This window comes from Marmota flaviventris, unplaced genomic scaffold (assembly GCF_047511675.1).
Source record: "Marmota flaviventris isolate mMarFla1 unplaced genomic scaffold, mMarFla1.hap1 Scaffold_48, whole genome shotgun sequence".
NCBI classification, from domain to species: Eukaryota; Metazoa; Chordata; class Mammalia; order Rodentia; family Sciuridae; genus Marmota; species Marmota flaviventris.
Genome location: NW_027288296.1, coordinates 3,239,976 through 3,312,064, shown reverse-complemented (window position 1 = coordinate 3,312,064; position 72,089 = coordinate 3,239,976).

Genomic DNA, 72,089 nt, shown 5'->3' with positions numbered 1-72,089 from the left:
TAAGGCTGGTATTAGGACTAGGGTTAGTGTTATGGTAAGACTGAGATTTAGTGCTAGGGTTAGTGTTAGTGTTAGGGTTAGGTTTAGTGTAAGGGATGGGATTATAGCTACTTTTAGGAGTAGGGTGAGGATTAAGATTTACGGTTATTGTTGGGGATAGGTTTATAATTAAGCTGATGTTTATGGCTAGAATGTGGGCTAAGGTTTGTGTTAGGATTAGGACTAGGATTAGAGCTAGGGCTAATATCACGTCAAGGGTTACAGTTAAAGAGTGTTTTAGGGTCAGGTTTATAGCTAGGTCTATTGTAAGGGTCAGGTTTCTTGTTAGGGTCAGGTTTAGAGCTATGGGTATTATTAGGGTCAGGGTAAGGTTAGGATTTTTATTAAATTAAGGTTTAGGGTTAAGGCTTGAGTTATCATTATAGTTAGGGTAGGTTAATGATAGTTTTAGGTTTAGAGTACAGGTTAGGTGTAGGGTAATGGATAGGGTTAGGTTAAGGATAGGATTAGGGTTCAGCCTAGGGCTAGCAGAAGCGTTAGGGTTATCATTAGGGTAATGGATAGGGTTATATCTAGTGATAGGGCTAGTGTTATGCTTAGGATTAGGTCTAGGTTTAGGCCTACTTTAGGGTTAGTGCTAATGTTAGGGTTATGGTTAGCTTTAGGTTTAAAGCTAGGGTAGGTCTTGGGTAAGGGCTACGTTTTGCAATAGGTTAGGGCTATAGCAAATATAGGAACTTTGTAATGATTAGGGCTAGTTTTAGGGTTAATGTTAGAGCTAAGTATAGTTTTAGGGTTAGGTTTAGTGTTAGGGTGATGTTTACAGCTAGGGTTAGTGTTAGTGGCATGGTCAGTGTTCAGTTTAGGGATATGGTTAATGGGAAAGCCAGAATTAGGACTAGGATAAAGATAGGGAAAGGGTTAGTTTTGGCTTTAGGCTAAGGGTTATTATTAAGGCTAGGGCTAGGTTTTTCTTTAGGTCTGGGGCTAGAGTTATATATAGATTAGGATTAGGTTTAGATCTAGGGCTAGTGTTAGGGTTAGGTTTAGGTATAAGGTTACCAGTAGGGCTAGTGTTAGAGTTCTGTTTAGGGTTAGGTTCAGGCTTAGACCTATAATTAATGTTAGGGTCAAAATAAGGGTCAGGGTTAGGGTTTAGGTTTGGGTTATGATTAGACCTAGAATGAGGACTAGGGTTAGGACTACAAATAGAGTTAAAGTTCGGGTTAGGTTAAGGAATAGAATTAGGAATAACATGATTTTTACAGTTTGGCCTGGGGTAAGGGATAGGGTTACAGCTAGGGTTAGGGCTTGGGTTACGGTGTAACCTAGGTTTAGGGCTCAGATAAGGGCTAATTTTTTTGTTATGGTTATGGCTAGGGTTAGAGCAATGGCTGATGTAAGAACTATGTATATTAGGGTTAGTTTTAGGGTTATGGTTAGGGGTTACACCTCTAGTGTTAGGATTAGGTTTAAGGTTAGGTTGAAATTTAGAGCTAGTGTTAGTGTTAGGTTAATAGTCAGGGTCAGGTTTAGTTTTAGGGGTTAGGGATAGGACTCAAATTAAAACTAAGGTTACTGTTAGGGTTCTGTCTAAGGTTGGGGCGGTGTTTAGAGCTAGGCTGAGTGTTAGGATATGAGTCAGAGTTAGCGTTAGTATTAAGGTTAAGATTAAGACTCCAATTAGGGTTAGGGTGAGGTCTAGGTGTAGTGTAAAGGTTTGTTTTAAGTTAAGGTTTAGGTTTAGGGCTATTGCTTGGTTTTGCTTTATTTCAAGGGCAGTTTTATGATTAGCGTTAGGGCTAGGGCAAGTGTTAATGTTAGGCTTAGGCTTAGGGTTAGGGTTAGATTTAGAGATAGGGTTAGATTTGGGTTAGGACTAGGAATAGGTTTACGGCTACATGTAATGTAAGGGTTAGATTTAGGGTTAGGGTCAGGTTTAGAGCTAGGGTCAAGGTCTGGGTTAGAAGTTTGGGATACATTTAGGTTTAAAGTTAGGGCTCCAATGAGCATCATGGTTAGTGTAAGTGTAATGATGGGATGATGTTTAGAGTTTAGGTTTGGTTTAGAATAATACATAGGTTTAGGATTAGGGATAGGGTTAGATTTAGGCATTGAGTTATTGTTATGGCAATGGACAGGGTTAGAGATAGGGTTAGGGCTAGGGTTATGATTTTGATTAGGGCTAGATTTAGGATTAGGGTTAGGGTTAAAGCTCGGGTTAGGGGTTGGACTAGGGCTAGGTTTTGGGTTAAGTTAGTGCTAGGGTTAGGGAAAAGGCTTATTTAAGTACCAGGTTACAATTAGGGTTAAATTTAGGGTTAGGGTTAGTGGTAGCTCTAGTGTTAGGCTTAGGGTTAGGGTTAGGTTGATATTTAGACTAGGGTTAGTATTATGGTCAGAGTCAGGGTCAGTGTTAGTTCTAGTTTACAGCTTAAAACTAGAATTAGAGCTAAGGTTAGGTTTAGGATTAAGGGTTGGTTTAGGTTAAGGGTTAGGGTTAGGGCTATGGCTCGGTTTTGTTTTAGAGCTAGTGTTAAAGTTAGATTTAGAGTTAGGGTTAGTGTTTGGCTTTGGTTTAGAGTATGATTTAGATTTAAAATTAGATCTATGTTAGGGCTAGAATAAATGATAGGTCTAGGGTTAGGGCTGGGTTTAGGCCTAGGATTAGGGTTCAAGTAAGTGATAGGGTTAGAACTAGGGATGGGGCTAGGGTGAGAGTTAGAGTTAGTCATAGGGCTAGGGTTAGGGCTAGGGTTATGAATAGGACTAAATTAGTGCTAAGATTAGGGCTAGGGTTAGTTTTTGGGTTAGTCCTAATGTTAGGTTTAGGTTTAAGGCTAGGTTTAGGGCTAGGATAAGGGCTGGGGTTTGTGTTAGGTTTTGGGCTAGGATTAGGGCTACAGATAATGTCAGGTCAAAGCTTATGGTTGGGGAAAATTTAATGATTAATGTTATGGCTAGGTCTAGTGTAAGGGTTAGGTTTAGTGTAAAAGTCATCCGTAGAGTTAGGAGATTTATTAGAGTCAGGGTAAGTGTTAGAGTTTGTTTGAGGTTAGATTCTAGGGTTAGGGCTTTAATTAATACTAAGGTGTGTGTTAGGGTAATGATAGGGTTTTTTTTAGAGTTAACATTATGTTTAGTGTAATTGATAGGGTTAGGGTTAGCGATAGGGTTAAGGTTAAGCCTAGGGTTCTCATTAGGGTCAGGTTTATGGTTAGTATAATGGATAGGATTAGAGCTAAGTTTAAGGCTAGGTTTATGGTTAAGAATAGGTCTTGAATTATGGTTAGGTTTAGGGTTAGAACTAGGGATAGGGTTATGTTTATGTTTACCATAAATATTAGGTTTTTAGCTAGGGTTAGGGCTAGGATGAGGGTTAGGTTTAGGGTTACTTCTAGGGATAAGTTTATAGTACTCATAGGGTTAGGTTTAGGATTAGGGCTAGGGACATCATTAGGGATAGTGTTAGGGTTAGGGTAATGTATACAATTACATGTAGATTTAGGGCTATATTTAACATTAGATCGAGGTTTAGGCTTAGAGATAGGTCTATGATTATATTTATGTTTATAGTAAGGGTTACGGTTTGACCTTGGGTTAGGTCTATGGCAAGTGTGAGGTTTAAGGTTAGGTCTAGGCTTAGTTTTCCAGTTACATTTAGGTTTAGCATTAAGCCTAGGATTATCAACAAGTTTAGGTTTAGTTTTAGAGTAATGGGTAGGTTTAGAGCTAGGTTTAGGGCTAGGATTAAGTTTAGGATTAGAGCTAGGGTTAGGGTTAGATTGAGGGATATGTGTAAGTTTATGTTTAGAGTAATATTTAGGATTTGAGCTAGGATTAGGACTAAGGTGAGGGTTACTTTAGGGTTAGGGCTAGGGTAAGGGTTAGGGTTATGCTTAAGGCTTGATTTAGGCCAAGGATTAGCTCTATGTTTTTTGTTAGGTTTAGGCCTAGGGTTAGGGCTATGGGTAATGTAAGAGCTAGGGTTATGTTGGGGGCTAGCTGTAGGGTTAGGATTATGGCTAGGTCTAGTGTTAGGTTTAGATTTTTGGGTAGGGTCAGATTTAGAGATAGGTTTACTCTAAAGGCAGGGTCAGTGTTTGGGTTAGAGTTAGTGTTAGGGTTACAGCCATAATTCAGACTATGTTTATGTCTAGGGTTAGGGTTAGTGTTTGAGTTAGGTTAAAGATTATTGTTAGGGCTAGGACTAGGTTTGTGTTTAAGTCTAGGTCTAGAGTTAAGGCTAGATTTATGATTTGGTTTAGGTCTAGAGCTAGTGTTATGGTTTCGTCTAGGGTTAGATTCAGTTTTATTCCTATGATTAGTGTTAGGGTCAGAATAAGGGTAAGGGTTAGCGTTAGGGTTTGGGATAGGTTAGGGATGAGGGCTGGGGTTAGGACTATTAATAGGGATAGAGTTTTGCTTAGCCTAAGGATCAGAGATAGGTCTAGGTTTACCATTAGTGTTAGGGTTTTTCTTAGGTTAAGGGATAGCCTTACAGCTAGGGTTAATGCTAGAGTTAGGATTACTGGATAGGATTAAATATAAATTTAGATTTCGGATTAGGACTAGTTTTTCTGTTAGGGTTAGGGCTAGATATGGCATTGCCTATTGTAATAGCCAGGGTTACAATTAGGGTTAGATTTAGTGTTAGGGTAAGTGGTAGGTCTAGTGTTAGTTTTAGGTTTAAGTTTAGGGTAATATTTAGAGCTAGGTTTTTTTTTTTTTTTAGGATATGAGTCAGCATCCAGGTTAATTTTAGGGTTAGGTTTAGGACTCAAATAAGGGCTAAGGTAACTGTTAGTGTTTGGTTTGAGGTGAGGGGTGTTTAGAGCTAGGGTGACTGTTAGGATATCAGTCAGGTCAAGGTTAGTTTTAAGGATAGGGTTATGACTTGAATTAGACCTAGGGTTACTGTTAGGGTTTAGTTTAAGTTTAGGGTTGTCTTTAGAGCTAGGGTTAGTGTTAGGATATGATTCAGGGTCAGGGTCAGTTTTAAGGTTAGGTTTAGGACTTCAATTAGGGCTAGAGTTACTTCTTCGTGTAGTGTTAGGGTTTGAGTTAAGTTAAGGTTTAGGGTTAGGGCTGTTGCTCAGGTTTGTTTTAGCCCAAGGTTTAGTGTTTGAGCTAGTTATAAGATTAGCATTAGGGTTAGGGCTAGTGTTAGTGTTAGGCTTAGACTTAGGGTTAGGGTTAGTTTTGGATTTAGCATTAGATCTATGATTAGGGCTAGGTCTAACTATAGTGCAAGGTTTAGGTCTAGGGTTAAGGTTATGGCAACAGATAGAATTATAACTAGGTCTAGGGCTAGGGTGAAATTTAGATTTAGTCTTAGGCCTAGGGATTTGTTTAGTTTTAGGGATAGGGCTAAGTTAGGGCTAGGAGTAGAGCTAGGGTTCGTGTTCAGTATAGGCCTAGTGTTAGCGCTAGGGTTATAGTTAATTTTAGGGTAAGGTATGGTGTTATAGCTAGGTTTAGAGATAGGGTGAGGGTTAGAATTAGGGTTAGGGCTAGGGTTAGGGTTAGGGTTATGATTAACTGTAAGTTTAGGGCTAGGATGAGAACTAGGGTTTGTTGAAGGGTTACATGTATAATCAGGGCTAGAGCTAATGTCAGTTCTAGTGTTACAGTTTGGCGTAGATTTAGGGTTAGGTTTGTGTCTGTGTCTAGTGTAAGTTTTAGGCTTAGGGTAAGGGTCAGGTTTAGAACAAAGTGTATTTTTAGGGTCAGGATCAGTGTTAGGGTTTGTTTTAGTTTAAGGTTTAGGTATAGGGCTCAAATGAGCATTAGGGTTAGGGTTAGGGTAATTGGATTAGGTTTAGATTTCAGGGTAGGTTTAGGGCAATGGAGAGCTTTAGGTTTAGCAAAAGGATTAGGGTTATGCCTAGGGTTAGCATTAGGATTAGGTTTATCATAAGGATAAAATATAGTTTTAGAGCTATGGTTAGGGCTAGGGTTAGGTTAGGATTAGGGCTAGAGTTAGGTTAGGTTTTGGGTTAGGGCTATTAACCCTAGCTTAGGGGAGTGTTAGGGTTATATTTACTGTAAAATTTAGGTTTTGATCTAGGGTTATGTCTAGGACGAGGGTTATGTTTAGTGTTATGTTCAGAGTTAGGTTTAGGGTTAGGGCTAGGTTTTTCATTGGGTTTAGAATTAAGTTTCGTGTAATAGATTGGGTTAGATGTAAGGTTAGCTTTGTGGTTAAGGTTAGGTTTAGGTTTAAGTTATTTTTTCAGGACTAGGTTTACTGTTGGTTTTAGTGTAAGAGTTAGGGTTTGAGATAGTGTTAAGGCTATGGCAAGGTTTAGGTTTAGGGTTTGGTCTAGTGTTAGGTTTATGATTTGGGTTAGGGTTTCTTTTAGTGTTAGGGATAGGGTTATCATCAGTGTTAGGGTTAGAGTTAGGGTAATGGCTAGGGTTAGAGCTAGTGTTAGGTCTAGTGTTAAGGTTAGGATTAGGGCTACGGTTAGCGTTATGGTAAGGAATAATGCTAGGTTTATGTTTAGGCTAAGGGGTAGGCTTTGAGCTAGGGTCATGACTTAGTTGAAGGTTAGGGTTAGGTTTAAGACTAGGTTTAGGGTTTGGATGAGGTTTATGCTTAGGGTAGGTTTAGGCCTCAATTAGGGTTAGGGTTATTTAAGTTTTATGTTAGGTTTTGGCCTCAGGTTAGTTCTATGTTTAATGTAATATCTAGGGTACTGATTAGAGCTAGTTTAAAAATTTAGGGTGACGGCTAGGTCTAGTGTTAGCTTTAGCTTTTGGGTTAGGTTCAGGTTTAGAGCTAGGTTTAATGTTAATATCAGGGCCAGTGTTCAGGTTAAAGTTAGGGTTAGGGTGAAAGCCAGAATAGGACTAGGGTTAAGTCTAGTGGTAGGGTTGTTGTTTGGTTTAGGTTAAGGTTTATAATTAGGGCTAGCACTAAGTTTTTGTTTATGTCAAGGGCTAGAGTAATAGCTAGATTTAGGATTAGGTTTAGGTCTGGGGCTAGTGTTAGGTTTAGTTTTAGGTATAAGTTTACTGGTAGGGCTAGTTTTAGGTTTCGGTTTTGGTTTAGGGTCGGTTTAGACCTATAATTATTTTAGGGTTTTGTAGGGTGAGGTTTTGGGTTAGGGTCAGATCTAGAGTATAGTGTTAGGACTAGTAAAAGGGCTATGGTTTGGGTTTGGCTAAGGATTAGAATTAGGAATAGAGGGACCAGGTGGGGGAAGATGGTGGCGAAGGGAGAGCATTACCCCCGTGTACCACATCACTGTGCGGGAGAATGATGAGGTAGAATGGCTAAAAGCTATCTTGTTAGGAATTTCCAGCAAAATTGGGGTGCTCCAAAACCTAGAGGAAGGATTTCCATCGCATGAGGATCAGCTACAGGGGCTCAAACACGAGAGATTTGTCTGCACGGAGGGTCACGCTGCTTATTCAGCAAATTGTCCCGCGGCTAGAGTCTGCGGCACATGCTGGGAAACAAGAAGATAGCAACGCAAAATACAGCGCTGCAGTTTCTGTGGGCTTCTGCCAGCTGTGCAACCACCGTATTCAGTGCTGAATTCTGGGTTTGAGTCGGGGGAAGGAAGCAGTCCAATTCGGTTCTCCACACCAGTCAGACCACAGAGGAAGCCAGCGGCCACCATCTTGGAGAGCTGACGTCACCATCCCTGTTTTCGACTGATTGCAGCTCATTCAGCCATAGAACAGGTAATTTCAGGCTGCCATTCGCTTTCGGCTTGCAGACAAATTACTCAGGCTCAGTGCTAAATAACCTGCGGAAACTGCTTCTTGGAGCCTGCTCCTATCAGAACATACACCGAGCATGGAGAGGCCGAATTCCAGCTCCCGGAACTGCTCTTGCCCAGGGATAAAGAACCCATGGAAACTGCTTCTCGGTCTGGGTCCTGCTGAATACTGTGGAGGTAAATACCAACCGAGCCTTCATAGGCAGTGGCAACAGGACTGAGACAGGGCTTGTGAGGGCTGGTCAGGACTTACCCATTGCTTTGGTCACCCTGCAAGGGGAACGAAATGCTGCCATTCACATGGGATACCAACATGGCAGAGATCTGATGTCATCAGAAAGCAGCGGAGGAGAGAACTTCATCGATACCAGCGGTGACAGAAACAGTTGGTCTACTGGTAAAGAAAGTGAGTCACAAACACCTGAGTCTCTCTCACTTTGTCATCAAGCCAGAGGGGCAGAGCAGAGCCACTGCCCGTGCCCGGAACAGGCCCAGTGGCCCGCCGGTGTGGTAGTCACGTAACCCCAATTGGAGTAGGGGCAGAGCAGAGCCGCCACCTGTGCCCGCAAGGTAGGCAGACCTGCGACCGACCGGCAGCACAGGCACAGCGGACTGTGGGCGTGGTAGGAGGGGCAGGGCAGAGCCGCCGTCTATGCCTGCAAGGTACGCAGACCTGCTACAGACCGGCGGATCAGGCCTGGTGGCCTGCCGGTGTGGTACAGGGAGATAGAGGTTATATAAAACAAACAAACCGAAATCCTGGAAATGCAGGAAGCAATAAACCAAATTAAAAACTCAAATGAGGGTACAACCAGCAGAGTAGAACACTTAGAAGATAGAACATCAGACAATGAAGACAAAGTATTTAAACTTGAAAAGAACATAGACAGCTTAGTGAGACTGTTAAGAAACCATGAGCAGAACATCCAAGAAATATGGGATAACATAAAGAGAACAAACTTAAGAGTTATTGGGATACAGGAAGGTATAGAGGTTCAAACCAAAGGAATGAGCAATCTGTTCAACGAAATAATGTGAGAAAACTTCCCAGACTTGAAAAATGAGACAGAATCCCAAATCCTAGAAGCCTACAGGACACCGAATGTGCAAAATCATAAGAGATCCACACCTAGACACATTATAATGAAGATGCCCAACATACAGAATAAGGAGAGAATTTTAAAAGCTACAAGAGAAAGGAAGCATATTACATTTAGGGGTAAACCAATCAGGATAACAGCTGATCTTTCAACATAGACTCTGAAAGCTAGAAGATCCTGGAATAACATATTTCAAACACTGAAAGAAAATGGGTTCCAACCAAGAATGGTGTATCCAGCGAAATTAAGTTTCAGGATGGAAGATGAAATTAAAACCTTCCATGATAAACAAAAGTTAAAAGAATTTGCAGCTAGAAAACCATCTCTTCAAAACATCCTCGGCAAAACATTACAGGAAGAGGAAATGGAAAATAACAATGAAAACCAACAGTGGGAGGTAGGACAATAAAGGGGGGGGAATAATCAAAGAGGAAAACAAACCATGTATAGTAACAGAAATAAAAAAAATATGGCTGGAAGAACAACCCATATCTCAATAATAACCCTAAATGTTAATGGCTTAAACTCACCAATTAAGAGACACAGGCTAGTAGAATGGATCACAAAACAAAACCCAACAATATGCTGCCTACAGGAGACGCATTTGATAGGAAAAGACATACATAGGCTGAAGGTGAAAGGTTGGGAAAAATCATATCACTCATATGGACTTCAGAAACAAGCAGGAGTGTCCATACTCATATCAAATAAAATAGATTTCAAGCCAGAGTTAATCAAAAGGGATAAAGAGGGACACTACATACTGCTCAAGGGAACCATACACCAACAAGACATAACAATCATAAATATATATGCCCCAAACAATGGTGCAGCTATGTTCATCAAACAAACTCTTCTCAAGTTCAAGAGTCTAATAGACCACCATACAATAATCATGGGAGATTTCAACACACCTCTCTCACCACTGGACAGATCTTCCAAACAAAAGTTGAATAAGGAAACTATAGAACTCAATAAAACAATTAATAACCAAGACTTAATTGACATATATAGAATATACCACCCAACATCAAGCAGTTACACTTTTTTCTCAGCAGCACATGGATCCTTCTCAAAAATAGATCATATATTATGTCACAGGGCAACTCTTAGACAAAATAAAGGAGTAGAGATTATACCATGCATCTTATCTGATCATAATGGAATGAAACTGAAAATCAATGATAAAAGAAGGAAAAAAAAATAATGCATCACTTGGAGAATGAACAATAGGTTAATGAATGATCAATGGGTTATAGAAGACATCAAGGAGGAAATTAGAAAATTCTTAGAGATAAATGAAAACACAGACACAACATATCAGAATCTATGGGACACATTGAAAGCAGTTCTAAGAGGAAAATTCATTGCTTGGAGTTCATTCCTTAAAAAAGAAAAAAAAAAAAAAACAAATAAATGATCTCATACGTCATCTCAAAATCCTAGAAAAAGAAGAGCAAAACAACAGCAAAAGAAGTAGAAGGCAAGAAATAATTAAAATCAGAGCTGAAATTAATGAAATAGAAACAAAAGAAACAATTGAAAAAATTGAAAAAACTAAAAGTTGGTTCTTTGAAAAAATAAATAAAATCGACAGACCCTTAGCCGTGCTAATGAAGAGAAGAAGAGAGAGAACTCAAATTACTAGCGTAGGGATGAAAAAGGCAATATCACAACAGACACTTCAGAAATACAGAAGATAATCAGAAATTATTTTGAATCCTTATACTCCAATAAATTAGAAGATAGTGAAGGCATCGATAAATTTCTTAAGTCATATGATCTGCTCAGATTGAGTCAGGAGGATATAGAAAACCTAAACAGACCAATATCAATTGAGGAAATAGAAGAAACCATCAAAAGACTACCAACTAAGAAAAGCCCAGGACTGGATGGGTATACAGCAGAGTTTTACAAAACCTTTAAAGAGGAACTAATACCAATACTTTTCAAGCTACTTCAGGAAATAGAAAAAGAGGGAGAACTTCGAAATTCATTCTACGAGGCCAAAATCACCCTGATTCCTACACCAGACAAAGACACTTCAAAGAAAGAACACTACAGACCAATATCTCTAATGAACCTAGATGCAAAAATCCTCAATAAAATTCTGGCGAATCGGATACAAAAACATATCAAAAAAATTGTGCACCATGATCATGTAGGATTCATCCCTGGGATGCAAGGCTGGCTCAATACACGGAAATCAATAAATGTTATTAACCACATAAATAGACTTAAAAATAAGAACCATATGATCATCTCGATAGATGCGGAAAAGGCATTCGACAAAGTACAGCATCCCTTTATGTTCAAAACTATAGAAAAACTAGTGATAACAGGAAATACCTCAATATTGTAAAAGCAATCTATGCTAAGCCTCAGGCTAGCATCATTCTGAATGGAGAAAAACTGAAGGCATTCCCTCTAAAATCTGGAACAAGGCAGGGATGCCCTCTCTCATCACTTCTGTTCAACATAGTTCTCGAAACACTGGCCAGAGCAATTAGACAGATGAAAGAAATTAAAGGCATAAAAATAGGAAAAGAAGAACTTAAATTATCATTATTTGCAGGTGACATGATTCTATACCTAGAAGACCCAAAAGGGTCTACAAAGAAACTATTAGAGCTAATAAATGAATTCAGCAAAGTGGCAGGATATAAAATCAGCACGCATAAATCAAAGGCATTCCATATATCAGTGACAAATCCTCTGAAATGGAAATGAGGACAACCACTCCATTCACAATATCTTCAAAAAAATAAAATACTTGGGAATCAACCTAACAAAAGAGGTGAAAGACTTATACAATGAAAACTACAGAACCCTAAAGAGAGAAATAGAAGAAGATCTTAGAAGATGGAAAAATATACCCTGTTCATGGATAGGCAGAACTAACATCATCAAAATGGCGATATTACCAAAAGTTCTCTATAGGTTTAATGCAATGCCAATCAAAATCCCAACGGCATTTCTTGTAGAAATAGAGAAAGCAATCATGAAATTCATATGGAAAAATAAAAGTCCCAGAATAGCAAAAACAATGCTAAGCAGGAAGTGTGAATCAGGCGGTATAGCGATACCAGACTTCAAACTATACTACAAAGCAATAGTAACAAAAACAGCATGGTACTGATACCAAAACAGGCGAGTGGACCAATGGTACAGAATAGAGGACACAGAAACTAATCCACAAAACTACAACTATCTTATATTCAATAAAGGGGCTAAAAGCATGCAATGGAGGAAGGATAGCACCTTCAACAAATGGTGCTGGGAAAACTGGAAATCCATATGCAACAAAATGAAACTGAATCCCTTTCTCTCGCCATGCACAAAAGTTAATTCAAAATGGATCAAGGAGCTTGATATCAAATCAGAGATGCGCCATCTGATAGAAGAAAAAAGTTGGCTACGATCTACATACTGTGGGGTCGGGCTCCAAATTCCTCAATAGGACACCCATAGCACAAAAGTTAATAACTAGAATCAACAAATGGGACTTACTCAAACTAAAAAGTTTTTTCTCAGCAAAAGAAACAATAAGATAGGTAAATAGGGAGCCTACATCCTGGGAACAAATCTTTACTCCTCACACTTCAGATAGAGCCCTAATATCCAGAGTATACAAAGAACTCAAAAAATTAGACAATAAGATAACAAATAACCCAATCAACAAATGGTCTAAGGACCTGAACAGACATTTCTCAGAGGAGGACATACAATCAATCAACAAGTACCTGATAAAATGATCATCATCTCTAGCAGTCAGAGAAATGCAAATCAAAACCACCCTAAGATACCATCTCACTGCAGTAAGATTGGCAGCCTTTATGAAGTCAAACAACAACAAGTGCTGGTGAGGATGTGAGTATAAGGGTACACTTGTACATTGCTGGTGGGACTGCAAATTGGTGCAGCCAATTTGGAAAGCAGTATGGAGATTTCTTGGAAAGCTGGGAATGGAACCACCATTTGACCCAGCTATTCCCCTTCTCGGTCTATTCCCTAAAGACCTAAAAAGAGCATGCTACAGGGATACTGCTACATCGATGTTCATAGCAGCACAATTCACAATAGCAAGACTGTGGAACCAACCTAGATGCCCTTCAATAGACGAATGGATAAAAAAAACGTGGCATTTATACACAATGGAGTATTACTCTGCATTAAAAAATGACAAAATCATAGAGTTTGCAGGGAAATGGATGGCATTAGTGCAGATTATGGTAAGTGAAGCTAGCCAATCCCTAAAAAACAAATGCCAAATGTCTTCTTTGATATAAGGAGAGTAACTAAGAACAGAGTAGGGACGAAGAGCATGAGAAGAAGATTAACATTAAACTGGGATAAGAGGTGGGAGGGAAAGGGAGAGAGAAGGGAAATTGCATGAAAATGGAAGGAGACCCTCAGGGTTATACAAAAGAACATACAAGAGGAAATGAGGGGAAAGGGGAAAATAATACAAGGGGGAGAAATGAATGACAGTAGAGGGGGTAGAGAGAGAAGTGGGGAAGGGATGGGAGGGGAGGGGGTATAGTAGAGGATAGGAAAGGCAGCAGAATACAACAGACACTAGTATGGCAATATGTAAATCAATGGATGTGTAACTGATGTGATTCTGCAATTTGTATACGGGGTAAAAATTGGAGTTCATAACCCACTTGAATCAAAGTGTGAAATATGATATATCAAGAAATATGTAATGTTTTGAACAACCAAAAATAAAAAAAATTAAAACAAATAATTAGGAATAGAGTTAGCATTATGAATAGGTTTTAGTTTAGGGTAATGGATAGGATTAGAGCTAGGTTTAGGTCTAAGATTATGGTTAGGTTTAGGGGTAGTTTTATGGTTATGGTTATGGTTAAATCTAGTGTTAGGGCTTGGATTAGGGCTATTTTTGTGTTAGAGTTATGGATAGGGTTTGGCTAAGGCCAATGTAAGAATTAGGGTTATGATTAGGGTTAGGTTTCATCTAGGTCTAGTGTTAGCAATAGTTTTAGGTTTAGGGTGATATCTAGAGCTAGGGTTTGTGTTTGGATATGAGTCAGGCTGAGGGTTAGTTTTAGGCTCAGGACTCAAATTAGAGCTTGAGTTATGGCTAGTTATGGTTTAGGGTTTGGTTTAGAGCACTGGCTCGGTTTTGTTTTAGGGCTAGGGCTTGGATTAGGGCTAGTTTTAGGATTAGCAATTGTGTTAGAGCTAGTGGTAGAATGAGGTTTAGGCTTAAGATTAGGGTTAGATTTAGAGTTATGATTAGATCTAGGGTTAGGGCTATGGCTAGGGTTATGGCTCAGGTTAGGGCTATTGTGAGGGTCATGGTAATGGATAGGGTTATAAATAGATATAGGTCTAGGGTGTGAGCTAGAGTTAGTCTTAGGGCTAGGTTTAGGAGTAAGCTTAAGGTTAGGGTTAAAATAGGGCTAGGATTAGTGCTATGATTAATGTTAGGGTTAGGTCTATGGTTAGGACTATTGTTAGGGTTAGTTTGAGGAGAAGGGATGGGGTTATATAGCTAGGTTCACTGCTATGGTGAGGGTTATATTTATGGCTAGGGCTAGTGTGAGGGTTCAGATTAGGATTAAGTCTAGGTTTAGGGCTAGGATTAAGGCTAGGGTTTTTGTTAGGTTTAGGCCTAGGATTAGGGCTAGGGATAATGTCAGGTCTAGGTCTATGGTTAATGATAGTGTAAGGGATAATTTTATGGTTAGGTCTAGTGAAGGGTTAGGTTTAGTGTAGGGGTCAGGTATAGTGCTAGGTAATTATTAGGGTCAGAGTATGGGTTAGGGTTTGGTTTGGGTTAAGGTTTAAGCTTAGGTCTCAATATAGCATTAGGGTTAGGGTTAAAGTTAGGGTTAGGGTTAGAGTAAAGGATAGAGTTAGGTTTACAGTTAAGCTTAGTTTTAGAGTAATGTATAGGGTTAGTGCTAGGGATAGGGTTAGATTTAGGCTTAGGGTTATCATTTGGTTTAGGCTTATGTTTAGAGTAATGAATTGGTTTAGTGCTAGTGTTAGGGTTTAGGTTAAGTTTAGGATTAGGGCTAGGGTTTGTGTTACTCCTAGGGTTAGTGTTAGGGTTCGGTTTAGGGTGAGTGTTAGGGATTGAGCTAGGGTTAGGGCTAGGGTGAGGGTTAGGGTTAGTATCAGGGCTATGGTTAGTGTTACGTTTAGATTTGGGCTATGGTTAGAATTAGGGTTAGGGTTATGTTTAAGGTAATGTATAAAGTTAGAGCTAGGATTTGGGCTATGGTTACACTTTGGATTAGGGATAGTGTTAGGGTTAAGGTTAAAGCTAGGGTTATGTTTAGAGTAAGGGTTATAGTTTGAGCTAGGGTTAGGGCTAGTGCAATAATTAGGTTTAGGGTTTCTGCTATGATTAGGGTTAAGGTTATGCTTAGGTCTAGATTTAGGGCTTGTATTAGGCCTAGGTTTTATGTGAGGTTCATGGCTAGTGTTAGGGCTATGGGTAATGTAAAAGCTAGGGTTATGGTTATGGCTAGTTTTTTGTGTTAGGGTTATAGATATGTCTAGTATTAGGTTTATCTTTAGGGTTATGATAAGTTTTAGAGCTAGGGTTTGTGTTAGGGTAAGTGTCAGTGTTCTGGTTTTCATTGGGTTTATGGTTAGGGCCAGAATTAGAACTGTGCTAGAGTTAGCCTTTGCATTATGTTAATGGTTATTTTAGGGTTAGGGCTAGGTTTTTGTTTCGGACTAGTGCTATAGTTATGGCTATATATTAGGATTAAGTTTAGGTCTAGTGCTAGTGTAATGGTTAGTTTTAGGTATAGGTTTACTAGTAAGGTTAGGATTAGGGTTCAGTTTAGTGTTAAGTTCAGGCTTTGACCTAGGATTAGTGTTAGGGTCAGAATAAGGTTAATTTTTAGGCTTAGACTTCGGGTTAGGTTTAGAGATAGAATGAGGGCTAGGGTTAGGACTAGTAATAGAGTTAGGGTTTGGGGTAAGCTAAGGATTAGGGTTATAACTAGGGTAGCATTAGGGTAAGAGTTTGGCTTAGGGTAAGGAATAGGTTTAAAGCTATGTTTTTGATTAGTGTTAGGGTTAGGGTTAGTGTTAGGTTTAAAGCTAGGGTTGAAGCTCAGATTAGTGCTAGGTTTTCTGTTAGACTTAGGGCTGTGGCTAATGTAAGAACTAGCTTTACGGTTAGGGATAGTTTTAGGGTTAGGATTACGGCTAGATCTCTTGTTTGGGTTAGGTTTAGGGTTAGGGTGATGTTTAGAGGTAGGGTTAGTTTATGGTCAGAGCCAGGGTCAGTATTAGTTGCAGGGATAGGGTTAGGACTAGGTGTAGCATTAGGATTTGGTTTAAGTTAAGGGTTAGGATTAGGGCTAAAACTCAGTTTTGTTTGTGGGCTATGGCTAGGGATAGGGCTAGTTTTCAAATTAGAATTAGTATTAGGGCCAGTGTTAGGGTGAGGTTTAGGTTTAGATTTAGGATTAGATTTAGAGTTAGGGTTAGTTCTAGGTTTAGTACTATGGCTAGGGTTAGGACTAATGTTAGGGCTAGTGTTAGGGTTAGGCAATAGATAAGGTTGGTACTAGATAGAGGTCTAGGGCTAGAGTTAGGGTTAGTCTTAGGGCTAGGGTAAGAGTTAAGGTTACAGTTATCCATAAATTAGGGCTAGGGTTAGAGCTATTGTTAGTGTTAGGATTAGGCCTAGAATTAGTGCTAGGGTCTGTGTTAATGGTAACGTTAGGGTTAGGGTTAGGGGAAAGGATGTGGCTATACCTAGGTTCAGAACTAGGGAGAGGGTTGAAATTAGTGTTTGGGCTAGGATTCGGTTTTAGGTTAGGATTAAGTCTAGTTTTCTGGCTAGGATGTGGGCTCATGTTTGTGTTAGGTTTAAGGCAAGAATTAGGTAGAGTGCTAATGTCAGGTCTAGGGTAAAGTTTAGGGATTCTGTTAGGGTTGGTTTTATGGCTTGGTCTAGTTTAAGGGTTATGTTTAGGGTAAGGGTCAGGTTTAGAGTTAGGTGTGTTACTTTAGAGTCAGTGTCTTGCTCAGAGTTTGGGTTAGTTTTTGGTTTAGTTTTAGGGTACGAATTAGCATTAGGGTTAGGGTTAGAGTTAGAGTAATCAATAGTGTTAGGTTTAGTGTTCACGTTAGTTTTAGATAAGTATAAGGTTAGTGTTAGTGATAGGTTTAGGGTTAGGCCTAAATGGATAGGGTTAGATTTAGGTTTAGGACTAGTATTAGTGTTAAATTTAGCGTAACTGTTACAGTTTGAGCTAGGATTAGGACTATGGCAAGGGTTACATTTACGGTTAGGTCTAGAGTTAGGTTTACAGTTAGGCCTAGAGTAGGTTTGGGGTTAGGGCTAGTGTTATCATGAAGTTTATAGTTAGGGTTAAGGTAATGGGTGGGGTTAGACCTATGTTTAGAGCTATGTTTGGGTTATGCTTATGTTGAGAGTAATGGATAGGTTTAGGTCTAGGATTATGGTTAGGATTAGGGCTAGGGTTGGGGTTAGAGTTAAGCCTAGATTAAGTGTTAGGGTAAGGCTTAGGTTAAGTGTTAGGGTTTGTGCTATGGTTAGGGCTTGGGTGAAAGTTAGGATTAGTGTCATGTCTAGGTTTAGGATTAGGGTTAATTTTAGGGCTAGGGTTAGCATTAGGGTTAGGGTTATGTTTAGGATAATGGATAGGGTTAGAGGTAGAGTTAGGGGTAGTGTTATTGTTAGGATTAAGGCTAGGTTTAGGTTTAGTGGTAGGGCCAGTTTTAGGGCTAGTGTTAAGTTTAGGGTAATGGTTATGTCTAGGTTTAAATTTAGGGTTAAAGTGAGGTGTAGGGCTCAGTTTAGGGCTAAGTTTTGGGTTGGGTTAAGAATAGGATTAGGGCTATGGCTAATGTAAGAATTGAGTTATGATTAGGGCTACTTTTAGGGTTACATTTAGAGCTAGTTCTAGTTTTAGGGTTAGGTATACTTTTAGGGGGATGTTAGAGCTAAGGTTTATTTTAGAGTTAGGTTAGGACTGGAATTCAGGCTAAGGTTAGGTCTAGGTGTAGGTTTAGGTTTTGGTTAAGGTTAAGTGTTAGGGTTAGGGCTATTGCTTGGTATTGTTTTAGGGCTTGAACTAGATTAGGGCTAATTTTAGGATTAGTGTTAGTGTTAGGGCTAGTGTTAGTTTGAGCTTTAGGCTTTGGGTTAGGGTTGGACTTAGAGTTATGGTTAGTTCTAGGGTTAGGGCTAGGGCTCATGTTAGGGCTAAGTTTAGGGTAAGTGTTACGGTTATGGTAAGGGATAGGGTTATATCTAGGAATAGGGTTCGGGAAAGATTTAGATTTAGTCTTAGTGCTAGTGGTATGGTTAGGGCTAAATTAGGTCTAGGATCAGGTCTAGGATTAGTATAAGGGTTGAGTCTAGAGTTAGAGTTAGGTTTAGATTTCGGGGAAGGTATGGGGTTATAGCAAGGTTTAGAACTAAGGTGAGGGATAATATTAAGTATAGGGCTAGAGTTAGGATTCAGGTTAGGATCAAACCTAGGTTTAGGGCTAGGATGAGGGCTAGCTTTTTTGTTAGGGTTATGGCAAGAATTAAGGCTAGGGCTAATATCAGGACTATGGTTGTGATTACAGATAGTTTTGGGGTTAGATTTATGGCTAGGTCTAGTTTCAGAATTAGGTTTAGGGTGAGGTCCAAGTTGAGAGCTAGGGGTATTAAAATAGTAATAGTCAGGTTTTTTTTTTTTTTTTTGGTTAAGTTGAGGTTTAAGGTTATGGCTCAAATTAGCCTTAGGTTTGAGTTAGGGTTAGGGTAATGGATAAGGTTAAGTTTAGGCTTCAGGTTAGGTTTAGGGCTCAGGTTAGATTTAGGGTAATTGATAGGTTTAGGGTTAGGCCTAAGTTTAGCATTAGGTTTATGGTTATCATTAGGGTAATGGATAGGTTTAAAGCAAAGGTTGGACCTAGGGTTATGTTTAGAATTAGTGCTAGAGTTAGGGTTAGGTTTAGGGTTAAGGTTAGGTTTAGGTTTACTGTATGGGTTGGGGTTTGAGCTAGAATTAGTGGTAAGTTTAGGGTTAGGTTTAGGATTAGTTCTAGGATTAGGATTAGGGTTACCATTAGGGTTAAGGTAATGGACAGGTTTAGATATTGGGTTAGGGATAGGGTTAGGTGTAGGTTTAGGACTAGGGTTAGTGTTAAGTTAGCATAATTGTTAGAGTTTGAGCTAGAGTTAGGACTACAGCAAGGGTTTGGTTTATGGTTTGGTCTAGGGATAGGTTTACAGTTAGGGATAGAGTAGGTTTAGGTTTTGGTCTAGGGTTATCATGATGTTCATGTTTAGGGTTAGGGTAATGGGTGGGGTTATAGCTAAGGTCAATCTAGTTTAAAGTTTAGGATTAGGGCTAGGGTTAATGTTAGGTTTAGGTCAAGGATAAGGGTCAAGGATTGAGTGAGTGTTAGGGCTAGTTTAAGGCTTCAGGTTAGAATCATGTCTAGAGATAGAGTTAGGGTTAGTGTTAATGTGCTAGGCTTAGCATTAGGTTTAGGGTTATGGTTAGGGTAATGGATAGAGTTAGAACTAGGGTTTGGGCTATGGTTATGGTTAGATTAGGACTCAGATTTGGGTTAGGTTTTGGGCTAGTGTTATGTTTAGGGTAAGGGCTAGGGATTGAGCTAGTGTTAGTGATAGGACTAGGGAGAGGATTAGGTTCATCCTTATGTCTAAGGACAGGATTATTGTAGGTTTAGGGTTAGGGTTAAGGTTAGGGCTATGGTTATCATTAGGGTTAGGATAAGGGTTAGGGTAATGGATATGGTTAGATGTAGGTTTAGATTTAGGGTTAGATTTAGTTTTAGGGTTAATGTTAAGGCTACTGTTATGTTTAGGTTTATGGTACGGGTTAGGTTTTGAGCTAGGGTTAGGGCTATGGTGAATATTAGTTTTAGGGTTAGGTCTATTATTAATTTTCTAGTTAGGGTTAGGGTTACGGTTAGGGTTAAGGCTAGGGTTATCAATACAGTTAGGTGTAGATTTAGGTATGTGTAGATTTAGAGCTAGGTTTAGGGATAGGGTTAAGTTTAAGGTTAGGGCTAGGGTTAGGGTTTAGAGTAAGGTATAGGTCTAAGTTTATATTTATCATAAGGGTTAGGCTTTGATTAAGGTTTAAGACTAAGTCTAGGGTTAGGTTTAGGGTGAGGCTTAGAGCTAGGGTTAGGTTTGGGGTTATGCTTAGGGCTAGATTTACACCTAGAATTCACTCTAGGTTTTGTGTTAGGTTAAGGCATAGAGTTAGGGCTATGGATTATGTAAGAGCTAGGATTATGATTAGGGCTAGTTGTAGGGTTAGGGTTATGGCTATGTCTAGTGTTAGGTTTAGGTTTTTTGTTAGGGTCAGGTTTAGAGATAGGTTTAGTGTTAAAGGCAGGGTCAGTGGTCAGGGTCGAGTTAGAGTTAAGTTTAAAGCCAAAATTCGACTAGATTTATGTCCAGGGGTAGGGTTAGTCTTTGCATTAAGTTAAGGGTTATTGTTATGGATAAGTCTAGGTTTTTGTTTAGGTCTTGAGCTAGAGTTAAGTCGAGATTTAGGATTAGGTTTAGGTCTAGGGCTAGTGATAGCGTCTGGTTTAGGTATAAGTTTACTGTTAGGGCTAGTGTTACAGTTTGGTCTAGCGTTAAGGTCACATTCAGACCTAGGTTAGTGGTATGGTCAGAATAAGTTTCAGGGTAAGGGTTAAGGTTTGGGATAGCATTAGAGGTAGAATGAGGGCTAGGGTTAAGACTATTAATATGGTGAGAGTTTTGATTAGGCTGAGAATGAGAGGAAGGTCTAGGGTTACCATTAGGGTTAGGTTTTTGCTTAGGGCTAGGGATAGTGTTAGAGCTATTGTTAGGGGTAGGTTTACGGTTAGGGTTAGGGTTACAACTGTGTGTAGGGCTTGGATTAGGGCTAGTTTTTGTTTTAATATTAGGGCTAGGGTTAGGGCAACAGGTAATGTGAGAACCAAGGTTACAATTATGGTTAGCTTTAGGGTTAGGATTAGGGGTAGTTCTAGTATTAGTGTTAGATTTACGTTTAGGGTGATATTTAGAGCTAGAGTTATTTTTAGGATAGGAATCATGGTCAGGGTTAGTTTTAGGGTTTGAGTTAGGACTCGAATTATGGCTAGGTTTACTGTTAGGGTTCTGTTTAAGGTTAGTGTCATGTTTAGAGCTAGGGTGAGTGTTAGGATATGAGTCAGGATCAGGGTTAGTTTAAAGGTCAAGGTTAGGACTCGATTAGGGCTAGGATTAGTTTTTGTAGTAGTTTATGGTTCAGTTTAAGTTAAGGTTTAGGTTTAGTTTTATTTCTTGGTTTTGTTTTAGTCCTAGGGTTAGAGTTATGGCTAGTTTTAAAATTAGTATTAAGGTTAGGGCTTGTGTTAGTGTTAGGCTTAGACTAAGAGTTAGGGTTACATTTATAGTTATTTTAGATCTAGGATTAGGCTAGGATTAAGGATAGAGCAAGGGTTAGGGCCAGGGTTAGAGTTATGGTAAGGGACAGGTTTAGAACTAGGGATAGGGCTAGTGTGAGAGTTAGAGTTAGTGATAGGGCTAAAAGTAGAGTTAGGTTTTGGGATAGGGTTAAATTAAGGATAGGATTAGGGCTAGGAGGATTTGTGTTCAGCTTAGGCCTAGCAATAGGGATAGTGTTAGGTTAATGTTTAGGATAAAGAATGGCGTTATAGCTAGGTTTAGACGTAGGGTTAGGGTTAGACTTAGGGTTAGTGCTAGGGTTGGGGTTAGGGTTGTAGTTAAGGCTAGGTTTAGGTCTAGGATTTGGGCTAGTGTTTGTATTAGATTCAGGGCTATTATTAGTGCTAGGGCTAATATCAGGTCTAGGGTTATGTTTAAAGACAGATTTAGGGTTAGGCTTATGGCTACATCTACTCTAAGTGTTAGGGTTAGGGTTTGGGTCAGGTTTAAAGCTCAGGGAACTATTAGGATTAGGATTTGGTTTAGGTAAGGATTTGGGTTTATGGCTCAAATTAGCATTAGGATTAGGTTTAGGGGTATAGTTATGGTTTGTTTTAAGGTTCAGGTTTGGTTTAGGGTAATTGATACGGTTAGCATTAGTGATAGGGCTAGGGTTAGGCTTAGAGATTGCATTAGGGTAAGATTTATGGTTAAAGTAATTGATAGGGTTAGAGCTTAGGTTAGAACTAGAGTTATGGTTAGGAATATGCCTTGAGTTAATGTTAGAGTTAGTGTTAGAACTAGGGTCAGGGTTAGGTTTAGGGTTATGTTGAGCATAAAGGTTAAGTTTTGAGCTAGGATTAGGGCAAGGTTTAGAGTTAGGTCTAGGGATAGGATTACAGTAGGTTTAGCGTTAGGGTTAGAGTTAGGGCTAGTGTTATCATTAATGTTAAGGTTAGGGTTAAGGAAACAGATAGGTTTAGGTTAGGTTTAGATTTGGTTTAGAATTAGAATTAGTGATAGGGTTAGAATTAGAGCTATGCTTATATTTTGGTTTATGGTTAGGTTTATGGTTTGATCTAGAGTTAGGGCTATGCTGAGTTTAATTTTAGGTTTATGTGTATGGTTTGTTTTCTGGTTAGGGTTAGAGTTAACATTAGATTTCGAGCTAGGATTATCAATAAGTTTAGGTTTAGGGTTAGGGTTTTGTGTAGGTTTAGAGCTAGGTTTAGGGCTAGGTTAATTTTAAGATTTGAGCTACGTTAGCGTGAGAGTTAGGGATAGGTCTAGGTTTATATTTTGGGTACGGGTTAGGCTTTGAGCTATCTTATGACTAAGGTGAGGGCTAAGGTTAGGTATAAGGCTAGTGTTAGTATTAGGGTTATGCTTAGGGCTAGGTTTAGTCCTAAAATTAGCTGTATGTTTAGAGTTAGGTTTAGGTCTAAGATTAGGGCTATGGGTACTGTAAGATCTAGGGTTATGATTAGGGCTAGTTTTAGAGTTAGGGTTATGGCTTGGTCTAGAATTAGGTATAGGCTTTGTTTAGTTTCAGGTTTAGAGTTAAGTTTAGTGTTAAAGCCAGGATCAGTTTTTGGGTTAGAGTTAAACATAGGGTTAAAGCCAGAATTAGGACTAGGTTTAGGTCTAGGGGTAGAGTTAGTGTTTGTGTTAGGAAAAGGTTTTATTTTGGGCTAGGGCTAGGATTATGTTTAGGTCTATAGCTAATGGTAGGGTTAGGTTGAGGTATAAGGTTACAATTAAGTCAAGTGTTAGGGTTTAGTTTAGGGTTAGGGTCAGGTTTAGACCTAGGCTTTATGTTATGGTCAGAATAAGGATCAGGTTTGGGTATAGGGTTTGGATAGCATTAGAGCTAGAATCAGATCTAGCATTAGGACTATTAATAGGGTTAGGATTTAGTTAGCCTAAAAATTAGGGATAGGTCTATGGTTACCATTAGGGTTAAGATTTTTCTCAGGGTAAGGCATAGGGTTAGGCCTAGGGTTAGGTTTATGGTTAGGGTTAAAGCTAATTTTAGGGCTCAGATTAGGGCTAGTTTTTGTGTGAGGTTTAAGGCTAGGGTTAGGGCAATGGCTAATATAAAAACTAATGATACATTTAGGGTTAGGAGTAGGGATAGGTAAAGTGTTAGGTTTAGGTTTAAGATTAGGATGATATTTATAGCTAGGGTTAGTGTTAGGATATCAGTCAGGTCAGGGTTAGTTTTAGGGTTAGGGTTAGGACTCGAATTAGGGCTAGGTTTACTGTTAGGATTCAGTTTAGATTTAGGGTGGTGTTTAGAGCTAGGATGAGTGTTAGGTTATAAGTCAGGTTCAGAGTTATTTTCAAGGTTATGATTAGGACTCGAATAAGGGCTAGGATTAGATCTAGGTGTAGTGCTAGTGTTTGGTTTAAGTTAAGGTTAGTGTTAGGTCTGTTGCTCGGTTTTGTTTTAGTGCTATGAGTAGGATTAGGGCTAGTTTTATGATTAGCTTTAGGATTAGGACTAGGGTTATTGTTAGGTTTAGGATTAAGGCTAGATTCAAGGCTAGGATTAGGGCTAGGTTTTGTGTTAGGTTTAGGCCAAGAATTAGGGATAGGACTAATGTCAGGTCTAGATTTATAGTTAGTGATATTTTTAGGGTTAGGTTTATGGCCTGGTAAAATTAAAATATTATGTTTAGGGAAAGTGTCTGATTAAGAGCTTGGGTATTATTAGGGTCAGTGTCAGGCTTCACGTTTGGGTTAGGTTAAGGTTTAGGGTTAAGGCTCAAATTAGCATTAAGATTAGAATTAGCGTTAGGGTAATGGATAAGGTTAGGTTTAGGTTTCAGGTTAGGTTTAAGGTAATGGATACGGTTAGGGTCTATGATAGGTTCAGGGTTAGGCCTAGGGTTGGCCTTAGGGTTATGGTTATAGTTAGGGTAATTTATAGGGCTAGACCTAGGTTTAGGGCTAGTATAATGGTTAAAATTAGGGCTAGAATATGGGTTAGGTTCAGGATTAGGGCAAGGATTACACTTTGGATTAGGTTTAGGGTACAGTATAGCATTTGAGCTAGGATTTATGCTATGGCTAAGATTAATTTAGGGTTTGTTCTAGGGTTATGGTCATGGTTACTGTTACAGTTAGGGCTAGGGTTATCATTAGGGTTAGGGTAATAGTTTTAGATATCAGGTTAAAGATAGGGTTAGGTTTATGTTAGTGTTAGGTTAAGGTTAAGATTAGTATCAGGGTTTGAGGTAGCTTAGATAGGGTTAGGGGTAGGTTCACTGTTAGTTCTAAGATTAGGTTTATGTTTAGGGTTAGGGCAGGTTTTGATTTAGGTTTAGTGTTATCATTAGGGTTAAGTTTAGTGTTAAGGTATTTGGTAGGGTTCGAACTAGGGTTAAAGCTAGGCTTAAGGTTAGGATTAGGGCTTGGGTTAGGGGTAGGGTTAGACCTTGGGCTAGTGTTAGGGTTAGGTTAAGTATAAATGTCAGAGATTGAGCTAGGTTTAGGTCTAGGGTGAGATTTAGCGTTACAGTCTGGGCTAGGGTAGGGTTAGGGTTAGGTTTAGGGCTAGGATTATCATTAGTTTTAGGGTTATGGTTAGTGTAATGGAAAGAGTCAGAGCTTGGGTTTTGGGCTATGATTACAGTTAGGATTAGGGCTAGAATTTGGGTGAGGTTAAGGGTTTGGGCTAGGGTTATATTTAGGGCAAGTTTTAGGGTTTGAACTAAGGTTAGGGCTAGAACAAGGGTTATTTTTAGGGTTAGAACTAGGTTTACGGTTAGGGTTATGCTTAGAGTTAGGTTCAGGGATGTAATAAGGGCAAGGTTTTGTGTGAGGTTTAGGGCTACTGTTAGGTATATCTGTAATGTAAGAGCTAGACTTATGGTTATGGCTATATTTAGAGTTCATCTAGTTTTAGGGTTAGTTTTTGGGTTGGGATAAGTATTAGAGCTAGTTTTTTTTTTTTTTTTTTTTTTTTTTTTAGAAAAAGTGTCAGGGTTCAGGTTAGGAATAGGTTTAGAGTTCAGTCCAGAATGAGGACTATGGTTAGGTCTAGGGGAAGAGTTCGTGTTTGTTTTATGTTTAGGGTTATTGTTAGGGTTAAGGCTAGGTTTATGGGCTATATTTATGATCAGGTTTAGGTCTAGGGCTAGTGTTGGTGTGAGGTTTAGGGTTAGGGTTACTGGTAGGGCTAGTGTTAGGTTTCAGATAAGGGTTAGGGTCAGGTTTAAACCTAGGGTTAGAGTTAGGGTAAGAATAAGATTCAGCATTAGGTTTAGGGTTTGGGTTAAGTATAGAGCTAGAATGAGGGCTAGGTTTAGGACTAGTAATAAAGTTAGGGTTTGGGGTAGGCATAGAATTAGGGTTAGGACTAGGGTAGGAATATGGTGAGGGTTTCAATAAGTGTAAGAAATGGGGTTAGAACAAGAATTAGGACTAGGGATAGGGTTAATTTTAGGGCCAGGGTTAGGTTTAGGGTTAAAGCTAGGGTTAGGCCTTGAATTAGGGCTAGGTTTTGTGTTAGGTTTAGGGTTATGGCTAATTAAAAAAAACTGGCATTATAATTAGGGCCAGTTTTAGGGTTAGGTTTAGTTTGAGGTCTAGTGTTAGGATTAGGTTTAGGGATAGGGTGATGTGTAGAGCTAGGGTTAGTGTTAAGGTCAGAGTCAGAGTTAGTATTAGTTCTAGGGTTAGAGTTAGGACTCAAATTAGGGCTAGGATTAGGGCTAGGTGTAGGATTAGGGTTTGTTTTAGGTTAAGATTTCAGCTCAGTGCTATGGCTCAGTTTTGTTTGAGGGCTAGGGCTAGGGTTAAGGCTAGTTTTCAAATTAGCGTTAGGTTTAGTGCTAGTGTTAGGGTGTGGTTTAGGCTTAGGTTTAATGTTATATTTAGTGTTAAGATTAGATATAGGTTTAGGGCTACAGCGAAGGTTAGAGCTAGGATTAGGGCTAGCGCTGAGTTATCATAAGTGTTAGGGTTAGAACTAGGGATAGGGATAGGGAGAGAATTAGAGTTAGTGTTAGTGTTACGGTTAGATTTAGGGTTAGAATTAGGGCTAAATTAGGGCTAGGATTAGAGCTAGGTTAGTATTACGGCTGAGCCTAGGTTTATGTCTAGGCTTGTGTTTATGGTTTTGGTTAGGTATGATGTTATAGCTAACTTTAGAACTAGGGCGGGGGTTAAACTTAGGGTTAGGTCTATGGTTAAACTTAGGTTTAGGATTAAGGCTAAGATTAGGGCTAGGATTAGGGCTAGAGTTTGTTTTAGGGTTAGGGCTTCATTTGGGCTAGGGCTAATGTCAGGTCTAATGTTATGGTTAGAAATAGTTTTAAGGTTAAGATTATTAGGGTTAGGATTAGGTTTATGGATATTGTTAGTTTTAGGGTTCAGGTTAGGATTAGGGTACTGTAGAGGTTTAAGGTTAGGAATAGGTTTAGGGTCATCCTAAGGTTAGCATTAGGGTTAGGATTGGATTAGCATAGTGGATAGGGTTACAGCTCGGGTTAAGGCTAGGTTTATGGTTAGGATTAAGGCTAGGGTTAGGGATAGGTTGTGGGTCATATCAAGAGTTAAGGTTAGGGTTAGGTTTAGTGTAAGTGTTAGGGCTAGAATTAGGGTTATGTTTAGGGTTAAAGGTAGTGTTAGGTCTCTGATTAGGAATAGGTTTTGGGTTAGGTTAGGGCTAGGTTTCAGGCTACAGCCAATGTAAAAACTAGGGTGAAAATTAGGACTAATTTTAGGGTTAAGGTTAGGGCTAGGTCTAGGGTTAGGTTAAGTTTGAGGTTTTGTGTAATGTTTAGAGCTAGGGTTAGTGTTATGGTCAGAGTCAGGGTCAGGGTTTGTTTTAGGATTAGGGATAGGACTTGAATTAGAGCTAGATTTAGGTCTAGTTGTAGGCTTAGGGTTTGGTTTGTGTTAAAGGTTATGATTAGGGCTATGGCTCAGTTGTTTTGTAGGGCTAGGGTTAGGGTAGGACTATTTTTAGTATTAGAATTAGTGTTATGGCTTGTGTTAGTGAGAGGTTTAGCTTAGAGTTAGAGTTAGATTTAGAGTTAGGGTTAGATGTAGGATTAGGGCTAGAGCTAGGGTCAGGGCTAATGTAAAGGCAAGTGATAGGATTATGGTAAGGAATAGGTTAGAAATTGAAAATGGACTAAGGCGAGAGTTAGAGTTAGACTTAGAGCTAGGGTTAGGTTAGGTTTAGGGCTAAATTAGGGCTAGGATTAGGTCTAGCATTTGTATTAGGGTCAGGACTAGTTTTAGGCTTAGTTTAGGTTTAGGGACAGAGTTAGGTTTAGGGGAAGGGATGGGGTTAGAGCTAGTTGTAGGGCTAGGTCAAAGGTTAGAATTTGGTTAGGGCTAGGGTTATGGTTTGGTTAAGTAATAAGGCTAAGTTTAGGGCTAGGATGAGGGCTAGGGTTGGTTTTAGGGCTATGGCAAGAATTAGGGCTAGGTCTAGTGTCAGGTCTAGGCTTACGTTAATGATAGATTGAGTGTTAGATTTATGGCTAGTTCTAGTGTAAGGGTTCGGTTTCGCATAAGGGTCAGGTTTATAGCCAGGGCTATTATTAGAGTTAGAATTAGGTTTTGGGTTTGGTTTAGGTTAGGGTTTAGGTCTAGAGCTTGAATTAGCATTAGGGTTTGGTTAGGGTAATGATAAGTTTAGCATTAGTGTTCATGTTAGGTGTAGGGTAATTGATAGGGTTCGATTTAGCAAAAGAATTAGGGTTAGGCCTAGTGGTAGCCTTAGGGTTATGGTTGTGCTTAGGATACTGGATAGGATTAGGGCTAGGGTTATGGTTTGTATTAGGGCTAGAGTTTGGGTTAGGCCTAGTGTTAGTGTTAGATTTAGATTTAGGATATGGTTGAGATTTTGATCTAGGATTAGTGCTAGGTCAAGGGTTACGTTTAGGGTTAGGTGTAGGTTATAGTTACGGTTAGGGTCAAGATTATTTTTAAGATTAGGGCTAGGGTTTTCATTAAGTTTAGGGTATTGGATAGGGTTTGATGTCATGTTAGGTTTAGGGTTAGGGTTAGGTTTTGGCTTAAGTTTAGGATTAGGGTTAAGCTTAGGTTTAAATTTTAGGTAATGGTTAGGGTTTGAGCAAGGGTTAGCTCTATGGCAAGGGTTAGGTTTATGGTTAGTTTAGGGTTAGGTTTAGGGATAGATTTAGGGTAAGGGCTTGGGTTATCATCAGGGTTAGGATTAGGGTTAGGAAAATGGGTAGGGTTAGAGCTACGGTTTGGGCTAGGGTATTCATAAGTTTAGGGTTAGAGTTAGGTTAATATGTAGGCTTAGAGCTAAGGTTAGAGATAGGTTAAGGTTAGGATTAGGGCTAGGGTTAAGTTTCGGTTTAGGTTTAGGCCATGGATTAGTGTTAGGGTTAGGTTAAATTTAAGGGTTAGGGATTGAGCTAGTGTTTGGACTAGGATGAGGATTAGGGTTAGAGTCAGTGTGAGGGTTTGGGCTAGGGTTAGCATAAGGGTTAACGTTAGGGTTAGGGTAATGGACAGAGTTAGATGTAGGTTTTGGCCTATGGTGATTGATAGTTTCAGGGTTAGTGATATGGCTAGGTCTAGTGTGAGGTTTATGTGTTTTGTTAGGATTAATTTTAGAGCTAGGGTTTGTGTTAGGGTAAGGGTCAGTGTGTGGTTTAGGATTAGGTTTATTCTTAGGGCCAGCATTAGGACTAGGATATGGTCTAGGGGTAGGGTTAGTGTTTGGGTTAGGTTAAGAGTTATTATTAGAGCTAGGACTAAGTTTTTGTTTAGGGCTAGGCCTGGAGTTATCACTAGATAGTATATTAAGTGTAGGTCTAGGTCTAGTGTTAGGGTAAGTTTTCATTATAGGGTTACAGGTAGTGCCAAATTTAGGGGTTGGTTTAGGATTAGGGTCAGGTTTATACCTATGGTTAGTGTTAGGGTCAGAATAAGGGTCAGGGTTAGGGTTAAGGTTTGGGATAGTGATAGAGCAAGATTGAGGATTAGGGTTAGGACTAGTAATAGAGTTAGGTTTTGGGTTAGGCTAACAATTAGGTTTAGAACTAAGGTAGCTTTAGGGTTAGAGTTTGGCTTAGGGTAACGGATAGGGTTGGTGGTAGTGTTAGACTAGTGTTAGTGTTATGGTTAGGGCTAGGGTTAGGTTTAGGGTTAGGGTTAAAGCTAGGGTTACATCTTGCATTAGGGCTAGTCTAGGTTTTGTGTTAGCTTTAGGTCTATGGCTGATGTAAGTACTAGGGTTACAATTAGGGCCAGTTTTAGGGTTAATGTCATGTCTAGGTTTAGTGTTTGGTTAGGTTTAGGGTTAGGGTTATGTTTAGGGTAATGGATATGTTAGAGATAGCGAATGTGTTAGGGATAGGCTGAGGGTTAGCCTTAGGGTTAGGATTAAGGTAATGGATAGGGTTAGAGCTCGGTTTAGGCCTAGGGATATGGAAGTGTTAGTGTTAGGATTAGTGTTATCTTTAGGGTTAGTGCAAGGATTAAAGTCAGGGTTAGGTTTAGGGTAAGGGTTAGGACATGGTTTAGGTTTAGAGTTACTGTTAAAAGTACTGTTGGGGCTCGCATCAGGGCTAGATTTTGAGTAACATTAGGGCTATTGTTAAGGATACAGCTAATGTAAGAACTAGGGTTATGATTAGGCCTAATTTTATGTTTATGATTAGGGCTAAGTCTAGTTATATGGTTAGTTTAAGTTCAGGGTGATGTTTTGAACTAGGGTTAGTTTTAGGTTCAGAGTCAGGGTCAGGGTTAGTTTTAGGGTTGGAGATAGGACTCGAGTTAGGGGTAGGCTTAGGGATGGATTTAGGGTTAGGATTTGGTTTAGGTTAAGGGTTAGAGTTAGTGCCAAGGCTCATTATGTTCTAGGGCTAAAGATAAAGTTAAGTGTAGTTTTACAATTAATGTTATTTTATTGCTAGTGATAGGGTGAGTTTAGGCTTAGGGGTACATTTAGAGTTATGGTTAATTCTAGGGTTAGGGCTATGTCTAGGGTTAGGGCTAAGGTTAAGTCTAGTGTTTATGTTATCATAAGGGATAAGGTTAGAACTAGGTATAGAGCTAGGGCGATAGTTAGAGTTAGTCTTAAGGCTAGGGTTAGGGTTAAGTTTAGGGCTTAATTAGGGCTAGGAATATGTCTAGGATTGGTGTTAGGGTTAGGCCTAGGCTTAGGGCTATGTTTAGGATTAGGTTGAGTGAAAGGAATGGGGTTACTGCTAGGTTTAGGGCTAGTGCCATGATTAGAATTAGGTTTAGGTCTAGAGTTAGGTTTGTATTAGAATTCAGGCTAGATTTGGGGTTAGGATGAGGGCTAGGGTTTGTCTTAGCATTAGGCCAAGTTTTAGGGATAGGTAATATGTCAGGGTTAGTGTTACAGATAGGGATAGCTATAGGGTTAGGTTCATGGCTAGGTCTAATATTAGGTTTAGGGTAAGGCCCAGGTTAAGAGTAAGGTGTATTTTTAGGTTTAGGTTCAGATTTTGGGTTTATATTAGGTTAATTATTAAGTTTAGGCCTGAAATTAGCATTAGGGTTAGTATTAGGCTTAGGTTTATGGATAGGTTTAGGTTTAGGATTCAGGTTAAATTAGGGTAATTGGTAGGGTTAGGGTTAGTGATATGGTTAAGTTTTTTGCCTAGGGTTAGCATTTAGGTTAGGTTTATAATAAGGGTAATGAATAGCATTAGAGCTAGGGTTAGGGCTAGGGTTTTGGATAGGATTAGGGCTAGATTTAGGGTTAGGGCTAGGGCTAGGGTTAGGTTTTGGTTTAGATTTAGGGTACAGGTTAGGTTTTGAGCTAGGGTTAGTTCTAGGGTGAGGGTTAGGTTTAGGATTATGTCCAGGGTTAGATTTACAGTTAAGTTTAAGTTTAGTGTTAGGGTTAGGGCTAAGGTTATCTTTAGAATTATGTTTTTTGTTGTTGTTGTTTTTTTTTTTTTTTTTTTTTCGGAGTGACCAAGAGATCTTTATTGCAGCAGTGCAAAAGAGGAGAAAAATAGAGTGGGGGAGGGGGAGAGAGAGAGAGTGAATCGAGAGAAGAAAGAGAGAGAGAGAGAGAGAGCAAAAGCAAGAGCAAGAGAGGGAGACAGAGAGAGCAAGAGCAAGAGAGAGGGGCCCGGCAGGAGGGAGTTTTTATAGCTCAAATCTAATGGGGTCTCTGGGTCTGCAAGCTGCCTTGTTGGCATACAGTGATTGGATCATACAGTGGTGTCATCTTCTGCCTTCAGGCAGATGGGGCAGGGGCTAGATGTAGGTTTCCGTTGCACCAGACAGGTGGGGGTCGAGTGTTCAGATTTGACGCAAACAGGTGATAAAGGACCAGACAGAGGGGGGTTTGAGTGTGTTGGTTATCCTGCAGCTAACATGCATTCAGCCTGCCCTGCAGACAAATTAGTTCAGCCTGTCCTGCACCTAACACCCTCAAGTATTTGTCACTTCCTTATGCCAAAAAAGAACACTGTGGCCTGCTGATTTTCTTATCTGATTGTATTATGTATCTCCTTGTTTAGGAGTTTATATTAAGCTCTCAATTACTGTTGAATGAAGAGTCTTTTTCATTTGAACTCTGTGTCACCAAGTTCAGTGGATCTTTCTCTATCCTGAGGGTTGTTAGGAAGATTCAAAGAGTTAATTCATGTAAGGCATTTAGAACAGCTTTTGGTACATGGAGAGAGCTCAGAAGGTGTCAGCTGATGCTAGCAGATGTTTTCCTATTTGACTCTTGGCAGCACAATCAGCTTGTCACAAAATTGCCCACTTCTTCTCACAGCCTCTATGACACCACAGTCTTCAGTTTATCACATCCCTGACTGACTGCTCTTTCTCTGGCTTGCTTACTGAGCCCTCCTGTATTCCTGAATTCTAATGGGCTCCGTACTGCCCCTTTTTCTTTTTCTTTACATTGTTTTATTTATATTCTTTTATTACATCCTTAGGTGGTCATATTCACATCATGACTTTAAATAGCATTTTTTTCACTATTTTTTTTTTATTGTTGGTTGTTCAAAACATTACATAGTTCTTGATATATCATCTTTCACACTTTGCTTCAAGTGGGTTATGAACTCCCATTTTTAGCCCATATACAGATTGCAGAATGACATCAATTACACATCCATTGATTTACATATTGCCATACTAGTGTCTGTTGTATTCTGCTGCCTTTCCTATCCTCTACTATCCCCCCTCCCCCCTCCCCACCCCTCTTCTCTCTCTACCCCCTCTACTGACCTTCATTTCTCCCCCTTGTATTATTTTTCCCTTTCCCCTCATTTCCTCTTGTATGTTCTTTTGTATAACCCTGAGGGTCTCCTTCCATTTCCATGCAATTTCCTTTTTCTCTCCTTTTCCCTCCCACCTCTCATCTCTGTTTAATGTTAATCTTCTTCTCATGCTCTTCGTCCCTACTCTGTTCTTAGTTACTCTCCTTATATCAAAGAAGACATTTGGCATTTGTTTTTTAGGGATTGGCTAGCTTCACTTAGCATAATCTGCTCTAGTGCCATCCATTTCCCTGCAAATTCTATGATTTTGTCATTTTTTAATGCAGAGTAATACTCCATTGTGTATAAATGCCACGTTTTTTTTATCCATTCGTCTATTGAAGGGCATCTAGGTTGGTTCCACAGTCTTGCTATTGTGAATTGAGCTGCTATGAACATCGATGTAGCAGTGTCCCTGTAGCATGCTCTTTTTAGGTCTTTAGGGAATAGACCGAGAAGGGGAATAGCTGGTCAAATGGTGGCTCCATTCCCAGCTTTCCAAGAAATCTCCATACTGCTTTCCAAATTGGCTGCACCAATTTGCAGTCCCACCTGCAATGTACAATTGTACCCTTTTCCCCACATCCTCACCAGCACTTGTTGTTGTTTGACTTCATAATGGCTGCCAATCTTACTGGAGTGAGATGGTATCTTAGGGTGGTTTTGATTTGCCTTTCTCTGACTGCTAGAGATGGTGAGCATTTTTTCATGTACTTGTTGATTGATTGTATGTCCTCCTCTGAGAAGTGTCTGTTCAGGTCCTTGGCCCATTTGTTGATTGGGTTGTTAGTTATCTTATTGTCTAATTTTTGGAGTTCTTTGTATACTCTGGATATTAGGGCTCTGTCTGAAGTGTGAGGAGTAAAGATTTGTTCCCAGGATGTAGGCTCTCTATTTACCTGTCTTATTGTTTCTTTAGCTGAGAAAAAACTTTTTAGTTTGAGTAAGTCCCATTTGTTGATTCTAGTTATTAACTTTTGTGCTATGGGTGTCCTATTGAGGAATTTGGAGCCCGACCCCACAGTATGTAGATCGTAGCCAACTTTTTCTTCTATCAGACAGCGTGTCTCTGATTTGATATCAAGCTCCTTGATCCATTTTGAATTCACTTTTGTGCATGGCGAGAGAAAGGGATTCAGTTTCATTTTGTTGCATATGGATTTCCAGTTTTCCCAGCACCATTTGTTGAAGATGCTATCCTTCCTCCATTGCATGCTTTTAGCCCCTTTACCGAATATAAGATAGTTGTAGTTTTGTGGATTGGTTTTTGTGTCCTCTATTCTGTACCATTGGTCCACCCGCCTGTTTTGGTACCAGTACCATGCTGTTTTTGTTACTATTGCTCTGTAGTATAGTTTGAAGTCTGGTATCGCTATACCGCCTGATTCACACTTCCTGCTTAGCATTGTTTTTGCTATTCTGGGACTTTTATTTTTCCATATGAATCCACTTTAGAATTATGTTAATGGATAGGGTTAGATGTTGTATTAGGGTTAGGTGTAGTTTTACGTTTATGGTTAGTATTAAGGTTAGGCTAAGTTTTGGGTTATGCTTAGGGTTGGGGTTTGTGTTTGGTTTAGGGTTATAATGAGGTTTAGGTTTAGTGTTAGTGTTAGGTTTAGTGTTAGGTTTAGGAATAGGGATAAGGTTATGGTGAGGGTTAGGTTTAGGGTTAGGGTTTTGTTAATGTTAGGCTTAGTATTAGGTTTAGGGTTAGGGTTTGGGTTAAAGTTATGGTTAGGTTTAGGGGTAAGGTTCGACTTAGGGTTAGGGTTTCTGTTAGGGTTAGGGATAGGGTTAGTTTTAGGTTTAGTGTTAGGGTTAAGGTTACAGTTTGGGTGAGGGTTAGGCTTAGTGGTATGGATAGGTTAATGTTCATGTAAGGGTTACGGTTAGCATTAGTGTTAGGGTAAGTGTTACTGTTTGGATTGGGTTTAGTGTAAGCATTAGTGTTAGGGTTAGGCAAAATTCCGGCTTATGGTTTGGGTTAGAATTGTTGTCAGGCTTAGGATTAGTATTAGGGTTAGTGTTAGTGTTCGGGATAGGGTTAGGTTTTGTGTTAGGTTTAAGGTTAGTTTTATGGTTAGGGTTATGATTATGGTTAGTGTTAGGTTTGGGGTAAGGGTTAGGGATAAAATTATGATAGGGTTAGGGTTAGGGTTAAAGTTAGTGTTAGGGTTAGCTTTAGTGATAGGGTTATATTTAAAGTTAGTATAAGAGTTAGGGTTTTAATTAGTGTTGGGGAAATATAGGGTTAGGGTTAGGGTACGTGTTAGGTTTAGTGTTAGGGTTATGGTTAGAATTAGTTTTAGGTTTAGGGTTAGGTTTAGGGTTAGGGATAGGGTTAGGGTTAGGGTTAGAGTTAGGGATAGGATAAGGGTTTGTGTTAGGTTTAAATTTAGTGTTAGGGTTAGGTTTAGGGTTACAATTAGGATTTGGGCTAGAATAAGGGATATGGTTAGGGTTAGGGTAAGGTTAGGTTTAGTGTTAGGTTTAGGGTTTGTGTTAGGGTTATATTTAAATTAGGATTAGGGTTAGCATTAAAGTTAGTTTTAGGGTTAGGGTTACAGTTAGGGTTAGGTTAGGGAAAGGATTTCTGTTGGGGTTAGATTTAGGGTTAGGTTTAGTGTTAGGTTTAATGATAGAGTTAGTGTTAAGTTTAAATTTAGGGTTATGTTTGGGTTAGGTTTAGGGTTAGGGATAGGTTTGAATTAGAATTAGGGTTAGGTTAGGGATAGCGTTATTGTTATATTTAGGGTTTGTGTTATGGTGAGGGTTAGTGTTAGGGTTGGGTTTCAGGTTAGTGATAGGGTTCGAGTTAGAGTTACAGTTAGTATTAGTTTTAGAGTTTGTTTTAGGTTTAGAGTTAGCATTAGGGTTAGTGTTTGTGTTAGGGTTAGGAATAGGGTTAGGGTTAGGTTTAAAGATAGGAAGAGGGTTGGATTTAGGTTTAGGGTTAGAGTTAAGGTTACTGTTAGGGTTACAGTTATGTTTAGGGTTAGTGGTAGGGTTAGGGTTAGTGTAAGTGTTAGTGTTAGCTTTAGGTTTAGGTTAGTGATAGTGTTAGGATTGGTGTTAGGGTTTGTGTTAGGATTCGGGTTAGGATTAGTGTTCATGTTAGTGATAGGGTTAGGTTTAGGGATAGGGTTAGGTAAGTGTTAGATTTAGGGTTATGTTACGTTTAGGGTTATGGTTTGGGTTAGAGTTTGTTTTAGTCTTAGGGTTAGGGTTAGGGTTCGGGTTCATGTTATGGTGATGGTAATGGTTAGTGTTAATGTTAGAGTTAGGGTTAGGGTTAGGTTTAGCAATAGTTTTAGTTTAAGGGAGAGGTTTAGTGTTAATGTTAGGGTTACACTTAGGTTACTGTTATGTTTAGAGCTAGGTTTCCTGTTAGGGTTATGTTTAGGGTAAGAGGTAGGTTTAGCATTAGGGTTAGGATTAGGGTTAGTGTTGGATTTAGAGTTCCAACTGCATCTATCTCTCTATGGGAAAACGAAGTGAAACCTAAAATTTCAAAGTATTCGTGCAAAGCAATGCTTCAACCTGGAAGATTGAAATTTGGGGGGCCAAGTGTGACTGGAGTACCAATCATTATGGCCAAGTATCAAAAAGATCGGGTGAAAATAATATTTGCTGGGATTTCAGTGAACTCGGAATTCTGTGGAAGCTTGGAAAACACTTTCAAATGAAATTGTTTTTTTCCCTTCCTCTCCTGTGGGCCACTTTAAGAAGGATCAAATCATAGAGTGTGCACTGAAAACTAATTTGGTGTGTCAAGTTTCAAACATCTAGCAAAAACCATGTTTGACTTAGACTTCCAGCTGGGAAACCTATTGGGGAAAATGAAGTAAAACCTAAAAATTCAAAGTGTTCCTGCAAACAAACTCTTTAACCAAGAAGAACGAAACTTGGTTAGCCAAGTGCAACTGGATTATTTCTGCATTGTAACAACAAGATTGGGTGAAAAAATATTTGCTGAAATTGCAGGAAATTCAGAGTTCTGGGAAGCTTGGCAAATGCTTTAAAATGAAAGTGATTTTTCCTTGCCTCTGCTTAGTGCTACTTCAAGAGGGAACAAAGCATTTAGAGCGCTCTGAAAACTAATTCATTTTGTCAATTTTCAAGAAGCTAGCAGAGACCGTGTTTCATTAAAATTTCCAACTGGGAGTATACTTACAGGCAAAAATGAAGTGAAACCTAAAAATTCAAAATGATCCTGCAAAAGAATGCTTTAACCTAGAAGTATGAAATTTGGGGAGCCAAGTATGGCTGAAGTACAGATGATTCCTAGAACTTATCAAGAAGATCGGGTTTGAAAAAAATATTTGATGGGATTTCAGTAAACTTAAAGTTCTGTGGAAACTTGGATAATGCTTTCAAAGAAAAGTGATTTTTCCTTGCCTCTGCTTAATGCTACTGCAAGAGGGAACAAAGCATTGAGAGTTCACTGACAACTAATTGAGTTTGTCAAGTTTCAAGCAGCTAGCAAAAACCATGTTTTATTTAGAGTTCTAACTGCATCTATCCCTATAGGGGAAAATGAAGTGAAACCTAAAAATTCAAACTCTTCTTGCAAAGGAACTCTTCAACTTAGAAGAACAAAATTTGAGGGGACAAGGTGGACTGGAGTACTGATTTTACCACCAATTATCATCAAGATTGGGTGAAAAATTATTTGCTGGGATTTCAGGAAACTCTTAGTTCTGTGGAAGCTTGGCAAATGCTTTCAAATGAAAGTCATTTTCCTTGCCTCTGCTTAAGGTTACTGCAAAAGGGGACAAAGCATAGAGAATGCACTGACAACTAATTGAATGTGTCATTTTTCAATAAGCTAGCACAAACTGTGTTTGATTTAGAGTTCCAACTGGGAGTATACCTATTGGGAAAAACAAAGTGAAACCTAAAATTCAAAGTGTTCCTGCAAACGAATGCTTCAACCTACAAGAACTAAATTTGGTGGGGGGGGGGGGCAAGTGGGACTGGAGTACTGATCTTTACCACCGAGTATCATCAAGATTGGGTGAGAAAATATTTGCTGGGATTTCAGTAAACTTGGAGTTCTGTGGAACCTTGGCAAAAGCTTTCAAATGAAAGTCATTTTTCCTTGTCTCTGCTTAAGGCTGATGCAAGAGGGAACAAAGCATAGAGAGTGCACTGACAACTAATTCAGTGTGTCAAGTTTCAAGCAGCTAGCACAACTGTGTTTGATTTAGAGTTACAACTGCATCTATCCCTATAGGGGAAAATGAAGTGAATCCTAATATTTCAAAGTGTTCCTGTAAATGAACACTTCAAACTAGAATAACAAACTTTGGGGGGCCAAGTGCAACCGGATAAGTGCTAATTTTTTCAGCCGATCTTGTTGATACATGGCAGGAATGATCAGAACTCAGGATGCAATTGCCTTTTCACATTGTATTTTTCTATGTTGAAATGTTCATTTGAAGGAATCCTTTGAATTTTTAAATTTCCTTTTGTTTCCCCCTATAGGGACACATGCAGTTGCAATACTAAATCAAACTTGGTTTTTGCTAAATGGTTGAAACTTGACATACTGAATTAGTTCTCAGTGTGCTCTGCATCCTTTGTTCCCTCTTGAAGTAGCTCTAAGCAGAAGCAAGGAAAAAATCCAAAAACATAACCCTAAACCTAACTGGAACCTAAACCACAACCTAACCCTAATTCAAAAACTAAAATTAAACCTAACCCAAACACTAACCCTAACATAAATCCCAAGTGTAAATTTAAATCTAACACCAAACCTAACCCTAACCCTAAACCTAAACCTAAGCTAACCCTAACCCTAACACTAACCCATTGGTAAAACAAAATTTATTGCTAATCCTAACCGCAATACTATTGCTAAACCTAACTCTAAACCAAAAATCAACATTAACCCTAACAGAAAAACTAATCCTATCTGTAATCCAAAGCCTAACACTAATCCTAACCCTAACCCTAATAGTAAGCCTAACCCTAATCCTTACCCTAACTTTAACCCTAAAAGTAACTGTAATAGTAACCCTAACAGTAACCTTAACACAAACCCTAACCCTAACACTAATCCTAACACAAACCCTAACCTTAACCCTAAACAAAAACTAACCATAATCTATTCTTAACCCTAAACCTAACCTAAGCCTAAACCTAAACCTAACCCTAAAACTAAACTTAACCCTAAACCTAAACCTAATCCTAACACTAACTCAAACCCTAACCCTAACCCTTAGCCTAAATCTAACTTTAACTCAAACCCTTACCTGAATCCATCTCTAAACAAACTCTAACCCTAATCCTAACCTGAAACCTAACTGTGACTGAAACCCTAAACCGAACCCTAACCTTAACACAAACCCTAACCCAAACCCTAACACTAACCATAAAACTAACCTTAAACGTAACCCTAAAACAAACCCTAACCTTAACCCTAACCCTAACACAAACTCTAAACGTAAATGTAATGCTAACCCTAAAACTTGTCATAACTCTATACCTAAACCTAACAAAAACCCAAACACTAACTCTAACACTAAACCTAAAACTAGCCCTAACCATAAACCTAACACTAAACCTAATTTCAAAGGTAACCCTAAACCTAATCATAACTCTTACCCTAACTCTAACCCCAAACCTAAAACTAACATTAACCTTAAAACTAACACTAGCCCTAGCACTAAACCTAACTCTAAACCTAAACCAAAACTGAACCATAACCCTAACCCAAACACTACCCTAACACTAACCCTAACCCTATCCTTTACCCTAACAGTTATCCTAACCCAAAGCCTAACAATAACCCTAACCCTAACACAAACCCTGACACTAACCATAACAAAATGCTAACTTAATGCTAACTCTAACCCTATCCTAACTCTGAACCTATCCTAACCCTCACTCTAAAAATAACCTTAATACTAACCCTAACCTAACATCAACACTAAACCTAAGCCTAACCCTAAATCAAACCCTAACACAAACCCCAAACTTACCCCTACCCTAACCTAATTCTAACCATAACCCTAACCCAAATTCCAAATATAACCTTAACCCTAACCCAAACCAAAACGCTAACCCTAACACAATTCCTAAACCTAAAACTAACACTACTCTGTTACCCTAAACCTAACACTAAACCTAACCTTAACCCTAACCATTACCTAACACTAAACTTAACCATAACTCTAACCCTAACACTACACCTAAATCTAACCCTAACCCTAACCCTTAAAATAACCCTAACTATAATCCTAACCCAACACATATTTGACATTAAACCTGACTCTAACCCTAACACCTACCCTAACCCTAAACCTAAATCTAACCCTTAAACTGACTCTAACCCTTACCCTAAATTTAAAAATAACACTAACACAAATGCTAACACTAACCATAAATCAAACCTAACCCTAACTCTTAACTTAAACCTAACCATAACCTAATCATAACCCTAACCCTAATAATAACCCTTAACCTAACACTATCCTAACCCTAACAATAACCCATATCCAAACCCTAAGCCTAAAACTTATTCTAAAACCAGCACTAACTCTAACCATAACCCTAACCCTAAACAAACCCTAACCCTAACCATAACACTAACAGTAACCTAACATAACCATAAATGTTTCACTCAACTTAAACCTAACCGTAACTCTAAAACAAATACCAATTGTAACTATAACCCTAACCCTAACCTCACCCTCACCCTAAACCTAACCATAACCCTAAACCTTAAAATAACCATAACAATAACCTTAAACCTAACACTTACTCTAACCTTAACCCTAACCCTAACACTTATCCTATCCCTAAACGTAACTCTAATCCTAACACTAACCCTAACCCTTACCCTAACAGTAATCCTAACATAAACCCCAACCATAACACTAAAATGAAACTTAATCATAACCTAACCCTAACCCTAACCTAACAATAACCCTAACTGTAAACATAAACCTTAACCTAACACTATCCTAACCCTAACCCTAATCCTAAACCTAACCCTAACCTTAAACATAAACCTAACACTAATTCTAACCCTAACCCTAACACTAACTCTAATCCAAACCCTATGCCTAACCCTTATATTAACTCTAACCTTTACCCTAACACTATACTACCTATAACTCGAAACCTAACCCTAATCCTCACCCTAAACCTAACCCTAAATCTGACACCAACACTAACCCTAACCCTTAAACTAACCCAACCCTAAACCTAAACCAAATTCTAACCCTAATACTAACCATAACATTAACTGTAATCCTAAATCTAATCCTAACAAAACCCTAACCCTAACACTAACACAAACCCTAAACCTAATCCTAACCATAACACTAACACTAACCTTATCCTCCCTGTAACCTTAAAACTCAACTGAAACCTAATCCTAAGACTCTTTCTAACTCAAATCCTAACCATAACCCTAACTCTAACCCTATCACTAACCCTAACAGAAACCCTAAACCTAACGTTTACTCTAACATCAAAAATATCTTTGAAAATAACACTAATATTAACACAAACTGTAACCCTAAACCTAAGTCTAAAACTAACCATAAACTTAACCCAAACCCTAAACTTAACCTTAATTCTAAAACTAACCCTAACCATAACCCTAATCCTTACTCTAAAACTAACCCTAACACTAACCCTCACCCTAAACCTAACCCTAGCCCTAAACCTTATCCTAAGCCTAAACCTAACACTATCCCTAACCCTAAACCTAACACTAACACTAAATATAACCCCAAACATAGTCTTATCCCTATCACTAAGCCTAACCCTATTTCAAACCCTAAGCTTAAACCCAACCCTAAACCTAACACTAACCCTAACCCTAAATCTAAAACTAACCCTAATACTAACCCCAACCCTAATCTTAAGCCTAACACTAAACATAAATCTAACACTAATTCTAACCCTAATACTAACTGTAACACTACACCTAAACCTAACACTCTCAGGAATCCTATCCCTAAACCGAACCCTAACCCTAACCCTAATACTAACCATAACACTAACATTGTCCCTAACCCAAACCCTTACATTTAAGTTAAACCTAACCTGAAACCTAACCATAACACTAACCCTAAACTTAATCCTAAATGTAAAATCAACCCTAACCTTAACCCTAACCCTATCTCTAAACCTATTCCTAATCCTAACACTATTCCTAACCCTAACACTTAACTTATAGTAACAGTAAGCCTAAATCTAAACCTAACTCTAACGCTAAATCCAACCCTAAAACAAACCCTAACCCCAACGCTAACAATAACCTTAACCCTAACCATAACCCTAAAACTAACCCTAAATAAACCTAACCCTAATCATAACCCTAACACAAAACGTATACCCAACCCTAACCCTAACATTAACACTAATCCTAACCCTAACCCTAACTTAATCCTAACCCTAAACCAAAATCTAACCCTCATCCTAATCATAACACTAACCCTAACCATAACACTAACCATAACCCTACACCTAACCCTAAGCCTAACACTCACCATAACCCTAAACCTTAAAGTAAATCTAACTCTAATCAAAACCCTAACTGTAAACCTAAATCTTACCTTAACCCTAACTCTAACACTAACCTTAACCCTAACCCTAACCTAACTCTAACCGTAACACAAACTTTAAACCCAACCATAACCCTAACCCCAAACTTACCCTAAAACTTACATTAATCTAAAACTAACCTTAATCCTAAACCTAACCCTAACTAAAACTATAACTCTAACTTTAAATCTAACCCAAACACTAACTCTAACCCTAACCCTAACCCTAAACTTTGCACTAACCCTAACCCTAACTCTAGCATGAACTCTAACAATAACCCTAACAGTAACCCCAACACTTACCCTAAACATAACCCTAATCCTAAACCTAAACCTAACCCTAACCCTAACCGTAACCCAAAACCTAACACTAACTGTAATCCTAATCCTAAACCTAACCCTAATACTAAACATAACACTAACCCTAACACTAACCCCAACACTTACCTAACCCTAACAGTAACCCTACACCTAAAAATAACATTAAATTTTACCCTTACCCAAAACCTAAACCAAAACCTAACCCTAACAGTAACCCAAACCAGAACACTATCCCTAAACCTAACCCTTATATTAAATCTAAACCTAACTCTAAGCTGGATATTAACACAAATCCTAAACCTAACTCTAACCCTAAACCTAATTATAATGCTAAACCAAACACTAACAGTAGCCTTAACTGGAACTCTAACACTAACAGTATAACTAAACCTAACACTAACTCTAACCCTAACACTAACCCTAAACTAAACCCTAAACCTAAGCTAAATCTAACCCTAACCCTATCCTTAACATGAATCCTAAACACATACCTAACCCCAATGCTAACACTAAACCTAAACTTAACCCTAACAATAACCCTAACCCTAACTTAAACCTATTCCTAAAACTAACCCTAACCCTAACACTAACAATAACTATGATTATAACCCTAAACCTAAATCTAAACCTTACCCTAAGGCTGAAACTAACCCTAACACTAACCCTAACTTTAACCCTAACACTATCCCTAACACTAACACTAACACTGATCCTAACCCTAATTATAACCCTAACACTAACCATAAAACAACCATAATCTTAACCATAACCCTAACCCTAAACCAAATGTTTTCACTAACCCTAACCCTAACTGTAATACTCACCATAAATATAAACATAACCCTCAACCTAAAAATAACACTAACCCTGACCCTACACTAATATGACCCCAAAACTAACCCTAACCCTTACCTAACCCTCACCCTAACCATAACATGTCCACTAAACCTAACTGTAAACCTAACCCTAACCTCAACCCTAACTCTAACCCTAACCTAAAGCTAACACTATCCTTAACACTAACCCTAAACCTTAACACTAACACTAATCCTAATTCTAACCATAAACCAAACACTAATACTAACCCTAATACTAACCCTAACCTTAACACTCAACCTAAACCTATTCCTTACACTAACATTAACCCTAAACCTAACAAGAACCCTAACCCTAACCATAACATTAACCCTAACACTAAGATTAACCTTATCCCTAATCCTAACAATAACCCAAACACAAACCCTAACCCAAACCATAATCCTAACCATAACCAAACCCTAACCCTAACCCTTACCTAATCATAACCCTAACTTTAACACTAACCCAAACACTAAACCTAACCCTAACCCAAATGGTAACCCTGACCATAATCCAAAACCTATCACTAACCCTATACCTAAAACTTACACTAACCCTAATTTTAACACTAACCCTAACTGTAACCCTAACCCTAACACTAACACTAACCCTTACTCTAAACCTAACATGAACCCTAACCCTAACCCTAACTCTAACCCTTAATGAAACCCTGACCGTAACACTAACATTTACCCTAACCCCAAACCTATACCTAATCCTCAACCTAAAACTAACACTATCCCTAATCCTAACCCTAACCCTAAGCAAAACACTAACACTAACCCTAATTCTAACCCTAAACCTAATATTAATCCTAACCATAACTCTAAACATAACTCTAATCCTAACCCTTACCCTAACTTTTACTCTAGACCTCAGCCTGACCCTAACACTATCTTTAACTCTAACACTCACACAAAACCTAAACGTAAATCTAACCCTAAGTGAAACAGTAATCCTAAAACTAACCCTATATCAATCCAAACACTTACACCTAACCCTAACACAAAACCTAGCCCTAACGCTAACACAAAACATAACATTAATTCTAACAGTAACCCTAACACAACCCACAACCTAACCCTAAACACAACACAAACCCTAACCCAAAACTTAACACTAATCATAACCCAAACCACAACACAAACATAAATGCAACCTTAACTCTAATCTTTACCTAACTCTAATCCTAACCCTTTCTCTAACACTAACCCTAATCCTAACCCTAAACCTAACACTAACCTTAAACATAACCCAAACCCTATCTGTAACACCAACCTAAATCTAACTCTAAACCTAACAATAACCCTAACCCTTTCCCTAAACCTATTACTAAAACTCACACTAACACTAACACTAACACTAATTCTAACACTAACCATAACACAAACCCTAACCCTAACAGTAACCCTAAACCTAACCCTAATTCTCACCGTAACACTAACCCTAACCCTAACCTGAAATGTAACACTAACAATAACATTAACCCTAACCCTAAATCTAAAACCCTAACACTAAACCTGACCCTAACCCTAACCCAAATCCTAACCAAAACCCTACAAAGAATTCTAAAACTTTCACAAACCCTAACCCTATAACTTACATTAAACCTAACCCTAAACCTAAGCCTAACACTAAAACTAAACCTAACCCTAACCCTAACTCTAATCCTAACCCTATCAGTAAAACTAATCTTAAATCTATTCCTAACACTAACCCTAACCCTAACCATTACCCTATCACTAACGGTAATCCTAACGCTAATCCAAAGCCTAACCCTATTCTTTACCATAACACTAACCCTAACCCTAACCTTAATCGTAAATCTAACCCTAATACAACGGAATCCTAACTCTAACCCTAACCTAAACTTTAACCCTAACACTTAACCTAACACAATCCATACAACCTAACCCTAAAACTGACCCTAACACTAACCCTATCCCATCCCTAATCCTAACTCTTAAACTAACCCTAATTCTTATCTGATCTCTAAACCTGATTCTCACACAAATTCTAAAACAAACCATAAACCTAACCCTAAACCTGTACCCTAGCACTAACACTAAACATTACCGAATACTAACCTTAAATTTAACCATAAACCTATGATTAACTCTAACCATAACCCAAACCCTAAATCTAACAGTAACCCTAACTTTAACCCTAACCCTAACACTAACACTAACACTAACCCTAATTCTAACCCTAACCCTAAGAATAACCCCAACCCTACCCTTAACCCTCACCCTAACCCAAACCCTATCCTAACTCACTTCAAAATTTAACCATAAACCTAAACCTAACCCTAACACAATCTTATCCCTAACCCTAATACTAACACATACCCAGAACTCTCACTCTAACCCAATCCCTAACACTAACCCTAACCCTAACCCTAAACCTAACACTAACTCTAAAACTAACACTAACCCTAATGCTAATACAGAACTTCATCCAATCCCTAAATCAAACCCTAACCTTAAAATAAGCCTATCCTTTAAACTAACGCTATTCCTAACCCTAACACTAACACTAATTCTAACTGTAAGTCTAACCCTAACCCTAACACTAACCCTAAACATACAACATACACTAACCCTAACAATAACCCTAATACTAAGCCTAAAACTAACCCTAACTCTAATCTTAACCCTAACACAAACCCTAACTCTAAGCCTAAACCTAATAAAAACACTGAACCTAACACTAACACTAACCCTAAAACAAACCCTAAACCTATACTTAACTCAAAAGTCACCCTAAACCTAACCCAAACACTAACCCTAACATTTACCCTAACCCTAATTCTAACCCTAACCCTAAAGTTTACCCTAACACTTACCCTAACCCTAACCCTAACAGTAACACTAACACTAACAATAAACCTAAAACTATCACTAAACCTATCGCTAACCCTAACCCTAACCCTACAATTAACACTAATCCTAACCCTAACCTTAACATTAACACTAACCCTAAACCTAAGCCTAACCCAAAACCTAACACTCATTCCATGTGTAACAAAAATCTAACACTAACCATAATCCTAACACCAACTCTAAAACTAAACATAACACTTACCACTACCCAAAACTAACCTTAACTATAATCCTAACCATAACCCTATCTTTAACCCTAACACTGATAATAACTCTATCCCTTACCCAAACCCTACACTAACCCTATCCTTATCTCTAACCCTAAACCTAACCCTAAAAATAATCCTATCCCTAACCCTCACACTAAACTTAACTCTACATCTAACACAAACCCTAACCCTAACCCGAATCTAACCTTATCCCTAACCCTAAAACTAACTTTAACCCTAACCATAACCCTAACCCTAACACTACCTCTAACCCTAACAGTAAGCCTTACCCTTAATCTAATCCTAAAACAAACCCTACCATTAACCCTAACCATTACCCTAACCTAACCCTAACCCTAACCCTAACCTGAATCGTAACCTTAACCAAAACCATAACCCAATCTGAAATCTGAAAACAAGCCCTAATCCTAAAGGTAATCTTAATACTAACACTAATTCCAACCCTAATATAAACCATAACATAAACCAAACCCTAAACTTTACCCTAATCTTAAAACTAAACCTAACCCTAATCCTAACACTAAACCTTACCCTCAACCTTACCAAAATCGCAAACCTTACTTATCGCCAACACTTAACCTAAACCTAAACCGAATCCTAACACTAATCATAACACTAAACCTAACCATAACCATAACACTAACACAAACACTAACCCTAACCCTAACCCCTAAACCTAACCCTAATCCTTACCCTAACCCTAACTCTAACCCTAAAGCTAACCCTAATCATAAAAATAAACCTAACACTAAACCTAACCCTAATCATAACACTAACCATAACTCTAACCCTAACCCTAACCCTAATCCTAACACTACCACAACCGTAACCCTAAGGCTACATCTAACACTCACCCTAACTCTAAACCTAATGCTAACCTGAACACTAACCATAAACCTAACCCTAACTCTAAACCTAAAACTTAACCTAATCCTAACCCGAACACGATCCTTAACCCTAACAATAACCCTATCCCTAACACTAATAACAAACCTTTCTCCAAAACTCACCATAAAACTAACCCTAACACTAACACTAAAACAACCTCTAACACTAACTCTAACCATAACACAAATTTGAACCCTAACCATAGCAATAAACCTACCCCTAAAACTAACACTCACCCTAACCCTAAACCTAAACCTAACACTAACCCTAATCCTAACCCTAAAACTAATTGAAACCCTAACCCTAAATTTTACTCTAACCCTAATTCTAACTGTAATCTAAACCTAACCCTAACACTAACCATAACACAAACCCTAACCCTAACCCTAACCCTAACACAAACCCTAACCCTAACACTAACACTAACCCTAACACTAACTGTAACCCTAACCCTAAACCGAACTCTAACTGTAACACTAACCCTAAACCTAACTCTAACCCTAATATTATTTCTTACCTTAACGCTAATCCTAATCTTAAACCTAACCCTAAAACTAACACGAACTGTAACTCTAATCATAACACTAACAATATTGTATCCCTAAGCCTAACACTACTCTATCCCTAACCCTAAACCTAACCCTAACATAAATCTAAAATTAAACCTAACCCTAACATAACTCTAAAATTAAACCTAACCCTAACTGTAACCCTAACCCTAAAACTAAACTTAACCCTAAGCCTAACACTAAACCTAAAACTAAATCTAAACCTAACCCTAAGCCTAACCCTAACAATAACTGTAATCCGAATTCTAACAGTAATCATGAAACAAAAACAAACCCTAAACCTTACCTAACACTAATAGTAACCTTAATACTAAACCTAAATCTAACCCTAACCCTAACCATAAAACTAACTCTAAACATCACCCTACCCATAAACTGAAAACTTAACCTAACACAAACCCTAACCCAACCCAAACACTAATTCTAACCATAATTCTAGCACTAACCCTATCCCTAACCATAACACTAAACCTAAGCCTAACACGAACCCTAACCTTAAACCTAACCTAACACTAACCCTAACACTAACCCTAAACTAAACGCTAACACTAACATTTACCCTAACATAACCCTAATTCTAACCCTAACATTCAACCTAACCCTAAACCTAACTTTAACCCGGACCTGAAACCTAAGCCTAAAATAAACCTAACCCTAACCCCCACACTAACAGTCACCCTAAATCTAACCAAAACCCTAACACTAACCCTTACCGTAACCTTAAAAGTTATACTAACCCTATCCCTAAAGCTAACTCTAATTTTAATCCTAACCATAAACTTAAACCTAACCTGAGATCTAACAATAACACAAACCCTAATCATAATCCTAAGTCTAACCCTAAAACTAAACCTAAACCTAACCCTAACCCTAACCATAACCATAACCATAACACTAACCCTAAACAAAACACAAAACCTAATCATAACCATAAACCTAATCCTATCCTAACCCCAAAACTAACCCTACTGTATCCCTAACACTAACCAAAACCATAACGCTAACCCTAAACCTAACACAAAACCTAACCCTAACCCTAATCCTTACCCTAACTTAACCCTAACCCTAACTTACCCTAACCCTAACTCTAACCCTAATTTAACCCTATACCTAACCCTAATTTTAACCTTAACCCTAAAACATAGCTTTACCCTAAACATAACCCAAACCCTATCTCTAACCCTAAACCTAACCCTAACACAATACCTTACCATAAGCCTAAACCTAAACTAACCCTAAAACTTAAGCCTAACCATAACCCTAACACTAACCCTAATCCTAAATCCAAATATAACTTTAAACCTAACACTACTTCTAAATTTTACTGTTACCCTAATCCTAAACTGAAGTCTAACCCTAGCCATAAACCTAACCCTAACACTAAACCTAAACATAACAATAAATCTATCACTAATCCTAACTCTAACCCTATCCCTAACCCTAAATCTAAAAGAAACACTAACCCAACCATAACCCTAAACATAACCTAACACTAACCCTAACTTTTACCTAACCCTTACACTAAACCTAAACCTATCACTAACACTAACACTAACCTGTATTCTAACACAAACCCTAACCCCAAACCTAACACTATCACTAACGCTAAACCTAAACCTAACCCTAAACCTAACACTAACCCTAACCTTAAAACTAAACTTAATCCTATTCATAACCCTAACCCTAACTCTAACCCTAAACTTAATCCTAACAGAACCCCAAAACCTAACTCTAAACCTAACACAAACCCTAACCCTAACCTTTACACTAACACTAAACCTACCGTAACCCTAAATCTAAACCTAATCCTGTACATAAACTCAACCCAAACACTAAAACTCACCCTAATATAACCCCTTAATATAACTCTAAACCTAACATAAAAAAATAACCCTAGCCCTAACACTAACCTTACCACTAACTGTAACCCTAAACCTAACTCTTAAACTAACCCTAATATTAACCCTAAATTTACCCTTACACTAACCCTAATGCTAAACATAATGTTAATCCTAACGCTAACCCTAACCCTATCCCTAAACCTAAAAATAACCCTAACCCTAACCCTAACCCCAACAGTAACCTCAACCCTAACCCTAATTGTAATCCTTACACTAACCTTAAAATTATCCCTAACCCTAACATTATCCCTAACTCTAACTCTAACACTAACTCTAACACTTAACCTATCCCTAAATCTAATACTAATTCTAACACTAATGCTAACCGTAAACTCAAACCGAATACTAACCATAACAGTAACACCAACCCTAACCCTAATCATAATCCTAACGCTAACCTTAAAAATATCTCTAACCCTAACATTATCCTTAACTCTAACTCTAACACTAACACTAACACTAGCACTTATCCTATCCCTAAATCTAACACTAACCTGAAACCTAACGCTAAACCTAACCCTAACCCTAACAGTAACACCAACCCTAACCCTAACTGCAATCCTAACACTAACCTAAAAATTATCCCTAAACCTAACATTATCCCTAACACTAATTCTAACTTTAACACTAACACTTACCCTATGATTAAATCTAATACGAACCCTAATACTAACACTCAACCTAACCCTAAAACTCAAACTAATGGTAAAAGTAAAACCAACCATAACCCTAATTGTAATACTAACACTAACCTTAAAAATATCCCTAACACTAACATTATCCCTAACTCTATCTCTAACACTAAGACTAACACTTACCATATCCCTAAATCTAACATTAACACTAAGCTTAAACCTAAACCTCACCCTAAAACAGGAACACTAACCCTAACCCTAATGCTAAACCTAGCTGTAACACTAACCCTAACTCAAATTCTTATGCTAACCCTAACACTAACACTAACACAAAAACTAACACTAAAACTAATCCTAAAATTAACCCTAATCCTAATCGTAACCCTAACACTAACAATAACCCTAACCCTAACATACAGTAACCCTAACACTAGACTAACCCTAACCCTAACCATAATCCTAACACTAACCCTAAACCTCATCTTAATCCTAACTATAACCCTAAATCTAATACTAACCCTATCCATAAGAAAAACCTAACATAAATTCTAACACTAACCCTAAACTTAAACTTAAGTAAAATGCTAAACTTAACACTAACCCTAATCCTAACACTAACCCAAACACAAACCCTAATCCTAACACTAATCTGAACACTAAATCTAACCCTTTCCATAACCCTAAACGAAAAACGAGCCATAACCCCAAACCTAACACTAAATCTATCACTAACCCTAATACTAACCCTAACACTAACCCTAATCTGAACCTGAGTCCTAACCCTAACAATAAACCTAACCCTAACCCTAACATTAACCCTAACACTAACCCTAATCCTATCCCTAACACAAACCCTAATTCTAACTCTAACACTAACCCTAATGCTAACCCTAACACTAAACCTAAAACTAACCCTAATCCGAAACCTAATGCTCAATGTAAACCTAATCCAGACCCTAACACTAACTCACCCTAACCCAAACCCTAAACCTAATACTAACCCAAACACAAACCATAACATTAACCCTAACCTAACCCTAACCCTGAAACTTACCCTAACACTAAGAGTAACCCTAACCCTCCAAAAATAACACTAACCCTATACCCAACACTAACCTATAAGTAACCCTAATCCTAACTATAAACCTTTACCTATCACTAACCCTAAAGCTAACCCTAACCCTAACCCTAACACTAACACTAACGCTAACTAAAGCTAACAATAATCTTAACCGTAATGCCTACCCTAATTCTAAAACTAATCCTAACACCAACCCTTACCCTAACACCATCACTAACCCTACCCTTTACCCTAATACTAACTGTAAACCTAACCTTAACACTGACACTAAACCTAACTCCAACCCTAACCGTAACCATAACCCTAAGCCTAACCCTAACCCTAACTCAAACACTAACCCTAACATTAATTCTATCCCTAATCTGAAACCTAATCCTAATATTAACACTTACCATAACCCTAAACCTAACACAAATCCTAACTGCAACCCTAACCCTAACCCTAACACTAACTCTAATTTTAACCCTAACCTTAACTGTAAACCTAACCCTAACACAAAACCTAACAATTACCTTAACCATAACCCTAACCCTATTCTAACACTAAAACTAAGCCTAACCCAAAACCTAACCCTAAACCTTACCCTAAACATAACCTGAAAACTAACCCTAACCCTAAATCTAAACATAAATCTAAACCTAGCACTACCCCTAAACCTAACTCTAACCTTAAACCTAACACTAACACTTAAACTAACCCTAATCCTAACACTAACCCTAACTATAATCATAAAACTAACACTAATCCTAACTCTAACCCTAACCCTAAATCCAACCCTTTTTCTATCTGTAACCCTAACCATAATCCTACCCCTAACCCTCACACAAACCCTAACCCTAACCCTAACACTAACACTAACACAAACCCTAAACCTAATCCTAACCATAATTCTAAGCCTCACCCTAATCCTAACCTGAACCCCACACCTAACACTAACCCTCACCCTTACACAAACCCTAAACCTAACCATAATCCTAACCCTAAACTAAGCCTATCACTAACCTATCCCTATCCCTAAACCTCACCCAACTCTTAACCTAAAATTAAATTTACCACTAACTCTAACCATAAACCTAACACTAAACCTAACCCTAGATCTAACCCTATCACAAATCCTTACCTTAACCTAATCCTAACCCTAACCCTAAAGCTAACCTTAACACTACCTCTCACCCTAATTTAAATCTAACCCTAACACAACCTTAAACCTAACACTAAACCTAACCTCACCCTAACCCTAACCATAAACATAACCCTTATTCTAGCCCAAATCCTAATTGTAGCCCTAAACCTAACCCTAACCCTAAATTTCAACCTAAAACAAACCCTTATCCTAACCCTAACACAAATGCTACACCTAACTTTATCCCTAACCTTAACTACCCCTAACCCTAAATCTAACCCTAAAACTATCTCTAACTGTAATCCTTACCCTAAACCTAACACTTACCATAACCTAAACCTATATAAACCCTAACACTAATCCTAATCCTAACCCTAATATTAATCCTAAACATAACCCTATCACTAAACATAAACATAACACTACCCTTACACTAATCCTAAACCAAACCCTAACACTAACACTAATCCTAACGCTATCCCTAACCCTAACCCTAAGCCTAAAACTATCCTAAATCTAATTGTAACCCCAACACTCACCCTAACACAAACCCTAAACCTAACAATAACACCAACAGTAACCCAACCCTAACATTAACCCTAACAATAACCATAACAGTAATCCTAACTCAAAATTAACACTAACCCTAACCCTAATCCTACCTCTAAACCTAACCTAACCCTTACTGTAACCCTTAACCTAACCATAAACCTAAAACTAACATTAACCTTAACCCTCTTCATAACCCGAACCTTAAAACTAATCCTACCTCTAAACCTAACCTAACACTTACTGTACCCCTTAACCTAACCATAAACCTAACCCTAAATTTAACCATAACCCTCCCCGTAACCCGAACCCTAACACTTAACCTAACCTTAAACTTAACACTAACCCTAACCCTAACCCTAACCCTAACCCTAAGGCTAACCCTATCCTTAACCTGAAACCTAACCCTAATTCTAACCCTAAAATTAACCCTATCCCTAAACCTAACCCTAAATATAACACTAACCCTAACACAAACCCTAACCCCAACAATAAATGTAAACATATCACTAACCTTAGCACTATTGCTAAACCTAACCCTAACCCTTACACTAACACTAACCCAAAAACTAACCCTAACCCTAACATTAACCCTAAACCTAACTCTAACATGACCCCTAATCCTAACCCTAAGCCTAACTCTATCCTAAATATAATCCGAACCCCAACACTAACCCTAACACAAACCCTAACCCTAACACTAACTCTAACACTAACCCAAAAGTAACCCTAACCAAAACAATAACACTAACACTTACCCTAACACAAATCTAACACCAACACTAAGCTGAACCCTAACTCTAATCCTACCACTAAACCTATACTAACACTTACTGTATCCCTTAACCTAACCATAAACTTAACCCTAACACTAACACTATCCCTACCAGTAACCCGAACCCTAACACTAAACCTAATCCTACTTTAACACTAACCGTGAACCTAAGGTTAACCCTATACTTAACCCGAAACCTAAACCTAATGCAAACCCTAACACAACCCTAAACCTAACCTAAGTTTAACACTAACCCTAAAATAAACAAAAACCTAACACCAACCCTAAGCACAAATTTAAACATAACACTAACCCTAACCCTAATGCTAATCCTGACCATAATCCCAATCCTAACCTAACACGAAACCTACAAAAACCCTAACCCTAACAATAACACTAAACCTAACCCTAACACTAGCCATAAACTGAAGACAAACCCTAACCTAAACCATAATTCTAAATTTAACATAACTCTAACCCTAACCCTATACTAACACTAAACCTAACCCTAACCCTAACACTAACCCTAACCCTAAAACTAAAAATAACTGTAGCTCCAAACCTAAGCCTGTAACTGACCCTAAACTTAAATGTAACCCTAAATCTTACACTAAACTTAAAAATAAAATTAACCCTAAGGCTAACCCTTACACTAAACCTGAACCTAATAATCACAGTAACCCTAACCATAACTATAACACTTACCCTAACCCTAATCCTAAACCTTACCCTAACACTAACCCTAACCCTAAACCTAACTCTATATATAACACTAACCTTAGTACTAAACTTAATTCTTAAACTAACCCAAACACTTAAATTAACCCAAATCCTAATCCTTACCATAACAATAACCCTAACCCTAACCCTAACTCTAAATTTAACACTAAGTCTAACCCTATCCCTATTTGTTACAGTAAACCTAAATCTAACCCTAGCATTAACACTTATACAAAATCCTTTCCTGAACCCAACACTAACCCTAACACTAACCCTAATCCTACTCATAACGACAACACTAATCTTAACCCTAAAACTAACCCTAAAAAAACCCTAACCCTAACCCTAACCCTAAGATGAACCGGAACTCTAACACTAAAACTAAACCTAACACTAAACCTAACACTAACACTAACCCTAATGCAAACTCGAACACTAACACTAATCTTAAAACTAACACTAATTTTAACTGTAACCCTAACACTAACACTAACCCTAAACTTAACCCTAACACAAACCCTAACCCTTAACCTAACAATAAACCTAACCCTAACCTTAACTCTAACACTAACACTAAACCTAACACTCATCCTGACCCTAACCCTAAACTTAAATGTATCCCTAACACTAACACTAACACAATACCAACAACACAAACATTAACACTAACCCTATCACTAATCGTAAACCTAAGTTTAACCCAAAGGCTAACCCTAACACTAACCCTAAATCTAAACCTAACAGTAAACCTAACCACTAACTTACCTAACCCTTAGCTTTACCCTAAATTGAACAATAACCCTGACCCTAAACCTAACAATTAACCTAACGCTAACAACAAACCTAATCCTAATCATAAACCTAACACTAACAATAACCCTAAACTTAACAATAAACCTAAAACTAACACTAACCCTAAGCCTAATGCTAATCCTAACTGTAACCCTAAAACTAAACTAACACTCATCCTAACACTAAACTTATCCTTAAACCTAACCCTAAATATAACACAAACCATAACCCTAACCCTAATTTATAAACCTAACCATAACCCTAAAACTAACCCTAACACAAACAGTAATCCTAACCACTAACAATAACTCTAACTCAACCATAAGCTATCCCTAAAACTAACCCTAACACTAATCCTAACGCAATCACTAACACTAACACTAACCCTAACCCTAACACTAATCCTACCATTAAACCTAACCTAATACTAACCCTAACACTAACACCAACACTAAACCTAACCCTAACCCTAAATCTAACCCTAATAATATTTGTAACCCTAACACTAACCCTAAACCTAACCTTAACTTAAATCCTTACCCTAAACCTAAAAAAAACCTAATCCTAACCCTAACACTAAACCTAACACTAACCCTAACCCTAAAGCCAACCCTAAGTTTAAAACTAACCCTAATCCTAACCCTAATCCAAACACTAATCCTAACCCTAATCCTAAAATAACCCATAGTCTAACACTAATCATACTCCTGAAACTAACACTAAACCTAAACCTTACCCTATCCCTAAACATAACACTAACCATAACCCTAACCCTATCACTAACTCTAAACCTATCACTAACTCTAAACCTAACCCTAATACTCATGGTAAACATAACCCTAACATGAACCCTAATCCTAACTCTAACACTAACCCTAACCGTAAACATAACCCTAACTCTAACCCTAACTCTAACCCTAAAATTATCCCTAACCCCAACCCTAACACAAACTGTAATAATAAACCTAACTCTAACACTAACCCAAACACTATGTCTAACACAACGTTTAACAATAACCCTAAACCTAAACCTAACCCAACCCCAATCAATAACACTAATCCTAACACTAACACTAACCCTAAAACTAAAACTAACCATAACACTAAACCTAATCCTAACACAAAATCTAATGCAAAATCTAACTCTAACACTAATACTAACACTAACCCTAATCCTCACCATAACCCTAACACTAACAATAACCCTAACCCTAATTTTAACACATCCCCCAACCCTAAACGTAACAGTAAATCTAATCCTATCCTAACACTAATTTTAACCCTAACCCTAATCCTTACTCTAACCTTAAACTTAATACTAACACTAACCCTAAAACAAACCCTAACACTAACACTATCACACAACCTAACCCTAACTTTAACCCAAAGCCTATCTTAAACACTAACCCTAACCTTTACCCTAACCCTAAACCTAACTTTAAACCACAGCCTAAACATAACATTAACCCTAACCCTAACCTTAACCATAACCATAACACTAACCCTAAACCTAACCCTAACCCTAACACTAACTGTAACATTAACCCTAACATTAATCCTAACACTAAATCTAACCCTAACACTATGATGAACTCTAACCCTAAACCTAACACTAACCTTAAGCCTAACACTAACCTTAACCTTAATGGTGACACTGACACTTACACTAACCCTAATGCAAATCCGAACACTAACACTAATCATAACACTTAACCTAATCCTAATGGTAACCCTAAGAATAACACTAATCCTAAACCTAACCCTAACAATAACCCTAATCCTATCACAAACCAAAACCCCAATCCAAACCCAAACACTAAACTTAATCTTAAACCTAACCAAAACACTCACTTAAACATTAATCCTAAACCTATCCCTAATCCTAACTGTAACCCTAACACTAACACAAACCCTAACCTTAACCCTAATCCTACCGTAAACCTAACCTAACACTTATCCTAACCCTAACACAAACTGTAACCCTAAGTCAAACCCTAAACCTAACCCTAATATTAACCCTAATCCTAACACTAACACTAATGCTAACCTAAACCTAACACTAAACCTAGCCCTAATCTTAAACCTAACCCTAAACGTTACCCTGTCCTGAACACTAACCCTACCTCTAACCTTCAACATAAAACTAACCCTAAGAGAAAACCTATCCCAGACCATAACCCTAAACGTAACCCTAACCCTAACACTAATGCTAAATCTAACCCTAATACTAACCCTAATGCTAACCCTAACTCTAACCCTAAATCTAACAAAACCCTAAGTCTTACCCTAACCTTAACCCTAACACAAACAATAACCCTAAACCTAAAATGAAACCTCTTAACATAACCCTATCTCTAAACCTAAATTTAACCCTATTCCTAACCATAGTACTAACATAACACTAACCTTAACCCTAACCCTGAAACTAAAACTAACCCTAACCCTATTACTAATCCAACAAGTAATGCTAACCCTAACACTAACCCTAAACCTAACCCTAACCCTAATGCAAACTTTAACACTAACACTAACCCTAACCCTAACCCTAATACTAACTCTATCCTTAACTGTAACCCTAACCATTACATTTAACCTAACCCAAATCCTAAGACTAACAGTAATCCTAACCCTAAACATGACCCTAACCCTATACAAAACCCTAAAACGAACTCTACTTGTAATATTATACCTAAACCTAACCCTAACACTAGCTCTAGAACTAAACCTAATCCTAAATCTAGCCTGAACTCTATGTCTTGACCTAAACAAAATCCTAGCCCTAGCCCTAAAAAAAACTTTGCCTACCCAAATGCTAACTCAACCCCTAGACCTAAACCTAGTCCTAATTCTGGCTTTAACCCTAACTTTAACTCTAACCCAAACACTGACCCTGGATTTAACCCTATACCTACCTCTAAACCTGAAACTAACCAAAACCTAAACCTAATTCTAGACCCAGCCATAACCCTTAACGTAAAATTAGCCCTTATCATAACCCTAGATTTTACATTACCCAAAGCCCTAACCCTGGGCCTAAACCTAACTGTAATCATAGAGCTAATTTTAGGCCTAAACCTAGCCCTAAGAATAACCCTCACCCCAAAACAAGTCCTATGCATAACCCTATCCCTCACCTTAGTCCTAATTTATCTCAAAGCCTATCCCTTACCCTAAACATAAGGCTAGACCTAACCCTAACTCTCACCCTAACCCTAGCCCAAACTTTAAGGCCCTAAACCTAGATCTAATACTACCCATTACCCTAACCCTAATACTAAACTTACTGATAATCCTAGCCCGAAACCTAATGTTAACCCTAACACTAACCGGAAAACTAATCATAGACATAACCCTAAAATTAAACTCAGCATAGCCCTAACTCTAGATCAAACCATAAACCTACCCTTAAACCTAAACATAACCATAGCTCTAATCCTAAACCTATCACTAATTCTAACTCTAAACCAAATCTAAACCTGACGTAACCCTATTCATTACCTTAACCCTAACCCTAATGCTAATGATAACCCTAGCCCTAACTCTAACACTAACCCTATACCTACCATAATCCTATCCCTAGACCTAATCCTAAACCTAGCCCTAACCCTATCGCAAAACCTAACCTTTATGCTAAACATAACCATAAACCTAACCCTAACCCTAGTTCCAACACTAACTCTAACCCTAACTCAAGGCATATTTCTAACCATAACTCTTGTTCTAACCTAGAGCTCTAACCCTATCAATTACCTTAACCATATCCCTTACCCTAATGCTAACCCTAAGCCTAACCCTAGCCCTATTACTAATGCTAACTGTATCAATTACCCAAAACCAAACCTGAACCTTAAAACAAACCATAGCTATACCCCTAATCCTAACACTAATGCTAATTTGAGACATAAACCTAAATCCTTACCTAAACCAAATCCTAATCCTAATAATTCCCCAAGCTTTAAACCTGACCCTTTCACAAAACCTAACCCTTACACTAGACGTAGCCATAAGACTAACCACAAAACTATCTAAACATTACATTAGACCTGATATTAGCCCTAGCACTAATCCTATCCCTGAATCTAATAAAAACACAGGACTCATCCTAGCCCTAAACCTAGCCTGAATAATAACCCTAACCCCAACCCTAGTTCTAACCCTAATTCTATCCCTTCCCCTACATCTAATACTAGCTATAAGGCCATTTTTATCTAAACTTAAACCTAACCCTATCCCTATTGCTAGGCATAAGCTGAACACTAACCCTAACCCTAATCCTAGCTCTAATTCAACCCTATCCCAAACCCTAACTCTAATTTTACCCCTAACACTAACACTAACTCTCACACTAGTCCTATCCCTATCACTAGTTCTAAACCTATCCCTTACTAAAACTCCAACCCTGGCCCTAACCCTTGTGTATCCTTAATCTTAGCCTAATCCTAGATCTAACCTAACTATAAATGTAACCCTAACTCTAAGTCTAAGCCTAACACTAACACTAGCCCTAACCCTAATACTAATTATAAAACTAGCCCTAACTCTAACCCTAGGACTAAAACAAAACCGAGCAATAGACCTAACTCTAAAACTTACCTTAATCCATAACCTAAACTACTACAAAAACTAATTCTAGCCCTAATCGAGTCTTAACTCTAACCTTAAAACTAACCCTTACCCTGACTCATATCCTAACACTCAGCCTAGCTCTAAATATGACACTGACTTTAAACAAAACCCTAACAGTAAACCGATTCCTAATTCGAGTCCTAAATCAAACCCTAAAACTAACCCTGACTCTGACTCCTATCCTAAAAATAACTCTCTAAATATCACCCTAACCTTAAATCTAAAACTAACACTAAAACTATCTCTAACTCTAAGCATAAAGCTAACCCTAATTGTAACTCTGGTTTTTACATTACCTATTGTTGTAACCCTAACCCTAACACTAACACAAAAACTAACCCTAATCTGAGCCCTACACCTAGCTTTAACTCTAATTCTAACCCTAACCCTACCCCTAACACTAGCTCTATCCCTATCTCTAACCCTAAGCTAAACCATAACCCTAATGATAATGCTAGACCTCTCCTAATCCTCAGGCTAATCAAAACACTCACCATATTAATAGACCCAACCCTATCCCTCATTCTAGCTCTAACCCTATCCCAACCTTAACCCTAATCCTGACCCTTATTATGACCATAACAGTAACCTAGGTCTAAACCTGACCCTAACGCTAGACCAAACCATAACACTAGCCCTACCAGTAAACGTATACCTAAACCAGACCCTATCATTATCTCTAGACATAAACCTAATTCTAAATCTATACTTAACTCTAGCTCTAGACCTAAACAAAAACCTACCTTATCCTTAAAAATAACCCTTAACCTAATGCAAAGACTAACCCTACCCCAAGACATAAACCTAGTCCAAATTCTGGCTTCAACCTTAACTCTAACTCTAACCTGAACACTGACACTGCCTTTAACACTAAACCTATCTCTAAACCTGACTCTAACCCAAAACCTAATCCTAACACTACACATAGCCATAACTCTCACCCTACAAATAACCCTAATCCTAATCCTAGCTCTTATATTACCCATAGCCCTAACTCTATGCCTTAATGTAACACAAAACCTAGAGCGAATTCTAGGCCTAAATCTATCGCTACAAGTAACCCCAACCCCAACTCTAGCCTTAAACCTAATCCTAAACATAACCCAAGCCTTAGGCTTAAACCTTACTCGAAGCCTAACCCTAACCATAAATATAAAATCAGAACTATACCTTACTCTAAACCATAACCCTAGCTCTAACCTTGAACTTAAACCTATCCCTGAACGTAGCTCTAAACTTACACCTTACCTAATCCTACACCTAACTGTATTGATAATCCTAGCCTTAACCCTAAACATAACCATAACACTAACCAGAAAACTAACAATAGACCTAACACTAAAACTAACACTCTCCATAGCCCTAACCCAAGCTCAAAACTAACCCGTACCATGAACCTAAAAATAACCGTAGCCTTAAAATTAACACTAAAACTAAATCTAACCCTAACCCTAAACCTAAACCTACATCTAATCATATCCATTACTGTTGCAGTCTGGCTGGGCACAAAATCACGAGCCACTCAAGCAGGAACAAACTTTATTTCCAAAACGCACGCCAAATGCCACGCACGCGGCCTTCTCCCGGGACACACTACACCAACAGGAACTCCCTCCTCCGGAATTCCCTCCAACCACACTTCCCCAACCAATGGGAAAACTCCGGGAGTCCCACGAGAGCGCCAAAGTAGCAGGCCTAGGCAGAGAGCAGGGGTCTAATCTCCAAATGAATGCACATTTTAACATAATCATTATCATCTCAATGGCTTCCTGGGGTCACTTGTCAACCAAAAATGCCATGCTTCATTCCTACTTGGCTATGGCTCTCAGCATCTCCCCCCTTCTGTTTAATTAAACAACAAGTAATGTGGCTTAGGAACCATGCCTGTTAGGTTGTCCAATACAACATATGGTCCTTACCCATCATCAGATGATCTGACCTCTAGGTGTTAGCCTCCTGTCTTAGGTTGGTACCACTGCAATTGGATCATACCCATCACTGACTACTGGTCCAGCATACAGCCATATTTGTGGATAGGACTATGCACCAGTGGGGGGGTGAGGTTCTTTGACTCACCTCTGTTGGCCCCCAAATTTTGCCTTTGCACCAGTGGGAGGGTGAGGTTCTTTGCCTCACCTCTGTTGGCCGCCAAATTTTAGACCATCACTAGCAGAAGGGAGGAGGATACAGAAATGCCATGACACTAAGCCAATTGACTGTTCCTCTGGAAAATTGTATCACCAGTGACACCATCAGCAAAGATATGCCAGCACTACCACAATTTGCTGCACCAAGAGATAGTTCATAATGCATACAAGTGATACATAGTCCAGGCAAGTTCTGCAAGCAGTTCAAAGCAGAGGAATCCATCAATATGTCCATTTCCTCCCAAAGTAAATTGACTCCTTGATTGAGCATTACTTGTTGAGTTATTATACATTGATGCATCAGTTTATACAGTTTGTTGTGATAACTATCGAAGAAGCTGTAGTTTGGTTTTATCTTTGTCTTCACCAGCACTGGGATGAAGATAGGAATTCTGGCAATGATGCTAAAATATATGTAACATTCCAACAGGTACTAAGAAAACAGTTTTCTGAACAATTTACATTATCCTGAACAGAATTATTAAATATAATGAAAAGGAAAGGTGAAAGTACACAAACAGATCTGTTAACCTCCTAATTTGTACATATATTAAAATAATCCTAACAGATGTTTACCCAATTTAAATTAAACCATTAAAATCACATGAATAAAAAAGTTTGGACCCATTTTTTCATGAGCTATCCTCATATATGATATATGGACATACACACACACAGACATACAACACAAAACACAAGTGTGCACACAAACGTACAATATATAAGACAATAGTAAATGCCTTGTAGCTTTACACAGGTGAAATATCCATTGCAATGTTTAAAAACTCCACAGTCAAAAAATAAAACTGAGCAGAAAAACATTAACCTAGGTCTGTATGAGCTCAAAAAATAAAATAGAACTTTATGATGTGGAAAAATGCAATAATAAAATAGATATTGAAAAAGGCATCCTGGTTAATCACTGTTGCAGATGTAAGAATAGCCAAACTGGAGCTCTGGATATCAGCTGTTATGGATTTGAGTCAAATCATTTTCTTTTTCGTCTGTATAAATTGCTTTGGTTAGTCTCTCTGGAATCCAAATTGGCTGCTGTTCTCCCTGTGGAAACACAGAAACAGAAGCCCGACTCCAGATAATCACTGGGTCAGGACCTTTCCATTGTCCTGTTAGAATATCCTTCAAAAGTATCTTAGGCTTATGTACATTTTTTGGAGACATATGCCTTTCCACAGCACTAAGCCCTGATGAATCCTAATTTAAAAAGTTTAGAGTAAAAAGGGTTATTTTAAGTTTATCTTTGGGGGATATATACTCCTTTCCAATTCCCTCTTTTTGCTTTAATAAGTACATTTTAATAGTTTGATGAGCTCTTTCAACTATGCCTTGTCCCTGAGGATTAGATGGAATTCCTGTTATGTGAGTAGTGCCAAATGATGAGCAAAAATGTTTAAAAGAGGTGGAAGTATAACCAGGACTATTATCTGTTTGTAACTGTTTTGGAACACCCACAGTGGCAAAATTTTGTAATCAATGAGCTATACTATCTTTAGTTTTTTCTCCAGCATGAAGGGAACCCATCAAAAATCCGGAAGAAGTATCAACTGTAACATGCAAATATTTTAGTTTTCCAAATACTAGCAAGTGTTTAACGTCCATCTGCCAAATATGGTTAGGTATCAATCCTCTAGGATTGACTCCAAGATTAACTTGTGGTAAAAAGGTCACACAAATTTGACATTGTTTTATTATATGTCTGGCTTGTTTCTTAGTTATTTTAAAGTGCTTTTTGTAAAGTATTAGCATTGACATGTAATCTTTTATGAAAATTTATAGCTTCTTCTATTGTGGAGAAAATATGTATGTCATGTGTAGATTTATCTGCAAATTAATTGCCCAAACTAAGGGCTCCAGGCAATCCTGTATGTGCCTTGATATGTCCTATAAAGAATGGATCTTTTCTGACCCAGATTAGACTTTGTATAGTAGAAAACAAACAGAAAACAGTAGAGGAAGGGGAAATCCTACCAGCATCTTCAAGGGATACTATAGCATTAACTATATACTATCAGAAAATAAATTAAATACAGAATCTTTAAACATCACAAAAGCTTGTAATACTGCATTAAGCTCTACCTTTTGAGCTTATTGTTTGTGTACTAAAAATGTAAAAGTTTTAGTACTGTACTGTACCATTATTTGACCCATCAGTTAATATTTTGGAGAATTTATGATAGTTGATTTTCTTGTCATTTTTGGAAAAACTACAGGATGTGAGGACCAAAAAGACAACAAAGGATTAGATGGTAAGTGATTATCAAATGAAACATTACATTTACACATGACTATTGTCCAAGTATTTAACTCATAAGCTAACTCATCAATTTGATCCATAGTGTATGGAGTAATAATTTTATTGGGAGAAATTCCAAACACTCCCATTGCTGCTTTTATTTCTTTGAGTATTAATAGCCCTACAGACTCAGGATACCTAGTAAGAATAATGTTAGGAGAATAAGATAAATGTATCCACAATAATGGACCTTCTTGCCAAAATACTCCTGTAGGAATATTTTTGTTGGTATTACAATAAATAATAAAGGCAAATTTATATCAATTCTATCCAAATGCATATTTTCCATATATGTTTCAATAATTTTTAATGTCTTTCTTGCTTCAGGCATTAACATGCGGGGTGAATTTGGATCTGATGGACCTTTTAGGATATCAAATAAAGGTCCCAACTCTCCTATTGGTATGCCTAGATAAGGCCTTATCCAATTTATGTCTCCCAATAACTTTTGAAAGTCATTAAGTGATTTGAGTTTTTCTACTCGTATTTGAATTTTTGGTGGACGGACCTGGTTGAGGATAATAGAACTCATAAATAATTAATCGGAAAATTTAATTATACTTTATCTATTGCTATTTCTAGATTATAATTTTTTATTAAATTTGTAAGTGTGGCATAACATTCTAGCAATGTGTTTTTATCTTTATGTGCCAATAATACATCATCCATATAGTGAAATATTTATAGTTCAGGATTTTGATTTCTAAGTGGCTGGATTGCTTTGTTAACATAAACTTGACACATAGTTGGGCTGTTAGCCATCCCTTGAGGGAGTAATTTCCATTCATATCTCTGATCAGGACCTTCATAATTTAGTGCAGGGATAGTGAATGCAAAACGTGGACTATCCTCAGGATAAATTGGAATATATAACAAAAATATCGTTAATATCTATAGCTAAAACATACCTGGTTTTTGGCAAAGCAGACAATTGAGGAATCCTTGATTGAGCAGTTCCCATAATAATAATCTCATTATTAATGGCTCTTAAATCTTGCAATAATCTCCATTTACCAGATTTCTTTCTGATGACAAAAATGAAAAATATTATGGGGAGATACGGAAGGTTGTATATGTCCCTCTGCTAATTGTTGTTTGACCTGGTCATGGGCTACTTGTATCTTTTTTTTTTTTTAGTCAGGGGCCACTGAGGAACCAATACTGGTCTTTCTGATTTCCAAGTAATTTTGATTGTCTCAGTGGCCCCTTCTGAAAATCCAATCCATGTCTATTTATTCCTTGATCTATTTGAATTGGTGATGTTATACCTTGTTCTTGTTCTCCTAATCTTTTTTTCTTTCCTAAAACCTTGTCTAGCCCTATTAGTGGGTGCATTAGGATTGATGTTATTTGTTAATGTCAAACCTAATTGATCTAGGACATCTCATCCCCATAAATTTATAGGAAGATGATCCAATACATATGGCTGTATAGTTCCTTCACATCCTTCAGGATCCTTCCAATCTAATACCATTGCACTTCTATGGGGATTAGTCACCACTCTTAGGCCTTGAAGTGTTTGAGTGGCTTGTTGTAATGGTCAATGTTTTGGCCATTCTTGACGAGATATGATGCTAAGGTCTGCACTTGTGTCCAGTAGTCCATTAAATTCATGTCCTTGAATATTTAGTTTTAGCATTGGGTGAGAATCTAAATTTAAAGACAGCATAGCCCAATCTACACCTGTGAAGGCTATTCCCCTGGAACCTCTTTCTACAGTATGACTGGAAAATTTATCATGCAGGCTGGGTATTATTAACAAATGTGCTATTTTATCTCCTGATGAAATTACTGATATACCTCTTGGAGAACTACCTATAATTTTTATTTCACCTACATAATAGGGATCAATTACCCCAGGACTTATCATAAGTCATTTTATTGTAGAAGAACTGCGTCCCAATAATAAGCCTACTGTTCCTTGGGGAAGAGGTCCTTTTACTCCTGTGAGAATGATTTGAACTACCATCTCTGGAGTTAGTATTGCTCTGATGGAGGCACAGATGTCCAATCTTGTGCTCCCTCTCGTTTGTCTGATAAGGGATTTAATGGATAATGTATCCTGGCACTACCCTGAAGGTGTTGCTGGGTTCCTCCATTGCCCCGTATATTTGTGGTTGTGGGCCCTGGAGCATTGGGCCCCCCTGTCCGTTTTTTGGCAATGGAGCCTCATGCCTTTCTCCATGATATCATGGGTAAACACCTGGTCTTGTCCATTTTTTGATAAGGGAATACCCTCTATGGTGGTTTGAGAATGGCATTCATTAGCCCAATGTCTCCCTCTACGGCAATGTGGGCAAATACACAGTATTCTATTCCTTTGATACCTAGTTTTATTAAACCCTTCTCCTATGGGGCAATTCCTTTTAAAATGTCCTGTTTGTTCACAATTGTAGAATGTTTTTGGCCTGGCATCTAAATCTTGTTGTCCTGCATCTGCCAAGACTTGCCCTTGTTCATTAATGTCTCTACATAATTTAATATATGTGTTTAAATCTTCATGTTTCCATGGTCTAATGACCTCTCTGCAGCAACGATTTGCTTGGTCATAAGCCAGTTGTTTTATTAATGGCATTGCTTGTTCTGTATCCCCCAAAACTCTGGCACCTGTTTGAACAAGTCTATCTACAAATTCAGCATAAGGTTCATTAGCTCTCTGTATTACCTTAGATAATTGACCTTGTAAATCTCCGTGTCCTGTAAAGTCTTCCATGCCCTAACTGTGTCTGCTGCAATTTGTGCATATATAGCAGGATCATATTCAATTTGTTGCCATTGACCCTCATAAGGTCCTTTTCCTAACAACATATCTAGATTTCTTTGAGGGTAACCAGCTGCTGCATTTCACCTAGCCGTCTCCATGCAAAATTCCTCATTGGCAACCTTCCATAACAAATATTGTCCTCCCTTTAGCACAGATTTACACATGCTAGCCCAATCTGCTGGCGTCATGTCCAAGTTGGTAATGGATTTGACCATGCTTACAGTGAAGGGTGCTTGGGGACCATAGTTTGTTACAGCCTCCTTTAACTGCTTCACTGTTTTGAAATCTAAAGCATGGTGAATTCGCTGCCCTCCTGCCTGCTCAAGTTCAGGGCATGCTAATCTTTGAGGTCCTGTCTCAGGATTCCATCTATCAACTACGGGATTTGAGGGCCACTCAGCTGTCTCTACAGGTGGAGCTGTTGGTTGAATTACACCCTCTGGTGATAGAACGGTGTTAGTAGCAGCCTCTTGTTGTAGCTTTTCCCTAATAGCAGCTTTTCCTTTAATTTTTCTTCCTATGTCTGTCTAGCTCGAGAGACCTTCTCTTTTGATTGATCTAAAATGTCTATCTCCATGGTCTGAACTGCTAAAAATTTACTTAACACTCTTTTGGTTTGTTTTTTACTAATTTCTTATCTATTATAAAGATAACACAACCCAACAAGATAACACAAAACAAAACTGAAACAGAATGAAAGAGAAATGGAACAAAAAATCGTTGTATCAATATTCTCTTCCTCAGGGACGAAAAACTTCAAACCTTGAGCCAACCATTTATTCCAGTTTGCCTGAGAAAGTTCTAGGGATAGGCAGCTTGAAATAAAAACAAAATAAATCAAAACAAGAACAGATTGTTTTTTGAAATGGTCACCCATTCTCTTGCCTTCCCTCAGGGGCGAAAATTTCACTTACCTCTGAGCTTTAGGCGTTCCCCGTACGGGCTGCCAAATGCCGCAGTCTGGCTGGGCAAAAAATCACGAGCCACTCAAGCAGGAACAAACTTTATTTCCAAAACTCCCGCCAATGCCACGCACGGGGTCTTCTCCCGGGACACATTACACCAACAGGAACTCCCTCCTCCGGAATTCCCTCCTACCACAATTCCCCAACCAATGGGAACTCTCCAGAAGTCCCATGAAAGCTCCAAAGTAGCAGGCCTAGGCAGACAGTAGGGGGGGTCTAATCTCCAACTGAATGCACAACTTAACATAATAATCTCAATGGCTTGCTGGGGTCAACTTTTCAACCAAAAAATGCCATTCGTCATTCCTACTTGGCTATGGCTCTCAGCACATTACACTAACCCTTATCCTAACCCTAATGATAACCTTAGCCATAACCTTAACCCTAACTCTAAACCTACCATAATCCTGTCCCTAGACCTAAGGCTGAACCTAATCCTCGACCTAGCCTTACCACTAACACTAGCTCAAACCCTAGCCCTTAACGTAAACATAACCCTAGCCCAAAACCTATCCCTAAACCTAGCCATATACCTAAGGGTAACCATAGCCAAACCCTAGATCTAACTCTATCCATTACCCTAACCATAACCCTAAATCTAATGCTAAACCTAGCCCTAACCCTAACCCTATTCCTAAATCTATCCCTAGCCATGATTCTAACCTGAAGCCTCAACCTAGCCCTAACACTTACTGTAAGAAAATTATAAGCCTAACCCTAACCCTAAGCGTAGTCCGAATCCTAAACTAAAAATTAGACTTCACCTTAGCTACAACCCCACCCATTACCCTAATACTATCCATAAATGCCATGATAACCCTAGCCCTAACCCTAAACCTAATCTAAACCTCACTGAAAACCTAAGCCTAAACCGAACCATAAACCGAACCCTTGCCGTAGTCCTAACCCTAGATCAAACTCTAACAATTATGCTAAACTTAACACTAACCCTAGTCCTAAACCTAAACGTAACCCTAACCATAACCCAATATCTAAACTTGTCCATTACCTTACTCTAATTTTAACCCTAATCCTAACCCTAGACCTAATCCTAAACCTAACCCAATACTTTACACTAACCTTAGCTCAAACCCTAAACCATACCCTAAACCTAACCCGAGCCTTAACCCTAACCCTAACTCTAACTCTAGCCCTAATCCTAAGCATAACCTTAGCTCTAACCCTATCCATTACCCTAATGATAACCATAAACTTAATGCTAAGCCTAGGCCTAACCCTAACCCTATCCATTACCCTAAATCTAACCTGAGCCCTAAACCTAACCTGAAGCCTAAACCTAACCTTATCCATTACCCTAACCCTAAATCCAACCTAATGTTAATTTGAGCTATAACCCTAAACATCAACCTAACCCAAACCCCAAACCTCACTCTGACTATTATAATACCCCTAGCTCTCAACTTGAACCTCACCCTAACCATAACTCTGAAATTAGACCTAGCCATAAATCTTACCCCAAAACTATCCCAAAACATAACCCTAGACCTGATATTAGCCCTAGTCCTAATTCTTGCCATAACTCTAACACAATTAGGGTTAGCCCAAAACCCAGCCTTGCTCCTAACCAAACCCTAACTCTATCCCTATTCCTAATTTTATCCCTCGCCCAAGTTCTGAACCTTTCTATAACCCCATCCCTTCCCCCAAATTTAACCCTAACTCTAACTCTACACTTAACCCTTACATTAATCCTAGACCTGATCCCAGCCCTAATTTAGCCCTACCACTAGCACTAAGACTAACTCTAACTCTCACCCTAGCCCTTTTCCTAGATCTAACCTTATCTCTTTCCATAACTTTAACACTTGCCCTAACCTTAGCCCTAACACTAGCCCTAGCCCTAACCCTAGAAATAACCATAACTCAAAGTCCAACTCTACCCCTAAGCCTAAACCTCACACTAACACTAGCTATAACACTAACACTAATCCTAAAGCTATCCCTAATATATTTCAAGCCCTAAAACAAAACCGAGCCATAGCTCTAACCCTACCCCTTAACCTAAACCAAAACCTAACCATACACCTAGCCCTAATCTTAGCCCTAATTCCAGGCCTAACCTAACCCTAAAACTAACCTTGAGCCTCACTCTGACCTTACACTAACCCTAGCTCTAACATCACCCTAAAAGTGTACCTAAATCTAAAATTAGTACTAGCCCTACCTGTAATCCTAAAAGTAGCCCTAATCATAACTCTTGTTCTTATATTAGCCATGGCCCTAACCTAACCCCAAATCTATCTCTAAAGTGAGCCCTACACCTTGTTTTAACCCTAACCATAATCCTAGCCCTAACCATTACCCTAAATCTAACACTAACCCTAAATCTGGCCCTAACCCTAAACCTAACTCTAGACTTAATCCTAACCATAATCCTAGCTGTAACACTAGCTCTAACCCTCTCTACTACCCTAAACATAACCCTAATCCTAATGATAAACCTAGCCTTAAATTTAACCCTAATCCTAAGCCTAGACCAGACACTAACCCTATCCATCAACCTAGCCCTAACCACAGCTCAAACCCTAACATTTACCCTAAACCTAACCCTAACACTAATCCTAGATCTAACCCTAATCCTAAATTTAGCCCAAATCCTATGTATAAATCTAGACCTAAACCAATCCATTACCCTAAACCTAAGCATAACCCAAACATAGCTGTAAACATAGCTTTAACCCCACTCAATACCCTAATCCTAATTATAAAGATCATGATGACACTAGCCCTAACCCTAAACCTACTCGAACCATAACTGTAAACTTAACCTTAGTCCTAACCCTAAACCTACACTAAGCCTAACTGTAATCATAACCCTAGACTTAACTTTAAACCTAACCTTTGCCATAGTCCTAATCCTAGCTCAAACCCTAACAGTTACACTAAACCTAACACTAACCCTAGTCCTAAACCTAAATCTAACCCTATCCATTATGCCTAACCCTAAAACTATCACTAACACTAACCTTATCCTTATCTAAACCTACCCTGAACACTAAACCTAACCCTATCAATTACTCTAAACCTAACTCTAACACTAACCCTAATGCTAATTCGAGATCAAAAATTAAAACAAAACCTAACCCAAACTCTGAGCAAGACACTGACTGAAATAACACAGCTAGCTCTAAACTGGCCCTTACCTTAAACATAACCCTTAAACTACAACTAGCCATAAACTAACCCTAAGTGTATTGCAACCATAACCCTAGACCTGACATTAGCACTCTACCTAATTCTTGCCTTAAACATAACACAAACCCGAGCCCTCATCCTAGCCCTAAAACTAGCCTTAATCCTAACCCGATTCCTAACCCTAGCACAAACCCTAATTTCAACCCTCACCCTTGTTCTGAACCTAGGTATAACCACATCGTTTCCCCTATCCCTAACTCTAAACCTAACACTATCACTAACACTTACCCTAGACCTAAACTTAGGCCTAATCCTAACACTAACCATAGTTCCAATTCTATCCCTAATTTATTGATAACTGTAGCCCTAACTCTAACCCTAGCCCTATGACTAACCCTAACTCTAGCCCTAGACTTATTTCTAGTACCAACCTTATCTATTGCCTAACCCTAACACTTGCCCAAAACTTATTCCTAACCTTAATCCTTAAAATAAACCAAATCCTAATTCTACACCTAGTACTAACCCTATCCCTACAACTAGTAGTACTGATCCTGACTCTGACACTAAAATTAACCCTACTCTGAACATCACTCTAACCCTAAAACTAACCCAAACAGTAGACCTAGCCCTAATCCTCACCCTAAAACTATCTCTAACCATAAAGCCAGTTCTTACATTAGCCATAGCCCTAACCCTAACACAAACCCCAGTGCTAATCTGA